We start from the raw sequence: 72,089 nt of genomic DNA, 5'->3' as shown, positions 1-72,089 counted from the left end.
ACTCCCATGTTTGATGTCCCAGATTCAATGGGACTTCACTGCTGCATCTTGAAAGCGTCTAGGATTCACTGCATCCATTAAGGCATTTTCTCCCTGCTATCATTGTTGGATATAAATCACTGTATGCTCAAGGAGTCACGTTATTTCTTGTTTTTAAAAAAGGGTAAGTGGCATAGTAGCATTTGTCACCTGGTTTTTATCTTCCTGTAAATATTCTTGAGTTTTGTTCCTGAATACTGTTACATTAGTTAGAAACAGTTTTATCCTTTCAGCACTCACTTTTAATATTTATTAAGCAGAAATAGAGAAGCATTTAGTCTAGAAGCATTTTGACCCACTCCTGAAACGAGTCCCTTCTGAAAACTCCACCCAGTACCTCATTTATTAAGAGTTTTTCCAGCCTAGGTGGCGAGAAGAGATGGTGATTTCAGCTCAATGTGACCTCCAGGTACTGTTCCCTCTAGAACAGGAGTGTTCAAACTTTTTTCAATGGTTTTCACCAAGGGCCATCTGCGGTAAAATACACAAACAGCCGGGCCACTCACTCGAGGTGAAGTACGTATTGCCTCACCTGGTTTATTTAAGTAAGCTAAATATATTTTTGGAATTTGCTGCGGGCCAACTAACAATGGATCATGGGCCACAGTTGGCCTGCGGGCCGCAGTTTGGACACCATTGCTCTAGAACCTTCTTTTTCTAGCCTCTAATAGTTGCCACATATGCGTTTGCTGATCGGTACTTTGCTAAACACTTAAGGTGTAACCTCTGCATATCTCCTAAGTTTCTCCCTGGACAGTTCTTTCGTTTATAGTACAATTGACCCTTTAACAATTCAGGGGTCGGGGGTGCAGTGGAAAATTCATGTGTAACTTAAGTTGCCCCCGACGCCATACGTGGATTCCCAACCATGGATGGAAAATACTGCTCTACCCTGTGAATTCTAGCTGCCTTGGTGTCCCCAGACTATGACTCCTCAATTCACACAGTGCTGGACTCCGCCTGAATTCCCACTCCCTGAGCCATGTCCTACAAACTTTCTCAAAGCAGTTGTAGCGGCTCCCCATGTGTACTGTCACTCAGTGGTCACTGTTCTTCATTACCTAATGTCTATGTCTAGTGCCTTGAAAATTATTGTTTCAAATATTTTGTCCAATTTATCGGTTGTTTCAGGAAGGACGGGAAATCTAGTTCCTTTACTCCATCCCTTTGAGAAGCAAAAGTGCCCAAGCTCCTTACCCTTTGTGGCGACTCCATTCTCAATACACAGCTTGCAAGACCTCTTTTCCATCAAGCCATGGAAAGAGAAAGAGCACGAGGGATCACGTGTAGGTAATGTTTATGAGTCAAGCTGAAAGTAGGTGCTCATGTCTGTGACATTGCCCTGGCTAGACATCGGTCACATGGCCACATCTGACTGACAGGCCAGTGGGAAATACTAGTCAAACTGTAATCCCAGGGAAAAATAGGAAGTGGTTTTTGATGAAAGGTTGGCCGGTTTCTGCCACATAGCACTTTGATGGGCACCAAGTATCGATTTTAGTCTCTCTCACGTAATAAAAGACACTTATTCCATGTCATAAAAGACTGCCATCTGTCTTCAGGCGATACTCTTTCCACTCCATCAAGTCTGATGTCACCTCTAATGATTTTGCAGCATATAAAGCAAAAAATACATTATTTTTTCTCCTATGTCCACCCAATGAAATATATTGGAGTCGGGATGGGATAATGGCAGTTAAAACTTCCGTTCAGACAAAGAGTAGGATTCTGCTGCAGTCTGTAGTCCCTAGCAATGATGAACATGCTGTCAAGCAGGCATCGTGAGGTCCCTCTCCCCCAACAAATGCTGGAGATTCATCGATTAGACGTTATCCTATTTTCTGAAGAGAACTTTTTCCGGAATTTTGTTTGTTCAGGCCCTGACTCCTCCCTGGGAGGTATTTCCCTATTAATTATCCTCCAGTACCTTTCATGGTGACAGCTGAAGTTAGTCTGGGGGAGCGGTCCTTTCTCATGAGTTGCAGAAATTTCATATTTCTTTTCTGCTCATAAAAGTTTGGGTCTTGTTTGTGTTTGAGACGTGAATGGTCAAGGCATTTTTAGTACTGATTCATGGCTTCTTTAGCAATTCATTTCCCTCAAAAATTAGTAGAACTATTTGTTTCCAGATAGTTTCATCCGACTATACATACACTAACATTATTTTTTGTATATAAATCTGAAGCCGGTTTCACTTTTATTTTTGCTTTCTCATTCACATATCTCTTATTTTCAACTTAATGATGGCTACCTGGAACTCATTTGGAGGAATCTGGAGATGCCACCCATTATTAGGCTATTGTTGTCTAAAGCCTTTTTCAATCTTACCTTTTACTGTCTGAGGTCCACAATTAGTCATTCTTTTTCATTCCTTTGAGGCGCTATGTCCTAGAATCTATATATTCCTTTTGCATTTCTGATTGAAAACTATTACCTAAGCTAATCTCTTTCTTGTATTAAGTTGTTAAAAGCAACTTAATACAAGTTGCTTTTAACAACTTGTATTGTTAAAAATACAAGTTGTTAAAAATACAAGATCCAAACTGGATCTTTCCAACTATAGGCTCATAACCTACCTTTCAAATTACTGAAGCATTTTTTTCTTTTTTATCAAATATTTTTCTATTGTATGACATGGATCACCAGCTTTCCAGCATGGTCTTACAACTACAATTAAACAACTGAACTGACTTCATAAGGTTTAGGTTGTTTGGGGAGTATCATTCTGCTTCTGGTATTAATATTTTCAAGTAAGCCAATAAAGTAACGCAATGGCTGAAACGCTATAATTTATTTCCCTATCACATAAAGTCCAAATGGGTGTTCTTCATGGTTAAGCAGCTGTCCTGCAAGTGGCTCCAACCCAGGCTTGCCATCTTCTGCATATGGCTCCTAAGACTGCAGTCACTCTCCCATCAGCTTAGGGAAGGAGAAAGCATGGGGATCATGCATGGGCTACACATGGAAGTAGTCACATCAGTTTTACCCACTTCTTGGCCAGAAGCCAGTCACATGGCCAAACCTGACTCTAAAGGAGGCTAGTGAATAGCTACAGTCCTGTCGTGTCCACGGGAGAATAAGTTCAAAACTTTGGTGAGAAGTGGACAAATTTCTGCACAGAAGCTAATACTGAGGAAGCTAAAGTAGAAAGACTGAAAAATGTCTTTCTAGAAAGAAAGACTGAATGCTTCTTGACATCTTTGAGCTTCTTGACCAAGTTTCACCATAAAACTAGACTTTTCAACGATGTTAGCTAACGTTCCTTTGATTGTTGAAGGCTGTTTTAGTTGGATTTTTTTGGCTACTTGCTATGCCAGACACTATAATTAATATGAATAGTTACCTAGTGAATTTTTCATTAATAGCAAATAGCAAATCAGACATCCCCTGCTGTCTTTCTATCGTCTAGTTGCATAAAGCACAGTCTGAATGTTTAATTCTGGAGTTCCCAATAAATCATCTGATGTCCTACACCTGGGAGATGCAGTTCAGTCCAAGTGATGAGACTTCAAAATACAAAGGATGGGAGTTGGGGGATGGCCTAATTCCAGGTCTGTAGAAGCCCTTGGAATGCACGTTTATTTGAGAGTTAATCTTATAGTGGGAATGTGGCCTGTGGTGATCTACTAAGGCCTCAGAGTCTATGACCACACCTTTGAACTTCTCCAGAGCAGAAGAAAATCCACAGGTCAGTCCCTTGTTCAAACTGCGCTTGGTTTTTGTTTGTCTTTTTCCCGCTTGGAGATCGTCTGAGCCCAAACCACACTCTTGGTGATACCTAATCTGAATTTATGTCTTAAATGCAATAAAGAAAACCTTACTTTCTTCATCTGACTTATTTCACTTAGCATAACGTTCTCTAGGTCCATCCATATCGTTGCAAATTGTAAGATTTCATTCTTCTTTATGGCCGCGTAATACTCCATTGTGTAAATGTACCACAGTTTCTTAATCCAGGCATCTACCGATGGGCATTTCCGTTGTGTCTGTGTCCTGGCTATTGTGAATAGCGCTGCAAAATACCATATTATGATCTCACTTATATGTGGAATCTAAAGAATAGAATAAATGAACAAACGAATCAGAAACAGTCTCAGAGACGTAGAGGAAAAACTGAGGGTTGCTAGATGGGGGTGGGGTGGGGATAAGGGAGAAGGTGAGGGGATTAAGCACAAAGTGGTAACCCCAAGATTGCCATGGGGATATGAAAGTCAATTTGGGGAATATAATCAATAATGTTCTAAAGATTTTGTAGGGTGTCAGATGGGCACTTGTCCTATTAGGGAGACAACTTCATGGATGGTGTAGGTGCCTGATCACTGCAGTGTACACCTGAAACTGAAGCTGAATAATAATGAATGTCAACTATAATTTAATATATATACACACATGTATATATATATTCACAGGATGTGGAGTACAGCATACGGAATAGTCAGTGGAACTGTAGCAGCTATATAGGATGTCAGAGGGGTAGTAGATTGGGGGAGGGAGGTTATCACTTTGTGAGGGGTGTAAATGTTTATTACATTGTTTTGTACACCTGAAACTAATAAAATTTAAGAAAATAAAAAGAAAACCTTACTTTCTAAATCAAGTAGAGCTGAGCCTAGTTCCCATCTTCTGGTGTCGGCCTCCCTTTGTTTCTTTTATAAGACCAGAAACTCATTTTCCAGTTTCTTCTTCTGCTTTTGGGAATCATTCATTCAATGTCTCCTGGGTATCAGACAATCTGCAATGTGCTAGAAAATAGCCAGATTGCGCTGTTTTCACAAATCAGGCAGGAGAAAAGCTCATAGAGCATTCAAGCAATTTCTAGAATGGTAGTGTGATATTATGGGGAAAAAAATAGATGCGTATAGACATGCCTCGTTTTACTGCACTTCGCTTTGTTGAGCTTCACAGATGTTACATGTTTTACAAATGGAAGGCAAGACCTTCCACCAGCAAAAAGATTACCATGTGCTTGTTTTTTTGCTTACAAGCTGTGTTAATTATGAAATTAGGCTATCCTTCTCTGAGCTTTCATTACTTCATTGTAAAAATGTAGCTAATAATATGATTTCAAGGTTAGACTAATAACTAAATGATACAATACTAGGGGAAAATGGTTGGCACAGAGTAGGAATACAAGTGCTCTCTCCTTTCCTCTTTCTTTTCTTTTTCTTATCTTTTTTCCTCTATTCTTTCACCGTCTCTTCTTCCTTCCCTTATTATCTGTTTTCTTCCCTTCTTTTCCAAATTCCTAATTTCTAAACTCCAATTTCCAGGTAAACATGTTAAGGACTAAATTTCCATCCACAGTTACAAGATTGCAAGATTACATTGAAATTCTGTCAAATACTCTTTAGCACAAATGCTCTAGATTATATGCCCTTTGAATAATCTAATCAAGAATGCAAATAAAAATATTCTTTATGAGATTTATACTTTATTCCCTTCCTAGATAAATTGCTGCATGGACAGTTTCTTCTTCTGACTCCAAAAGTAACATGTCACTGTCCAATTGGGATGATATCCACTGCCACTTCCCAGACATATCTTTTAAGTATTACTGACAAAGTAATTAGACATCCAAAATAATTGCACATGGCCGAAAACTAACAACAACAACAACAACAACAAAATGGCGGGGGAAAATATTTTAAATGAAAGACAGAAAAGCATGAGGATCTAGTAAAATTTTTAAAGGTTTTTATCTAATTGACCATACTTATTAAAAAATTACTATTTGGATCTATTTCATTCTAAGAAATAATAATAGGTAAAAGTGAAAATAAATGGGTTTGTTTAATTCCATTTGCTGTATATTTATCTTGAGATAGAACATTCTTTTAATGCTCTAGAAATTGAGGATGTAACCCTATATTACATGTAGCATCTTATAAATGTTATTTTTGTGGAGTTTCTTTGTTGAATATCACTCCAAATTAAATCTTTAATTTAAAAAACACCTTGAGTCTATTAACATGTGTGAAATGCTTTGATGTACTCAAGATAAGAAGTGCTAAGTGTTAAGTATAATTAGAGGTAGAAAATTCACATGTGCTAAAAATTATGTTCAAATACCACATTGATTTTTAATGATATTTGCATTTTGGATGAACTCCCAAAATATATGAAAGATCATCTATATAGCTCAAGAAGACTATTTTTATTATTCCCTATTTCATTTTGGGAATAAAAAAGACATGTTTTATTATCTTTTGAAAAATGAAATGATATTTCCTTAACATGGTATTTCCTATGATATATCACTTCATACATAAAAATAAGGAAAAAACTTGTTAAGACTCCAGTGATACCTCAAACGCTTTATTTTGTTTCAAAAGTGATAATTTGCTGAGCTTTATCTAAATACAATTTTAAGGGACAACAGACTATGATTGTTTGGAAAAAATACATTTACAATGTTTGAAACAAAGGAAATCCCTAGTGTGTAAACAGGTAGAATTAAGGAATGAAGGGGTGTAAATGTCTAACTATTACATTGTTTGGTATACCTGAAACTAAAAAACAAACAAACAAAAAAAGAAATGAAGGTGTATGTATATATGTATTGTTGTAACTGCATTTACATAGCTACCTAACGCATGTACATCCCAAAGAAATAAACATAGAACTAAATAAAATAAAATGCAAAAAAATGTTTGTAGTGAAAGTGTTACAGACTTTCAGAGCGGCTAGAGAGTCCCTTCTGGTTGGCAATGTGATGTTTTTGTAGAAGAGGTTGAATTCTTTTAGACTTTTATGTTTATGGTATGGACAGTAGAATACTCTTAGCCGTACAGTGTACGTCTTATGTGTAGTCTTGCAGTAGATTATTAGTGTTTAGTCTTATAACAGAGATCTTTTAATCTTATAGTGCGGTCAATAGGAGTAGAGAGAAATTAAACTTACTTTTGTATAGTGATCTCTTCAATTTCCTAAACAACTGCTCAGTCATTTATCTGATTTAGTTTTATAAGTAGGGAGGAAGGATAATATGCATCACATTTCACTGATAAAGAATCTGAGGCTCAGAGAGATCCAATGACTGCTTGAAATCTCACTGCAAGTGAATTGCAGAGCTGAGACTAAACCCAATAATTTGTCTTTTTAAGTGAAATTTGAAGAGCCATGAATGCAAAGTTAAGAGTTATCATTAACCAGCTTAGTGAGTCCCAGGGATCTGCTATCTATGTTTCCTTCTCTCAGCCAGAGCAACCAGTGCAGCGCTTCCCTTGCTGGGACCCATAATTACAGCCTTTTCAGGAATGCTTAGTGTTCCCAATCTTGTTTTAGCTAGTTGTGCTAACTTCTCTGTATAATAAATGCCAGGCAGCACTAGTTAATTAGTAAACAGCCGACAATGCATGTTGATACATGACTTACTCTTCCCAGGCCTCTATATACTGCCAGTGACTTGTGACCTCATTGTGAACCATGGTGGCAATAAACTACCACTGTGATTAGGGTTAGAATACAGTAATCTTCTTAGCTTTAGTTGAAACTGTGAAAATGCCTTTCATCTTGACTTATTATTTATTTGGCCCATTTCTCTGGAGAGCTAGGGGCTGTTTAATCCCCCAGGCTGAACCTCAGGAGTCTGTATCAGCAGGAAAGAATGCCAGACTTGCATACCAAGAGCTGGAAGTCTGGAACATTGGATCTGAGAGGCCACAACACCGATTGGGGTGGAGATGGAGAAGCTTCCGGAACTTGGATGTCCATGGTTATTCTCCAAGGGAGCTGCTTTAAAAATGTCTCAAGAAAAGTTCCTAGCAGTGCAAAAATTTTCCTAAGTGGAGAAGAATTAACAAACCATAAAACATTTTATTAAAAAAAAATACAAAACTGAAGTACTACAGGTGACTCAGGATTGATTCAGCTGATTAAACTATTCCACTCCCAAAGGATCTCATGTCAGTAAAGCCAAGGTGTGCTCATTGGAGATAAACATATTTTATCCTGGAACAGCTGAGAGTGTTGGAAGATGTGTTCACTAAAACTCCATGCCCAGATTGGATTACTTTGGAGGAACTTTAATGAGTCAACAGTAAAGGTTTTGTTGAAGAACTGTTTCATCAAATGGAGTAAGCATCAGCAAAAAGTCAGCAATGGTTGTCACCAGGAGTACTAAACAAGAGTGTTTCAGTGGAGGAGGAAGCCCTCTTTCCTCAACTGTTGTAAACACTTGTCCCAGGGAGCCTGGAGTTTTGGATATCTATAGCACTGATCTTCCTGAGTTTATGGTATCCAACAACCTAGAGGGCCTGGTGCCTTATTTATTTATTTATTTTGGAATTTATCATGAGATTATCAGCCACAAGAAGCCTAACAGACATGTCTGGGGTGCCTCTGGCGTTTCTTATGTCTCTATTTCCTGTAATATAGGCCAACTTGTGCACCAATGTCTTACCTGTGGAAGATGATCTCAGCTGTCCACATAATCTCTTTTCCAAGGTACTCAGGTTGCTACTAAAAAGTGTGCTACATTAATATCTTGAGCATAAGCCTTTGAAAGACTGCCTGATTATTTCTTTGGGATAAATTCTGAAAGAGGACTATCTGGTTAAAGGACATTTACTGTTTGTTGGATAATTATGCCTGTATTTAAGACTCGTAATGCTTACGGTCAGATTATATTTGAGAAGGTCTTATCAATTTAGAGAAGCTACTCAACGGGAGTTGAAGGGTGAGAGGTGAAGTGACCAGACTGACTTGGGAGTTAGTGGCAGTCAGATATGGAACACAGCCCTTAAAACTCCCATCCCAGCAGTCTTTGCTCCCCTCTCCCTTTGCTTCCTGTGGAAGCTGACAGCAATGCTCAAGTTCCTTGTAGGAAAAAAAACAGGCAGCTTATTGCATCCAGGGCTCAAAGTGGTTGGCAGTAACGTAAGACATGGTTTCACATGGTTCATATTTTCCCTTGTGATTAAAACATTTGCTGAGTGGCTGTTCAAGTCAGGACACTAAATACAGCCTGGTCTGAATGAGGACGGAATATGTCTTAAGCACACAGGTATGACATGGCAAGTACTGTGCCAGGTGCTTGTAGGGTATAAGATTGGTAGGATATAGATTGGGAGGAAATCTACAAACAGAATGCTGATAGGACGTAGACTGATGAAATGGCGTACACATAAACTGCTATTGTATAGGCGTGCTAGGGAGGGAGACGACCTCTTCCTGGCAGACTCAAGGAGGTCTATCATTTAGGATTTGATTTGGCTGCATATAACAGAACACACAGCTCAATGAAGGATTAAATAAGATAAAACTTATTCCTCTTGCACATAAAGTAGGTTCAGAGGCTGTGAGTAGAGTGCCTTACTGAAGTAATTTATTTTTGAAGAAGATTGATCTGGTAGTGGTGACAGATAGGTTCCAGCAGGGGAAACAGAGTTAGGGAGATTTCCTGAGGAAGCAGCTATTCGGTGAGATGTCAAGGGACTGAAATGGAAAAGACAGGATGAATGGGAGAGATAGTGGAGGGAAGAATCAGCAAACTGGTGTCAGAGTGGATAAGTAGGGCACAAGCAGAAAGGAGGCAAAGATGGTATCAAGGTTTGGGAGGGCCACATCTTGGAGGAAAGAAGTTTCTTTCAGTAAATTTCCTTTCAGGTACATATTGATTGTGGAGATGGCTTCCATCAGTGCCTTGTGAACTAAGCCTGGGCTGCAGGAGAAGTCACTCCAGGACAGTGTGGAGACTTTGTCTGATGTTCTAAAGTGTCAGCCTGATTATGCCACTCATGAAATGGTGTGTTGGTTCCCTTGAGAGGGCAAATATCTCAGCATTGATAAGATCAGTGGAATCAAGATGAGAAAGGTTGACCGAAAGATACTGAAACCTAAAACACTGATACTAAGAACCTGGTAGAGAGGCCTAGAAAGGTCGTTAAGTAACGATCGCTAAAGCCTGGAACAGGAACTGCTGGGTATTCTGCTCCAAGACCCAGTCAGTGTACATTCATTAAAAAAAAAATTGTGTTCTTCTTTTTACATCAATGATGTTCCCTGTAAAAATAAAAGAGGAAAAAATATAAAAGTAGAAAAAATATAATACAGCAAAGCAGCAGCAGCAACTTCCTCATCTAGAGATAATTTCTGATAACATTGGTATATAATTTTCTATAACTTTGTGTGTGTATATTTATATACATAGGTACGTATACATATATGAAGTGAAAATTTAATATAGTATTATATAATTTTACATATCATATATATAAAATTATGCCAAACTGGGTATGATAATATTTTGTAACTTTTTTTTTCAATTTTTAAATACCGCAAAAAAAACATTGTGAACATCATTCCAGGTCATTCAGTATTTTTCTTTAATATCATTTATAAAGATTGTATAATGTGCCATTACATATATATAGCCTTATGATATTTAACGTGTTTAGGAAGTTCCCATTTTTTTTTCTGTGATAAGCAACACTATCATATTCATTCCTGAAGTTAAATATGTACAAACTTTCCTCTCTAATGATTTCATTATCATAAATTCCTAGAAATGGAATTGTTAGGTCAAAAGACACATACATTTTTAAGGTTTTTGATAAATATAACCAAATTTACCTCTAACGGCTTTTTCTTAAATTATAGATCCCACCAGGATCCTATAATAGTATCCATTTCTTTGCATCTTTATTAATATTAGGTATTATTAGTATTAAAATGTGTTGTCTACTTGAAAAATGAAAAATGGTATCTTGCTAACATTTAATTTTCCTATTTCTATGACTACAAAAATATTTTTTCACACTATTGGCTTTTTGTTTTTCTGTGAGGTCAATTGTTTACTCATAGTCCTGTCCCTTTATCTATTTGGATGTTTTAAAATAATTTATAAGAGCTTTTTATATATATAAATATTCCCTTTCTGCCTGTCCCAAATATCACAATTTTTTCCCCATTTTGCATTTACTATTTGTCTTGCTTCTGGTGATTTATATATATATATATATATATATATATATATATATATACACACATACATATATATACACACATATATATGTATATATACATATATACACACACCACATATATTATACATATATACACATTTTAAAACATTTTAAGTGTGGTTTTTCTTTTATGGTTTCTGCCTTTCGTATAATGCTCAAAAGTCCTTTCACAACAATGATATTGAATAGTCACCTCTATCTAAAGTAATTGTGGTTTAGAAGATTAAAAATAATTGCAAAAACCGCAAGTACTTTTGCACCAACCTAATAGTAGTGCTTTTATGGAGTAGAGGAAATGCAGTCTAAGATAGAATCAGAGGACTCAGGCTGATGGGATGTGTGGGTGATAAAGAGGGAGGAGTCAAGTACGACGGAGTTTTCAGGCTTGGTAGACTTTTGGTGAGGGTGGAACCACTGACTAAAACCAGGAATACAGGAAAAGGAACAAGTGTGTTAGGGTAGATAATGAGTTTAGTTTTGCACACTTTGCATTTGAAATGTCTGCCAGAAAACCGGATAGAAATGCCCCAAAGGCAGTTAGAACAAGGGTATAGAATGTGGGGAGTAGGTTGGAGTTTTAAATACAGATACAGAAACATCCAGCAGACATTTGATAGTTTAACATTTTCTTTTCAGTGCACATCTTGGGCCAAACACTATTCTATAATAATAAGCACTTCCCTGCATTACGTCATTTAGGCTTCCTGACAACTTTAGAAGGTAGAATTATTATCTTCACTTTATACATGAAGAGACACGCTTACAGAAGTTAAATTCCTTTAGTAGGGTCTTACAGCTTGTTAGTGGTGAAACTCAAAAGTGAAATCAAATAAGTCTGCCTGATTCCAAACTGGACTGTGTGGCCCAGTTTGTTCTATTGCCACAGGAGTGGATGACCTCAAGCAGGGAAAGTCAGTCTCCCAGGAAGGAGACTAGCACATTTTAGCGGTTGGGTAGCAAAGAACAGAAGCGGCCAGTGAAGGGATCTGAGAGGAGGTAGCAGGGGAAGTAGAGGGCCATATGTATACATGCTGACTGATGCAAATATTTTGGTGGTAGACGTTTATGCCTTACACATTGTTTTTTTATTTTTTCCCCTTCTTCTGCCTTCCCCTGCCTGACACCAGTTCAAGCCATTGTTTCTCAAGCTAGTTGTGTAGGACACAGCTCCCTGGCCCATGCTGATATTATGAGCCTTGCGCTCCCCCTGGCTGAGGCAGTCAGTCACCAGTTGACAGTTGGCTGCTCACAGCAGCCCACGGCAGCTCTCGCTGGCCACGGGCTGCTCAGGGCAGTACACAGTAGCCCACAGCAGCACACAGTAGCCCCCCTGCAGCCCACGCCAGCCTCTGGCTGCTCATGGCAGCCCAGCTCCAGGGAGAGCTGTTGTTCACAGTCTTAGCTGTAGAGGGTGTAGTTCACTGGCCCATGTGGGAATCAAACAAGTGACCTCGGCATTAGGAGCACAGCGCTCCAACCACCTGAGCCACCGGGCCAACCCATCTTATACATTCTTGTAGCTAAATCCAAGACCCCACTCTTGACCTTGTCCCTCAAAAAAATTCTGTCACGGTGCTTAAATATTGCCCTTAAATATTTCTTGACTGGTACCCTGGTGGTCTGTCAGTAATTTTCTTGAGTTATCCTCTGAGCTAGACCATACCAGTCCCTGTGTCTCCACTTGTTACGGATTAGGGGCTCATTCACAGGAGGGCCTGAATATATTGTTATTTTCTTCTCTGAGAGCAACAGAGGTAACTTCCTTGGTTTATGCTCTCTGCATGTTAGGGTTAGATCACTCCCACAGATGAACACCATGCCATTTTTCCTTGTGTTGCCTTTTTGCCTGAGTTCTTGAGTCAATGTGGGATATTCTCTTTTATCTTTGAATCATAAAGCTTTCTTTTTTTTCCTTTATTGGATGTTTCCCTACATCCTTAGGACTTTGTAAAATAGAAACATACTCAACCCCTTTCTTAACAGGCTAAATATCTAGTAGAATAGCGGAAACAAAGCTGGATTTTACCACATGCTAAAAGAGAGTGGCATAGTAGGAAAAGCATGGAATTAGGAATTAAAAGAGTTATAATTTTTCTCCTGTCACTTTGGGCAAATTACCAAAATTCTTTCAGCCCCATTCCCCTCATTATAAATTGGGGGTACCAACTAACAGTGTGGCTATGAGGGTTAAATTAATTAACCAAGATATCGGGCTTAGCCCATTGTAGGCACCTAATCTAAAGAAGTTGAAACTCTGAGTTCATAAAGAATCATTTTGTTCCAATGTTCTCAGATGCTTGACTCTTGGCCATTCCATAGCTCGTTTGCACTCATCCATGTTGGTGGGTTAGGAGGAAAATGAGCCCAACTCAGCCATGTCTGTCTAATGCAAGTCTGATGTGTGAAGCTATGGCGTATGATTTTAATTGGTAATAAATCTGCTGAAAATGGTTTAGGGCATAATTTGATTTTCTTGGTCCAGAACTTACTTGCAATCAGGTTCTGATGATAATCAGTAAATATCCTATTCCTGTTTTTCTTTCTGGGGAAGAAAAATCCAACATCAAAATTCTCATGGACTGAAACGTGTTCATTTGAAGTACTTCCCATTCAGGATTTACCTGGGCCTCTCTCCAAATATTCTAAAAATTGTTGCCTACTTCCAGACAATTATTGTTGTCCTGAATCAGTACTGGCTGTGACTCCCATTGCAAGTTAGCACAGGTTTCAGACAAGCCTGGTAGATAAAAGGGAAACTCTTTGAAGACAACAGAGAAAAGAGCCTTAGCCTTAACTCGACAGAACTATTTATTAAAATGGTGGTTTAGAAGATTTTTCAAATGCCACTCTTAGTTGTAGATCTCACTTGAGAACTCTAACCCTCTGCTTCAGCAATGAATATTCTTTAGGACAGCCCTGGCCCGTTCCTGTGGTTTGATGTAATTATCAATAGCTCCCTCTTTCACTCTCAAGAGTCCCTGTTTGCATGATAAATTCTATGGTCATCCCTTACAGTCATTTAAGTATTTCTTCAGAGCAATAATGAAGAGCTACATAAGCTAATGACTTGTGCCCTATGGCTCTCTTATTGGTGAAAGCAAGTAAGATAACATCATAGGGACTGACCTAATCCAGCAGCCTTGGGAGGGAACCATGAGGGTTTCACGTTTATGTTTACAAAGCAATTTCCAATCATTTTAATTTAATTTCCAGTCATTTATAAGCACAAGAATATATACCCACATTGGACAGCAAGGGAATGGCGACTTAGAGAACTCTGACTCTGTGCCTCTGGAATACTGTTCCACACTTGAATTCTGAGCACTTCATGGTCTCACACCTTTTACAGACTCGAGTCTTCTGTCTCCCTGTTCTACAGGAGAAGCTGTGGTTTAACAATGTGAGGGCAGTAAGATTCTCAGAGCATCACCACAGATGCTCTGAGAGTTACTGTAGAAAACAGGTTTCCATGGTGTGACATGGCTGCCGTGGGGAGGAGCCTCATGGCACAACCCCAGCCATTGTCTCTGGAAGGACGGAGAGCTGGCTTGTCAGGATAAAGCCAGGCATCCTCTCGGATAAGCCCAAAGAGTCTGAAGCAGATGTATTCACAGGTTGGGACAGATGGGTTCTTATGAAGCCTTATAATCTGGGGGCAGAGAGAGAAATGGAGGAAAGATACTCTACCTGTTTGCAAATGCCTTTTCATCTAAACAGCTCTAGCCTGAAATGGAGTTTGTATTTTGTCCCCAGCTGCCTGGCTTCCTGTCTGCAGCCTAGTTCTGAGAGAAGGAAAGAAGTTCAAAGCAACACAAGGGAGCACAGAAGGGTTTGCCCTCCAAAAAATTGTGCTTGGGAAGCCCTTCTCTTGTGGGAAAATGTACAGCAGCTGAGAAGCGAATGGAGCCACAAAAACAGAGGGGAACTATGGCATGTTTGTTTTGAAATGGCACTTTCACAGCCCTTCTCCCAAATCTCCTGCTGGGGGGTTGGGGGTGAAGGAACAGATGGAGTTCAGGATAGAAAACACCACCACTTAGGTAATGGTGCCACAGTGAGTGTGGATAGAATGGGCTGAGGTGTCACTCCTTCCAGAAGATGTCTAGAAGAGCCAGAATTCTGCTATCTTAGTCCAAAGTACTCCCCAGAGATCTTGCAACCCAACTCCCACATTTTACTCAGAGGACTTTCAGGTTCAGAAACCTTGAGTGACCTTTACAAAGATTTCACTGAACTGCTAACCTGGGGTGTTCATCAAGCCACTGAAGTCTAAAAGATTTTAAAAGCACAAACCGAAAGTAATTTCTTCCTACTGTGAGGAATTGTCATGAGACCAAAAGGAATGACTCTGGAAACAAATTGCACATACATCCTGCCTAGCCAGGGAGCATGCTTGCCCTGGTTGCCTGCTGTCCCTGACAGAGGCAATGAGCTGAAGCTTCAGGACCCATTCCTTAAGTTTGTATTTTTTGCTTAAAGAGTCCTCCTCCCACCTTTTATAATCGTGAGGTCCCAGAAAACCTGGATCTTGGCAGGCCTGTCCCACACAATTAATCTAACATCTGATGCTCCAATGTTCTGTTGATCAGAAGAGGAGACCAGGTGAGGCCGAGAATGACTCAGCTTGGACCTGCTGGGAAAACAGGCTGGGGCCTGTGAAGAAGTTGGGTCAGGTGTAACATCGGCGGCTGGCTCACATTATGTCTCAAACGTCCCCCCACCCCCACCTTGTTTCTACCACCATTATCTCCTTGCCCAGACCAGACTTGTCTCTCAGATCTCCAGAACCAGGATTTTCTATCTGGCAAGGGTCTTATTTTCTCATCATCCCTCATTTTGCAGGCTCTTATAATGGCTTGAGCACCTCAGGTTCCTAAATTCCCCTCCCCGCAAAGCCAAGCCACAGTGTTGGTCAATACTTTAAGCATGTGGAAAGGTTGGCTCACTTGTTAGATATAATCTGCCTGGTGTGTCCCTGTGTGTGTAGCAATCAAAGGATGATGTCTACCTATTTAAGTACTCAATAAATACAAGGCAGTGAAACTCTAAACACCATCACTTAGTGCCTATTATGAGCAATGCTTCTGAGTAACCCTCCGAGGGAATAGAAAGCTGATAAGATATAATGCCTATCCACGGTGTTTATATCAGAGAACATGGTATAAAAAGCTTGTTCCCTTATTTGATATTCATAGCTGCCATTTATTCAGACCTACATAGGCTCCACACTTTATTATATGTATTATCTCTAGTCTTCTCAACAACTCTGTAAGGCAGATATTACTCTCATTTTGTTGATGTGGAAACTGAGGCTCAAAGTGGTTATGTGATTTGTCCAGGTCAGGCATTCTCAGGAAGCCCTCTGCTTGTTGGTGGCTTGTGGAGGCTGAATGTCGGAGGAAGTCAGAAAGACAGTGGGTGTACCACACCTTCCATTCTTGGTTTCACACGGGCCTGGATTTAAACTGACTTCCAACACTTGTGTAGCCTTGGGAAAGCTGCTCTCTCTCGGTTCCTCATCTATAGATTGAACAAAATACTCCACTTCATAAGACAATTGGAAAGATGAAATGAGATAACGTGGCCGTTGGTCGTTCCCCAGCACGTTCAGGCACAAAGTGACTCATTTTGGTATAGAACGCTCACGCCCTAGATCCTCATGCCACTTCCTCACCAAATTCAGGTTTTTACCAAATTGTTACCTGCTCAGTGAGGCCTTCCTGAGTCACCTTATCTAAAAGCCAACCCCATTCCAACTTGTCTTATCCCTTCCCTACTTTATCACCAACTAATACATTAAAGATTATACTTGTTTTTGTTTGTCGTGTCTCTCTCCACCCATAACAAGGTTACAATTTTTGAGATCAGGAATCTTTGTCTTATTTCTTTATCACCCCAAGCACAAACATATATTGGTTAAAAGAATGAATGAAAAAAATAAAACAAAACTCTTTGGCACCAAAAGATTTAGATTCGAATTTGGCTTTTTCCTCACTACCTGTTTGACCCTGAGTACATTACTTACAATGCGTAGGCCTTGATTTCCTCATTTGTAAAATGTGAAGAATAATGATTTCTGTTTTTGAGACTGCAGAGATGATTAAGTGACATAGGTATAAAAACTGGCACATAGCAAGTCATGGATAATAGCAAGGCTGCTATTATCATCACTTAAAATAATCTGACTAGTTGTTTAACCTCAATGCTGCAGCTCAGAGCTTTTAAGATTCAAGGAGGCTAAAAACCAAGGATGCCCTCAGCAGTTTCAGCCCAATTATCCTCCTTGTTAGACTATTAATAGTTGACTAGGTGTGAAATTGCTCAGTATTCACACTCCAACCATGCTGATAGGTCTGGATTACCACTACCAGGTCACTAAGGAAGAAAGGAGGCTGGGGCAGCTCAAATGGCTTGCCCAAAGTCACTGGCATCAAAAACCAGGGCATGCTGGAACTACACCTACATGTCCTCCCTCCTGAAATTGTATTATAAGCTGCCTCTCTTCCAAGTTCTATGTGTGGGACGGTGGCAGGTTCCCTGGCCTCGGGAACCCAGTCTTCAGCTAGGCTTGTCAACATCATATCTTGCAATTCACATACATTTTTTGACACTCAGTACTCTCGCGCTCAAGCATGGAAAATAAAAAACAACCCCTTACAGCTTTATGGCCAGTATTACAGGCGAGAAGAGCTCTTTGGAAGCTGTAAAGCCCAGTATGCATAACCTGTGCAACAGGCATTATTAACACGCGAGCCGCCTACTTTCCAGTCCCCAGGAGTCGCTCCAATCTGCACTCCTCTTTCAGGCCGCACCGTGCCGGGTAGGAAGGAGGATTAACCCCTGCTCGCCCGTCTGGGCGTTTCTCCAGGCGGCGGGGTGGAGTTCCGCCCCTCGGCTCCCGCCCGCCGCCTTCTCTCCCCGGCGCCTTCACTCGTGCTCCCCGAGTCTCTTTCCCTCCCAGGCCTCGGCTGCGCTTCCCGGCCAGGCAGGCACCGCACCACACGGCGGGCTGGCAGTCAGGATGCAGGTCCCGAACAAGGAGCACCTGTACAAACTGCTGGTAATCGGCGACCTGGGCGTGGGCAAGACCAGCATCATTAAGCGCTACGTGCACCAGAACTTCTCCTCGCACTACCGGGCCACCATCGGCGTGGACTTCGCGCTCAAGGTGCTCCACTGGGACCCAGAGACAGTGGTGCGCCTGCAGCTCTGGGACATTGCAGGTGAGCACCTCGGGAGGGGCCGCGGGAGCGCCTCGCAGCGGGTCTCCAGTCCTGGAGCAGAGGGTTGCGGCCAAATGGGAGAGCCTGGTTTCCCCGGCGCTGCGCCCAGTGAGACTTTTCCTGGTGCATTGGAAACTTGGTTTCAAAGAAAACAACAAAAAAGTTTCTCTCCCTCGCTGAAACTTCCAGCGCTTGGGGCTGTTGCTTTAACTCCCTTCCCTGGGATCTCTACACAGCATGGGCCTTCCCGGGGACTCAGAGGGAGACCTATCTGGAGTTGCATTCCGTTTTCGGCCTCCAGCGCATTTTCCGGGCGCGGACAATCCTGCTGGTGACGCGACCCTGAGTGTCATGCCCGCCCTTCCGTGCCTCCGCCGACCGAGGGGAACCCGGTAGACGGGTTCACAGCGGGAACCGGGAGAGTTCCTGGGTTAAAGGAGTTTAGCAATTCCTATCTTCAATCGCGTACTTTCTTCCAACTTTCTCCACCCCCTTTTCAGCCCTCAGTCAAGCGAGTTTGAGGTTCTCTGTTTTGAGGAAGCCAAAGACCTTTCCGTGTGCATATGGGAGCAAAGTACTATTTCTCTTTATCTTTCTCCCTCTGCCTCTCTGTCGTCTATCAAAAGGAGTTTTGTTTAAAGGATAATGACATTAAGCATAACATTTTTGATTTGGCTCTAAAGTTTTCATTGAGAGACCTGGAAAAGGAGAAGCTTCTCTACAATGTTTGACGTCAGAATTAGATTCTGAGAGTTTGTCCCAGGAATTAGGCCCAGTCAAATGTGAGTATGCGAAGTGTGTGCAAGAGTGAGTCCCTGGACTGAGGCTGGTTGCAACCTGGGCATGCTCAATCCCTCATAGATCCTGGCTCTGCCACTCACTAACCTGCTTAGTGGCTTCAGACAAGTCCCTTCAGCTCAGTGCATCCCTCCTAAGTGGAGAGGGGTTAGACAAAGACAGCTCAGAAATCTTCCTGCTGGGATTCTAGGATGAGTCACTTCACCTCTGACAGTTAAAAAGGGCTCCAAGAACCTTTTTAAGTGCTGGACCCAAACTAGCTGCTTCTCTTTCAGAGAATAGGTTCTTTTTAGCTGATGCGTTTGACTGGAAACACTTTATCATGGCTTGAAGCAAGAAGAAATGTGGAAAATTTTTGAAAGGGCAATTCTGGTGCTGGGGACTCCAGTGCCTCCTTATTCATCAGCTGCCAGATCATATGATAATATTCTTGGCATGTGGCCAGATTCATGCATATAGAGTCATCTTCAGCAGCTCTAGTAGCACAGGGGTTATCAGAGACCAGAAAATGTCATCAGCCATTAAGTGATTGGGCTTTTCATCTAGAAAATCCACTATGCGTCTGTGTACTTTGTTGCTGCATTTCAGGGTCTGCAAACTCTTTTGGATAAGTTAGAAGTCTCCCAGACTCAGGTCTAGAATTAGCTTACTGTTTGAAAGGAGCTGCAGCTGTAATTTAGACTTTTGTGTCAAATGCAAGTCAGGATGTGACCTCAGACATGTTATATAATGTCCATGGATCTCGGTGTCCTCACCTAACAGAGAAGAATGAAGGCCTGATTAAGAGCCTGAATTCCAGAGTCACACTGCCTCCGTCTGAGTCCCTGTTTTAGTCCACATGTCATGGGTGATTTTAGGCAAACTTCCTAACCTGGTCTCAGTTACCTTATCTGTAAATAGATGGAATGCTTTCTCCCAACCAATGAGAGATGAGCAACCAATAAATACTAGCTAAAGGCGATAGTCCCTACCATCTAGCAGAGCAGGAAGGATTATTGTTGTACACTAGCTACCACTTTTTTTTGAGCATGTATAAATGCTAGGCAAGAAGGACATGCTATAAATGTGCTGATTAAATCCTAATAAATGATGATTCCTATATTACATATATAATCTGTTCTAAAATACCCAGCACCATTTTTCAGCTTTATCCATATTATAACACTGTCATGAGCAATTTAACTCCCAAGCTTAGAAATGCCTCCTGAGCCATGATTCTGGACTAAGGATGCTGTAGAGACTGTAGCCAAGAAGCTTGTATAGATGAGAAATCTGAGGAGCCCTGGAAAGTCGGTTCTACAGGTATGGTGCTGTGCAGCATCTCAGTAGGGGAGCTTCTTCGTCCCAGACCTCTGATGTTCTGTGATAACCTGTCTTTGGCAGCCTCCATCCCAAAGGCCCTGTGGCTGAGCTAGAAGTTGGGCAGCAGGCAAAACTGGTTGGGGGCGGCTAAGCATTTGTGGAAAGGATATCTGGAGCATAGTACTGACATGTTTCAGGCTATATAGGTAGACCCGTGAAGAGTGAGTTCATATGAAAGCCAGCCTTAGCTGCCCACCCAGACTCCAGTCAGCTAAGCGTGCTTTATAGTACCTTCAAATCTCGGCCTGTCTCATCAAACATAAGAATGCCTCTCTTCCTCCTTTGTGCTCAACTCTGGTATATATCTGGAAAGAACAAGTAGTGAAGTCTAGTGGGCCTCGCTGTGAGAGGGTTGGGGATATAGATGAGATAGAGATCTGCCCTGTCCAGACAGGATATCAGATCCACGTGCTATAAATGAAATCTTTGCTGAGAGTCTTGATGTTCATTTGGTTCAGTGCCAAGTAGAGATCCATTTGTCCAACAAATTCCCATGATATATATCTCAGAGCCACTTAGACTGACCAGTCTGATTTTGAAAGACTCCAGAAAGTGCATTTCAGGGCTGTGAACTTGGCCTTGAAACCAATGTGATGAATCCCATAAGGGACAGTCATCACCTCGAGTCCCAGTGGTTCCACCCTAGAGGAGCAACTGGGCTGGCTCTGGGTTCAAAAGCTCTTGATTTTTTGAGTCACTTTGCCCAAGGCCACCCAGCTAAGTGGAAAAGCTGGAGTTGACCTAGTTCTACCTGGTTTGGAATCAAGCCATATTCTTTATGGCTACAGTATGAATGCCTGGTATACAGATGGCCTATAGGGGTTATGCCTCCTTCCCTTTTAAATGCATTTCTTCTTCAGTAGATGGGTTATCCTTACATTTTCCTTCCTACTTCTAACAGGTTTTTGGATATTATTCAATACGACTGTGCAGACAGTGAAAGGAAATGGAATGAACATGTATTTTTGAAAATTTGATTCTTGGTTATAGGTTTGATTCTTTTTATAGATTTATTAGAAAAGAAGTAAACAAAAAATTCATACTTGAGACTCTTCCTACTCCTCTCTAAATTCTGATACTAGCATTACTCCATTAGCACTTTCAAAGAGAATTAAACAATTTTCTCTAGAACTCTTGATGTTCTTTGGGACCTAACTGCAGGAATTAGTTATTACAGAGTAATTACTATTACTCTGACTGTCCTAACTGGGACAGTCAGAGTAATAGTAGTAACATTTCTTAAGTATGTATTCTTACAACTGTCCACACATTCAATTTTTAATTTCCCAGTAAAATAGCTGTTTAAGTCGTAGTGCTAGAATTTAAAACTTGGCCATTGAATCCAGCATCCAGGTTCCTAATAGCTTTGCTCGACTTCCTACAATTTAGAAATTTGGACGTATTCTAAATATATTCTAAATTATAGATATTATAAATATATAATACTTGACATTGGGCAAGCCATGAAACCTTGCTGGATTTCAGTTGTCCCATCTATAAAATGATGATTGTTTGATTTTCCTGTGATATCACATATTTGTACTGTTTATCTCTTGCCATCTCTACCAGTTTTAATATATTTTCACTGTGCCCAGGTAGTATGTGGTAGCTTATTCCAACTTCTTATTCCAAGCAACTTGGGCAAGTTACTTAACTTTTATGTCTTGGTTTCCTGTCTGTAAATGGGGGACAATAACAGAATCTGCATCTAAGAATTGTTAAAAGAATGAAATGAATTAGTTCTTGTAAAGCTGTTCCTGACAGGTATTAAATGCTGAATGACTCTTGTTTTAAACTGGTTTCATATACATTTTCCTGCTTGATTTTCCCAGCATCACTGAGGGTCTAGAGAGAGCAGGTGGTGTTAAACCTATTTTATATTAGGAAAGATCAGGAATCAGAGAGGTAGAGGACTTGCCCAAGGTCACAAGAGCTAGCAAGTGGCAGAGGAGAACAGGAGTAGCAGGTCTATTTAACTCCAACATAGATAGATAGATAGATAGATAGATAGATAGATAGATAGATAGATGGATGGATGGATAGATAGATAGATAGATAGATAGATGATAGATAGATAATATAGCTATAGATATAGATATATAGGTATAAATATAGATATGTGTAAGAGAGAGATGACCAAGTCTGTTGTCTGTCAGAAAACCCAATTCTAGATTTAACAAATATGGTAGAAAATAAAGGTGGCAGGTAATTTAGAGAGTGCTTCTTCACCATGTAAAAGTTTCACTGCTAGTCTCTACTAAATAATCAATGCTTCTAAATATTTAAAACAAGATCCAACTTATAAGAAAAATATTTCTCTGCAGGGCACATCTATAGTAACTTTCCCAGCCTAAGCCATGTGACACAGAAGCACTGGAGGACATTAACCATCCAACAGGCAGAGTGAAAGGGGGAGGCAGCTTGAGTGTGGAGTCAGGAGCCTCGGCACACGGACTCCCCACACTGGTGGCTGTGAGACGCCTCTGGGCCACAGTGGTGTGTTGTTTTAGAGGTGATGAAGTGCTTCCACACTGTGAAATTCAATCGAGGGAAGGGTTTGGCCTTGACCATCTCTTCAGTATCTATTTCAAAATACTGTAATTCTCCAAGGAGTTGTAGAAGAAGAATCTTAAATATCAATGAAATAGATCTAGAAAAGTAGGAAGAACTAAATCTGCCAACCACTACGTCAAGCAAAAGAAACGAAAAAGCACGTTAAATTGCAGCCATTTTCTGCTGGACAGTTGAGCAGTTTATTGCCTTGGTTCTTGCCTAGATAATTATAGATTCTCTAAATATTATGTGGACTAACATGCTATGTGCTTCCAGGTAAATAATATATATACTGAGCAAAACTGTGAACTTTCAAAGTACGGTGAGGGATGTGTTGGGAAAGCACCTCCGGGCTTTTTGCAGGATGACCATTAAAACCTCCATCTGTCACAGACACAGATGCATTAGGCACGTGGGACATGTCCTCTCATCTAGGTTTTAGAGGACTAGTTCTGATAGGAAGGCACCTAGCAGAGTGACCAAGAAACGCTGTCATTGGAGAGGAGGGCGTGGGGAGGAGAAGCACTTATGTGTGCAGTTGTTTCTTCAGCAAATATGTATATTAAATGCCTGGTATGTGTTAGGCCCGGTGCTGGGTGAGGGGAAAACAAGGAAGAATAAGGAAGTGAACAAGACTTGGTTCCTGACTTCAAGAAGTTCACAGTTTAGTGGGCCTGACGGTACGAAAGCAAATCACTGTAACAGTGAGTAAAATTACATAGGTAACTTCAGAAATCTCTGGTGGTACAGAGGGGGTTCTCTCTACACCATAGTTATCCAGTCTCTGAGATTAAACGTGAGTTGGCTGGACAAAGCCTCTAGCTAGTGTGCTATTCCCTGTGCTCCTACCTCGCATGGATTACTCCCTGTGAGTGAGTTCAGGGCTACACAACTTGAGACAGAAGTTCCTCCTCTGGCCCTCTTTAACTGTCTCCTTCTCTTGAGGATCTCATGCATTCCTATGGCTTTAAACCCTATGCTGATAACTCCAAAACTGTGCATATAAACTTGACTTCTCACGAGCTTCAGACTTACCGTTCTGTCTTCTTGCTGGGCGTCTCCTTTACGATATCTCACTTATCTTGCAACATCACTATGTCATACCAAAGTTGCATAAAAAAAAAAAAAACAGGATTGCTGGGGTTTTTTTTTTTTTTATTAATAAAGTAATATATGCTCAGTGTAGCAAAATTGGAAAGTACGAAAGGAAATAACAGCAACAAAGGAATACAAACAGAATATATCCACAACCAATCCTCTTGATGATAAAAGTAGTAAAGGGTGCTATTTGTAGGTTTAAACTAGACATCTTCCCCACACACTGGACTTTCTTGTTTGTGTTAACTATGCTATCTTTTCTCCAATCAGTTAGACTTGAAACCTCTGCCATCTTTTCTCCTTCTTCTTTGATCCTCACACACCATCCATCGCCTAGTCAGATAGTCACTATGCCTCTCCTGCCCTCGATTCCCTAGACCAGGGACAGCACTGTTATTACTCAACTGTTCTGCTGTCATAGCCATCTGACTAGTTCTGGTTCCTTTTTCTCTAGTTGTTATGTGTACTAAGGTCAAGTTTATCTTCCCAGGATATAATTTGGTGGCTCCCAATTGCCTATAGATTATATATGTCATGATGAGAAGAATTAACATGGTGGGGATGAGGTGATGGGAGGGTGGACAACTCGAAAGACAAATTCTAAGTCATAAAGCTATTGAGAGAGGAGCTTGTGGGGTCTTAGCCAGTCGAAAGGGACTGGAGTCCTTGAGGCCTGGCCCTGCCAAAAGGAAACCCAGGATCTGTCTCATTGTGGCCTTGTCGTCAGCAACACAGTTGCTCTCATTGAGGGTCAAAGTGGTACTTAAATAATTGTTTTGTTTTACTGCATTATATTAAAATAGTATTAAAACTTGAGGATTCAAGTTTTGCCTGGGAAAATTTATTTGATGGCTTGATAAGCAGAGGGACTTAAGGGAGAATGAAGTGGATCCATCTTTGCTCTAATGGAATCTGATAGTCTAATACCGTGTTTCCCTGAACATAAGACCTAGCCAGACAATCAGCTCTAATGCGTCTTTTGGAGAAAAAATTAATGTAAGACCTGGTCTTATTTTACTATAATATAATATTTTACTATAATATGAGACCGGGTCTATAATATAATGTAATATAATATAATACCCGGTCTTATATTAATTTTTGCTCCAAAAGACGCATTAGAGCTGATTGTCCAGCTAGGTCTTATTTTGGGGGAAACACAGTAGGACATAAAAGATATTAAAAGATAATCATGAAGATAATTATTTAATAACTGTTTTGATAAGCGCTCTGAATGGGAAGTGTCAGGTGTGAAAAGAAAGTTTAGAAAGGGGGCCTACCCTCGTTATGGCTTGGAGGTGAGGGGACACAGTGAGGATTGTGGGTAATCTGTCATTAGCTAAGATTACAGAGTGTGTGGAGGGAGGTGGTGAGGCAGAAGCAGCAAATTAGGAAAGAACATATATGCTAAACTAAAAGTTATGAGTGATAATTCCTTATGTTTATCAATTTGTCACAGCAATCTTTGCAGTTTAAACACCACAGTAATTCTGGCAATCAGGTCTTGCTATTTCCAGTTTTATAGGTGAGGAAACTGGGCCAAGTGTAAGTAGAACATGGTATGTGTTACACAGTAGTTGCTCAATAAAAGTGGTTTGGTGTTAAGCAGTCACTGGGTTGACATTAGAGTCATTGCTCACCTAAAAAAAAATAAAGAAAATTACAAGTAGTTATGCTGTGGTATAAACCTACCTTTCTTTTCTTCTGATGATTAACTTTGGGGAATCCTGTAAAGCCTTCAAACCATTGAGAACCCTTTTTATTTCTTTCACTCTCTTTGATTCAGAGATGGACATTCTTAGGGGGATATGGTGGCCCTACCTCTTCTGGGGTAGAAATAAGGTTTATTTCACCAAGGGAAGATTCTCAGGTTCTAGGTTGGTGTACTAGAGTAGTCTTCCTCAACTTGACAAGGTCATGTCTGTGGCTAGAGCTTGGGGTTCCAAATTATTGAATTCTACTAATTTTTTTCAGCTGTTTGGGAATTTGGTTAAGAAGTTATATGATCTTAAATTACTCTTTGGAAATAATTTAGGTTTTAACTTCCATCATTGCCCACTAATACCTTTAGTTTCCCACTCTCAGGTATTAATCAAATCCTATCTTTTCTACCTTGGAAATTAGCTCTTATTCCTCCTAGCCATGTCTTCTTCACAACTCATCTGATCTATTGTAGCAGCTTCCTAATACCCATGCCTTCCTCGAGCTTTACCACCCGTTAGTTTGTAATCCACAATGGTGAGACATCTCTGCAGGTGTCATTCTCCAGTTAGATATTCTCCAGTTTGCCACTCTGCTTACCCCAGGTTAGAAGTCCTCTACTACTGCATTGGAATGTCTTTTCCCTCCAAACTGTAACATAAGTTCTAGCATAGTAGTTGGTGCTTAGTTGGTGCTTATTTGTTCAATAAAAAGTTTTTCAGTCAACTATTTCATCATTGCTTTTATTCCAAGCCATAACATTAATGTAAAACTTTGTTCAACAAAGCAAAATTAATATATTTAATTTTGTTCATGCTTGAAAGACTTCATAATTTTGTGAACATTAACATATACAAATGCATACATTTTGGAATCAATAAATATGGTAATCACTTTTCTTAAGGTGGCATTCTATTTTAGTATTTCACCATAAAAACTGGAGAGTGACCTTAAAGACCAATTCTTAAAAACTACTTCATTTAACAAAGTTTCATAATTTGGAGTGAAATGTCATTCATTTGGAGGTCAAATGATCAAACTGTATCTTTATAATTTTTGCATACAGTAGATGAGCTTATTACTTCCTGAAAGGTCATTGTCACAAAGTTAAAACCTTGAGGGCCTATCAATCCAAATCATTAATTTTACAGATAAAGAAGCTGTGCTTTGAATGAGGGGGTCACATTAGTTTCGGAGGCCCATAGACCTAGTTAATGGTAGAACTGTAACCAGAATCAAGCTTCTTTAGTTTGTTAATAATGAGATTTAACTAACTAAAAGCTATTTTTAAACACCAGATGTTTCGGTGTTGTCTTAAGCACCTGCACACAAAGATAATTGAATTTAGTAGGCACCCAGCCCTATGGGAGTTCATGTAATGAAAAAGAGAAGATGATGGTGTGGCATCGTGGACACCCAGAGTCATCCAGAGTCTGGCTTCAAATAACATTCCTAATAGAATGTCCCCCACTCTCCATTATGAGGCTTCAAATTTGGCCATCTGAACTCCTTGTTATTCCGTGTTCATACCCCAGGTTTCTTGCCTCTGCCTTTGCTGCTGCTCTTCTTGCTGCTTCACATGCCCTGCCCTTTATTTCCACATATCCAAATCCTACGTCATGTTTAGGAAGGGCAATTCCTCTGCAGAGACTTCCCTGATTCGCTGATTCCAGTGGAAACGTCTTCATCCCTTGAATCCCATGCAACTTTTCTTTATCCCCTTCTAGCACTATCCCTTTAGCAATTATTTGGTACTTCCCCAAATATCCTTCAGGATTTTTAGCAGACCTTGCCACAAGTTGTTTGTTACATAATTTAATGAAATAACTGTGGAGTCAGCAAAGAAGAGAAGGAGAAAACACCATGCAGGAGGAGAACCGAGCAAGGGCAGGTTTGAAAGCAATGGGAAGAGAGTTTAAGAAGAGAATAGTCAATTGTTTCAAATGTCTGAGGGAAATCAGAACTATTATTACTTTTTGCTGTGAGTCTCTACTTTTTGTATAGTCTGGTAGTGTTATCCTGAAACATTATTTAACCTTTCTTCCTCATCAGCCTTGCGTAAATCTGCTCTCTCCAGATGAATCATTGAAAACTTAGCTTCTTGCGTGATGTAGAAGCTGAGTTTCAGCTTCTGACTCTACCTTACAATAGCTCCTCAGCTTAATGAATTAGACAAAGAAATTATCTATAATGTGAGGGATTTAAACAAATTTCAGTCTAACTTATAGGATGAAGTTTGGAACAAATTAATTTAAATTACTTGTTGGGAGGACTGTTCTCTCCTACAATAAAATGTTATTAATAGCCACCATTTGTTGAGTGGCAGGCATGGTGTGTTGTGCATTTTTATGCATCATTTATTGTGCACAGTGAGCTTGTCTGGTAGGCACTGTTACTAACCTCATCATAGAGACACGAGAACTGTGCATAGACAGACTAGAAAACACACGCACAAGGGAAAAAACACATATAAAGTCACATGGGCAGTAAGGGATAGTGCTGGGATATAAACAGATTTGTATAGTTTCAAATCCTATTTTCTAATCAGTTTATTCTATTTCCTAATGGGTGATATGACAATGCAGTGGTTTTCACGTGTCATAGATAGTTTAAGTTGCAGTTAGAAAATGCACATTATTTATTTTAAAGGAATAATTTATTATTTTTTGAACCTTTACACTTTTAGATAGAACTAAGAATTGAATGAGCCGTATTCTTTGTACGCATCACTGCTGCAAACATGTAGTTTGTTTGGCTTAATAACAACCAACTTAATACACTATTTTTAGTCAGGAAAACAACAGTGACTGAAGGACACAAGTCTCTAGTTTGAGTATTAAAAATATGATGCTGGGCAGTATTGGAATACAAATTAAGTCTTATATGGGGTAGCATGATATGTGTGTTTTTTTAAATTTAAAGAAAGCAATATTCTAGATGCTACCACCCTTCATTTCCTGTTTCACATTGATTTTCACATGACTCTTGCTTTTTATTACACAAACTGCAAAAACCCCCATTTGAAAAATATATGATCACATCAAAAGGAATGGAACTCGATCTAATGTTAAAATTGTGAACTGCCTTGAGCTAGTAGTTCCTGAGGTTTCTGATTGATCTTGAGCACCACTGTGTTTGCCTTGAAATTTTAAATTGTACACCTGTGAGTTCACAGAGGCACCCCAGAATAATTTGGCATGCGTCAAGAATAGCTTTTTATTTAATACATCTAAGCATACATTTCAGTGGAGGTATTTTTAGGTTCTTGGTTAGGTATTTGTTTAGGTTGTAATTAGTTTATTTAAAAACACAAGATGCTGATTATCTATCTTGTCTATCACTTGGTTTCATTCTCTTCATCCATCCAATATTGAACATTATTTTAGTATATGATTTTGTTTCTCTATCCAAGGGAGTTATTTCATTTAATGTGAGCATCGGACTCCAGTCAAAATCAATGTGACAAAAATATTCTGGGATACTGCAATTCTCTCTCTCTCTCACACACACACACACACAAACACGCACAGCTTTAAATCTAAACATAAATTCAGAATGCAATGAGAATATTTTTGAAATTTAACTTAAAATATAGATTCCTGTATCCATCTTTCCTTTCTCTGATGCTATTGTTTATGAACACCTTAGAAACAATTGTTAGCTTTTAATGTCATCTTTTTTCCTTACACACTTGAGTTTGATTCAATACTCTGCATCCAGCTTTACCTTCTTACTGAATAGAGGTGAGATTTGCTTATAAGAGATGATGGCCAGTTGTAAGATGAAATGAGAGCCGTTACTTATGGTGGAACTAAAGAAACTGCACAAAGAACTTGCGTGGTTCTGAACTGGGTACAGATTTTTTAAGAATGAGCAGAAGTTTAGTAGGCATAAAAAGTGAAAGAGTTGGCTCAGAGATCTTGCTTTATTCAGTTCACTCCTCTCCTTGCTGGCATTCCCTCTCATAAGTAATAAATCAATATTAACTGTTATTTCATTATGTAAAGAGTATTTGTATTACTGGTTCCATTCTATTTCGCAAGTCCATGGTGAGCATAGACTAAGAGTCTCTTCGAGTGTGTGTGTTATGGAGACATAAAGGGACAGTAATTGAGTAATTCCACGTGGGCTCAAGGAGTTGCAGTATAATTGGGGATGCAGGCTGCAGAGGTTTGCAGCACGTACAAATCAGTACAAGGCAAGGCAAGCAAGTGATGCAGTCAGTGCTGTGTGAGTATAGAGGAGGAATGAATTAAATGTGGGGCCAAGTAGTCAGAAAAGACTCCAAAAAGGTAGGGTTTGGTACGTTGAAGAATAGCTAGAATTTAGTTAGGTAGAGAATACGGGAGAAGGTATGTTCTAGTGGGCGTGGGGGTGCCATGGAGTGAGTGTGAATGAAAGCAAGAAGCAGAATTTAGCAGAGCCTAGCAAGGCGTAGTTTTGGGCAGGACCCTGACCTCGGTCTGAAGACTAGCTTTTAACTTATAGCTCAAGGTGTGCAACCTTGAAAATCCCATAGGAGCCAAGAGGATAAAATAAGTGAACTCTTTCTCTACCTGGCAAACACTTGTCCATCTTTCAGAAGCTTCTGAAAAATCTGTTCCCAATACTGGGCCCCTGAAGCTACTGCTCCCTGTTTCCCTAGGAAATGGGAACAATGCTTCCCCATAATCCTGCCTCCCATTTTGTTTCTCTACACAACTCCATGTACAGCTAGATGGATGTATTGGAACAAGGCCACATGTGTTAAAGAGTGCTTTAATGCAAAAAAAAAAAAAAAAAGCAACATAGAATTCTGGGTAATCATTTATTAGAGACTTACAATAAGAAAAATGGATCAATAGGAATAATTTTAAAATATATATAAATTGCATTGAATTCTATATATTTTGTTAGACTTATTTTTTATAAAATTGATATAAATACACAAATTTGAGGCAGTGAGTGTTTTTGTGATATATAACAATGTGAAAGGAATAGCACCTGAGCAAATTTTCTTTTTTTTTTTTTTCCTCCCCTTTAAAATTGAATGTTTGGTACTGGTCAGTTCAAATGAACTAATTTCTAAACCTATTATTCATATGCTGTAGACTTTGTATTTCTGAACATTCTGAGTTTTCAAGATAGTCCAATATCTGTTTGATTACAGATCTTCCAATTTGTAATTCTTGGGAAATAGTTTAAATCGCTTTAAATCTCATGTGGGTGACATAACGTGTTAGCAGCACAAACTTCAGTTTTTGGCATCTGCTGTAGACAGTGGTGAATCCCTGCAAGTGTTTAATTAGGGAAATGATAGGGTGAAAACAGGACTTTGAAAGGTGTAACTGGCAGAGGTGTACAGAATTTAAAGTACAAGTTAAATCTCAGCCCTTATCACCCCTGGAAATTCAGCCTTATATATACAGCTTCCGATTGAACATATCTGCCTAGCAGACCTCTGAAACTTAGCATGTCAAAATTCTCATCTACAAAACCGTCACCTCCACAAGTCTTCTCCATCTAAGGTAAAGTCAATTCCATACTTTCAATAAATCAGGGCAAAAGTTTGGGAGTCATGCTTCAATCACATCATGATTTACATCCCATCTATCACCTCATCTCCAAATATATCTACAGGACAACCAATATTTCCCACCATCACTACTACCACTTTGGTCCAAATCATTATCTCTTGCCTGGATTCTCATCTCCCCAATTCCGACCTTGACTCCTATAAGTCATTCCTTCGTGCAGCAGCCAGAATTAACCATTTACGTCTGTCAGTTCATGTTCCTCGTTTGTTCACAATCCTTCAGTGCTTTCCTCTCATCCAGGATAAAAGGCAGCATCTGTATAATGGCCCCAAACTGTGTACAGATGGACCCTGTGTGATCTGCCTGCCTCATCTCACGCCCCGCTTCCCCTCCCTCAGACCTCTCCAGCCGACAGTCTCCTTGCTGTTCTCCAAGCACTTCCCAGACACTTTAGTGCCTCAGCATCTTTGTACTTGCTGTTCCCTCTGGCTAAAACTCCCATCTAAATACCCATATGGCTTGCTCCTTAACCTCTACTTGGTTTTTACTCAAATGACAGCTTCTCAGTGGGTCATCACTATCCATGCTTCTTAACTTTGCCCTCTCCACTCACATACCCTTTTCTCTTTTCCTGCTTTATTTTTCCCCATAGCACTTTTTCACCAGATACTGTAATATTATATGTATCTTGCTTACTTTTTTATTTACTGTTTATCTTTTTTCACTAGAATGTAATGTTCATGTGGGCAAGGATTTTCAATTTTATTTTCCCAGTTGCTAGAACAGTGCTCGGAAAACAATAGGCATTCAACATTTTTTGTTAAATGAATGGATGAGAGGAGATGAGACAATCCTAACTAAGGTGACATCAATGATGGTAGAAAGAAAGCGATGAATACAAGAGACATGACAGAGGATGGCTCTTAGAGACTCGTTAAGCCTGCCAGTATCCACTGGGAATGGGTAAAGAATTATGCGTTATTCCTTCACTTAGCAAGGAGACTTTATTGAACGCTTACTGTACACAGTACAGTATCAGTCATGGGGGCTACGGAAACTTGCTTCTGGCGAGGGTGAGGTGAGTACCTTTGAATGGGAAGATTATACAAGGTTAATTCCGGGATAGACACCTAGATGACTTGGAAGAATGGTGATTGATTGACACTTTTCTGACAATGGTTTGGTGGAGCAAAGAAGTGAAGAAAGAATATGAAAAAGTTTCAGAACCATTGCCGAGGCTCAGATTGCCGAGCTCTGAAAAACTGGAGAAAACCTCGCTCACCAAGATGTCAGCCTGACTCAGATCCTAGTGGGTTTTCCAGAGCCTTCAAAGCCAGTTTAAGCCATTGTAAGTTTAGTGGCCATTTGATCATCCTATAAATTGCATGGTTTTAATTTTTTCTCCACATCCTTGTGCAAGGTCTATACTTAACTTTTGGTTTTATGTTCTGCTTTTCATACTATTACTCTCTGGAAATAAACATCATATCTTGGTAACACTTTTGGTTCTACTGCTTGTGCCATGACCCCATATATATATGTATGGAATAGAGTAAATTGATTCCAAGGGATTATTTCTTAAAAAGATGAGAATGATTGTGAAAAAAATGATATGGAAGTCTGAAACTTGTTGCAACAGATGGGCACATAAACCTGTTAGAATAATGTTACTTTTCTCCATCATTGAACATGTATTGATTATTTACTGGAAATGAAAGTACAATATAGAATAAATGCATTCATATGAAGCACTAGTTCATGAATACATTGCAATGTCGTATGTTAGAGGAAGAAGGAATCTTAATTTCAGTTTATTTCTACCGTAATATCTTGAGCTCTTACTATATCCAAAAGGTGAAGAAATAGGCCTCGGATTTGCAACATTACAACATAACTACAGTCACCATGCTGTACATCAGATGCCTGGAACTTCTTCATCTTAGGACTGAAAGTTTATACCCTTTGACTAACATCCCCCCATTCCCCCATCCTCAGCACCTGGCAACCAGCATTGTACTCTTTCTTTCTATGTGTTCGGCTTTCTTAGATTCCACATATAAGAAATCATTACAGTATTTGTCTTTCTCTTCCTGACTTATTTTTCTAGCATAATGCTCTCATAGCATTGGCCCATGTTTTCATAAAAGGCAAGATTTCCTCCTTTTTTAATGCCCAGTAATATCCCTCTGTGTGTGCCTGTGTGTGTGTGTGTATGTGTGTGTGTGTGTACACCACATTTTCTTTATTCATTCATCTGCTGATGGACACTTAGGTTTTTTTCCATGTCTTGGCCATTGTCAATAATATTGCAATGACCGTGGGTGAGCAGATATCTCTTCCAGGTAGTGATTTCATTTCCTTTAGATAAATACCCATCAGATGATTTCCTATGCTGGAGAATGGCAGTTGTCTGAATACCTGTGTTTCTATTTATACAGAGAGTGTCAAAAAAAGGTATACACATCTTAAGAAAGGAAAACTGTATTAAAATTGTAATACTCAATATGTACCCATAACAGAAGATGAATACATGTCACTTTTGACTACTGCAATTACAAGAGGTGCTCAGAGTGGTTACCATCAGCGTCCAGACACTTCTGATTATGGCGATCTACTGCTTGAGCAATGTCGACCAAAGTGTCTACCTGTAAGCATTTTTTTGGCACCCTTGGTATTTAAGGGAGAGTGGGAGGAGTTATGGGAACTGAGATGCTGAGAGCCCCAGTTAGGGAGCTGTCCGAGGTCTAGGTGAGAAGCAGTGAGGCGCTGAACTGGAGTGCTGGCAATGCTGATGGAGAGGAGGGGGCCGGGGAAGAGCCACTTCTGAAATAGAAGTGTTGGTGGGACATTGGAGACCCTTTGGGTATGGTGGTGAGAAAGGAGTTGGAAGAAGAGTTGAAGGTACCAGTCTGGGGGCCTGTGTGGCTCTCTTCCAGGCAGTGATTTCATTTCCTTTGGATAAACACCCATCAGATGAGGATGACGGTGCTGTGAAGCGGACTGAGATACACAAGGGGAGTAAGAGGTGAGGATGTAGATGCCTGCGTCTGGGATGGGGCGTGTTGGTCATTACAGGGGGTTGCCAGAGGCAAGCATGAATTTAGTTTAGGCTATGCAATCCAGTGTCCTTATTTTAGGCCATGCAATCCAGTGTCCTTATTTTACCAGTGAGGGAACTGAGGTTCAGTGTGGTAAAGTGACTACTATGAGGTCACAGAGCGTGTTGGTTAATCGAAAACCTGACATATTTCCACTTGTTTTGATGCCCGTCGAGAAGATTCACTGCTTGGTTTTGCACACTGAGAGCATCTATATAGTACTAGTTACCAAATGAAAATATCATTAAATACACAGTATGGCTTGTGTGTATTTTTAGCCGAGTCCGTGACACAAATCGATCGTTTCAGGCAGTTGAGACAGAGACAAGTGTTGATTTAGTGGCGATATCACAGGGCTAGCTAGAAGGCATGACAGTAGGAAGGGACCATTGAGATCAGTCAGAACAACCTCATTTTACAGATAAGAAAACTGAGTCTCAGGGAAAGAAATATACGTGTCTAAGGCTGCACTGGTGACCGGTGATTAAAATTAAGACCCGTATCTTCTGACCCTTTACGTTAGTGGTTTCTGCAGTGAGGTTATCCAGATGGTTACGACAGCCCTTGCATTTGTTGAGATTCAGCTGATTGCTTTGTTATTTACTCTCCTTCCAAGCTGAAAGCTGAATCATCAGCCACATCCACATTGCTGTGGAGTAGGTGTTTAGAGCCTGCGAGAAGCAGGGACATACGTGGAGGATTCAATCATTTTCAGTGCGTGTGTCCACTGACGCTTCTTGGTTTAGAAGTTCCTCGAGATCAAAAACTATGTATTTGCAGCACAAAACACAGAGCCTAGACCATATTTGCCCTATACTACATGTCTGTTGAATGAATGATTTAACCTCAAGGGTGATTTTTGAATTATGGTTGTTTTTTTTTTTTTTTTAAAGTAAATCACCTATGATAAATTCATCGGGTCTCTACTTTGCCCACATGTAAGCACTCGCTAAAAGTCACATGGTTCCCATCTTTTAATAAAAAACAGCAGGGAGTGCTGTCAGCTGACAGGATAGGAATGATAAAATGTGAATACTAGAAGTGCCCTGGTCTGAATGTGGCCTCTTGCTAGAACGCCAAAAATACAAACTGTCCAAGTCTGCCGGCCCAGTGACCTCAATAAACAAAGGTCTTTTCTTTCTAGAAACATACTTTTTTCCATCTTGTTTATCATCAGACACACATACCCTCACAAACTCAAATACATACGCGCGCGCGCACGCGCGTGCGTGCACACACACACACACACACACACACACATTTTCTTTTTTGAATTCTTATTAAGGTGCTAAACCTATATATTGCTGTTTTGCATAGTCTTGAAAATGACCCTTTGACATATAGTCAAAATGTCAAATCTTTCTTCTTGAGGACAGCTGTACTCTGCTATGAAAACCTCTGGACAAGTAGATTATTGAATAACCCATGACTTTGCCCTTCATCTGATTAGTTCCCTAAAAGAGATCACAAGACATCCTTCCAAAGCCTAGAGGCCTTCAGAGGCCTGAATAATCACAGAGGGCTTTCCTCCCCCCGTCCCCCATCTTCCTGAAATGTCATGGCCACCGTGAGTGCTATCAAAGGAGGTCACTGTTTGCATCAGAAACAAACAAACAAACAAACAGACCCAAAATACAAAAGGAAGAAAGAAAATACATTTCAAACTCATTCGAGAAAAGGAAAGTTTAGCTGTGGCTTTTGTCATACGAAGAGTATTATACCCCTTTCTTTTATTGACCGGACAACTGTGAGAATGGAAAATAAAAATGCCTCTGTGGTATAACCCACGTAAGGAATATTTCAGGATCATCATGTGCTGGTCCTGACAAAATGTTCTTGCCAGTGATACGTCCTTGCGCACACGGGGTCACTCACATGCCAGGACAGGAACCCTTGACCTTCGTGCATTTCCATTAAGTGCTTATGGTCATGGATCATTTTTCTCTCACAGTCTGCAGTGCTGATGCTCATATGCACATAACAGCCTACAAAAGAGTTTGGTAACTTCAGTTAAAACTTATCACAAAACCTCGAGCTCAAAGTTAAATGTAAATTGTTCTTAGAGGTATATTGATCTATATGTTCTTAGGTCCATGCCAGTTTTAGCAGTTTATTCTTTTGACGATAAGCTGGCTTATTGAATACACACTTACCTTTGTTTCAATTTGTTTAACTTTGTAAGACTCTGAAGATAAATGCCCAGGTTAGAATAAAAGTCCTTTATCTGGTCATACACTTCTGGAGATTTTTGATTCAGAAACTATAAACCCAGTCTCAGCCCCTGTCTTTAGCAATTACTAATACACCAGAGTGACAAGCAATAGGGTTTTGTTCATTTTTGTTAATCAGCTGAATTACCTATAATTTTTTATTATAAAGTCTGGTCTGGAATTATGATTTCACTACCTATATCATATTGTCTTTCATAATTTTTAACATGCTGGAGAAAGGGAAGGAAAACTCAAGTACCACGTAGTTTTAAGGTATTCTGCTGGTTGCTTTACACATGTTAATTCATTTCGTTCTCAGGACAACCCTTTGTGGTAAATATTGTTATTGCCATTTTGCAGATGAGGAAAGCTCAACTTAGGGTGTTTAAGAAATTTGCCAATATTCAGTTAGAAAATTTAGAATCAGAGCAAAACTAATTCTAGTAAATTGATCTAAATAAAGCAACCCACTTTCTTGTTTATTTCCTTCCTCTCCCTTTTTCTCTTCTCCCCCTCCCACTCTTTCTGTAGCAGAAGGCTTTCCTCATCCAGTAGATTGTAGGAGACAGGTCATCTAGTTCACTGTTGTATTCCTAGCATGTCACCCAGAGACTGGCGTTGACACATAAGTATCTATTATCTGTTCAATTGAGTTGAATGGGACACTTCTGGTACATAAACCTGGAGAAGAGCTAGTACAAGACTATGGTTTAGTAGTTGAGAATGTTCAATGTTGGTAAATTGCTTTCAACTCTGGATTCAAAAAACTCTGATTTGAATTCTGACTTCCCAAGCTTATTAATCTGTATAATTTGAGCAAGTTACTTAATCTAACTAAGTCTAAATTTTCTTACTTTAAGATGGGGATAATGATTGTACCTTCATGATCATTTATGTAAATCACATTTCTGATGGTTAGTAAGCATACAACAAATGCTAGCTATGTCTATTTGACTGTTACCCTTAATTGGAGTTGACTGTGGCTACCTTTTTAACATACTACATCATGTAGTTATTTATTGTGCTTATCATTTATAATCTATTGTTCCACTAAAATGTAAGCTCCATGACATGACAGTAGGGATTTTCATATTTTAATCTCATGTATTGAGAACACTGTTGTCCCACAGAACATTCTGTGATAATGGAAATGTTCAATATTGGAGTTATGTAATATTGTAGCGCTAGCCACATGTGGTTATTGAACACTTGAAATGTCCCTAGCAAGTGTGACTGAGGAAGTGAATTTTAAATTTTAATTAGCTTTAAGGAATTTAAACGTAAGTAGCCACGTGTGGCTTGTAGGATACTGTATTAGCACAGTCCTAGAACATTTTATGATACACAGAAGCTTCAATAAATACTTGTTAAATGAACAAATCCCCTCTGGACTCAAAGATCAAGAACAAAACTGCATGGGTGCATATTTAGCTCATTCTTTAAATGTGAGCAATGAAGCGCTTGACTGAATGATCTGCTCATAATGGAGACCTCATAAGATTACAATATATGATTTGGTTTGCTATTGTAATAAGTTTTTGCTTTCTGTTTGTTTTTGGTGATAGGTCAAGAAAGATTTGGAAACATGACAAGGGTCTACTATCGAGAAGCCATGGGTGCATTTATTGTCTTCGATGTCACCAGGCCAGCTACGTTTGAAGCAGTAACAAAGTGGAAAAATGATTTGGACTCAAAGTTAAGTCTCCCTAATGGCAAACCAGTTTCAGTGGTTTTGTTGGCCAACAAGTGTGACCAGGGGAAGGATATGCTCATGAACAATGGCCTCAAGATGGACCAGTTCTGCAAGGAGCATGGTTTCGTAGGATGGTTTGAAACATCAGCAAAGGTAATGTGACTTTACAGGATAAACTTATTGTAGACAAGATCACAAAGAAAATGGCATGTAATCATTTTCATCATCATAATGATAATAATATGTATTTGTCTAGTGATTTATAATTCCCAAACTACTGTAAGCTCTTTCTCATCTCAAATGGATGAGTATATGTGCAGGACAGGGATTATTATCCACAATTTATGATGATTGTAGCTAAGGGAGCAAAGTAACTGATATGTGGTCATGTTGATAATAGTTAATAACTGTGTTCATTTATTGAGTGCTTATTATGTGTCAGACACATGTTATCTCCATGCATTTCCTCATTCAGTCCTCACAACTACCCTATTAGGTAAGTATGATTTTAGAGTAACTGAAAGAAATGGGCCTCATGCTCAGTGTTTCTGTCTTATTCATGTATTAATTAATTTACTCCATCAGCATTTAATGTGTTCTCCTGTACCAGGAATTATGCTTTGCCCTAAAAATGAAAAGATGGCAAGAACACAGACTATCCCATTGGGGACACTAGAATAGTGGGTTTGAGAGAGGAGATGGCAAGTAGAAATGTGAGGAACATAGTGTGGTTTGGCATTACTCATTCACCTGGATGGCAAGGAGTAGCAGGAAGTGAGGGCAGCGTCAGGTCGGGTGGATGAAGAATCTGATGTCGTATGGTGAGGGTGTTATACTTCCCATTATGTCCCACGCTGCTGTCTGATTTGTTAGGTGCATGGCTTTTACTCTACTCCCTTTTGTTTTTGTTTATATTGTTGTAGCTCAGTATCAGAGAGAGAAAAATAATTCACGGTAAATTTTGAAAATTAAAAAAACACAAAAATAAAATAAAAATAAATGTTGTGCTATATTTTCTGGTATTTTCTCTATGCATATAAATATATATATATATGTGTGTGTGTGTGTGTGTGTGTGTGTGTGTGTGTGTTTTACATTCTTAGGATTGCATTCTGCATAGTTTTATATCATGATTTTTACACCTTTATGTATTTATGGAACACATATTAAATACTTGTGGAACACAGGAATTGTGTTAGTTGTTTGAGGTTCAGCTGTGAATAAGATAGGCATTATCTGTGTACTTATCAAATTTACATTTAGTCCTTATTGTGAACATTTGTGCACATCATTAGGGAACGATTTGAAAATATAATTTGAATGGACATCATTCTAATAGGCTGTGGAGGAGCCTCTGACTGGTTTTAGGTCGGAAAGTGGAATGGTCAGATTTGCCCTGAGACTAGGGAAAGATAGCTTGGAAGCATGTAAACCTGGAGACAGTGACATGGTAATTATTGCATTCCTATGGGAAAATGACAAGTCTTTGAACTAAGGTAATGGCTTTAGGGATATGAAAGAAAAACCTGATTTGAGACTATTACTAAAGTGTAAACACCAGCAGGATTAAGCAACTGCTTGGATTGAGAGATGACAGGGAAAAGAGGGTGGTGGTGCCATTTTTTCTGTCATAGTTGGGACTTTGTTTTGTTTTGTTTTCTTTCTGCCATTTCATGGAGAGTCTTAATGCCTATGTTCTCTCTGTGCTGTTTCTAAGCTGGTCTTATGTTTAGAAGTTATTACATCTCAGTTTCTAGTCTTCTTGATTCGGGCCTCATTTCTTAGGGATTCTTCCTTTGATTCAGGACACAGTATCATTTTCTACTTTCTGGCTGTCACTGAACTTTTTTGGTTTGTTTGTTTGAAGAACTTATTGTAAAGAGAGGCAGGTAGAGCAAAATTCACAGGTATGGTTACGTTACACACAATTTAAGAAACGTTATATTTTTTATAGTCTGATTCTTGAATGTTAGTCTGGCTTTTTAAAAAATTCCTAAGGAAAATAAAAATTCCTAAGTGTGAGTGAATTCACCTATTCTCCTATTGCTTAGCCCCACACTCAAATTTCATTTCACTCCATAGCTCCTGCATCTCAAATTCCTTTCTTTTGAGTCACTCTCCAGCCTGGAAGCCTCCAGGGACCGGGGTAAAAAACTAGGATTTTTGAGAACTATCTTTCTCAATTGATTACTTTATGTTTGAAGGGCAAACTAGATTGAATAACTCATATTTGTATGGAAAAAGGAATCTTCCATCATTTATTCATTCAACAAATATTATTGAACACCTATTATGTACCAGTCACTGGGAATAGAAGTATTTACAAAACAGAAAGAATCCTGACTTCATGTATAACAATAACAACAAAACATAAATAAAATGTATGGAGTGTTGTATACTGAATAAGTGCTAGCAAGAAAACAAAAAGAAAGGAAGAAGTTTATGAATTTGTGGGGAAAAAGCTCACTGACTTTTCCTTGCTCAACCTTTGCAGTGTCAAACTATGCTTATGGGCGTGATGTTCATTAACTTAAGGCCTGGCTGACCCACCATGCTTACATACTGAATTTCTAATCCTGTAAATCCCTGCAAATGTAAACTTTGATGAGAAGCTTTGTACAGAGAAAGGGTGGAAGGAATTTCACAAGCCTAAAATGCACTCAACTATTAATATAAGCAAGAGGGTACAAGGCCTCATTGTAAGAGGCAGAACCCACATTCAAAGTCTCTCTTCCCTCCAATTATATTGCTATTGAAATTCCCCTTCTGAATGTCTTAATAATGCAAATGGCTTCCCGGTGCTAGGTTAGTATTCAAAGTCAACGCCTAGAAGCTCAGGAATAATACTGCAGCATTGACAAGCTGGAGAGTCAACTATTCAGTCTTTTTTAAAGCATCTGATAAAGCTCTGTTTACTTTCTGAGGATAGTATTACCACATTTACAAAACAGAGGCCCGAATCAAACTGTCACCCTGAAGCTAAGATGGCAGCATTTGGAGACAGGTACCCATTCATTCTTTGATTACATTTGGGATCAGGGAAGTTTTCCCATAGAGATCTTTCTCTTAGAAAGTGAATCCACTAACAATTAGAGCCCTCTTGAGTGACGTCATAATCAACCCAGTGATAAACATCTGATTTCCTGCCCCCCTCCCCACCTTCTAAATTTCTGATGAGCCAAAGGCAGAAATCCTGTGGGATCACCATCCGCTGGCCATCTCTGAAGCTGAAGCTAGCCGGGTATTAGAGGAGTTAGTCATCGAGTCCCGCCTCCATCTTGTGGCTGACCCTACAGCCCAGGCAAATTTACCCTTTTGCTCTTCAGCCTTTTGGAGTAATGTGCCATGTAGGTTTTCGTGCTTCTTGGTGTTGCTGGAATAGTCGTGGTAGCCTCTGGCAGTGGATTAAGAGAAAAAAAAATTAAATGTATGCTAGCATCTCCGATTTTTCACATCATCTCTTTGAATATTAAAACCAAAGGAAAGAAAAGAAATACTGCCTCTTTTAAGTCAGGTTTGCTTTGGTTTTCTACCACTGCATTCTTTCCCTTTCTCAGCCGCCTTGACTTCCGCTCTCCCTGTGGAGGCACAAGGCCAGGAACTATGTCACTGAGGTGATCATATGTCCCATTCTCCTGGAACATTCCTAGCTTATGGCTACTGCCTTAGCATAATTATTGACAACACCCCCATTCGTGGTTTGTAACTTAAATTCACAGGGTCACCCTGTGGTTCAGGACTTCCAATACATCACGCTGCCCACATCACACCTGAGCTCTGTGAATGACTATTGTATTCCTTCCTTGGCCCAAGCCCGGTCTTTAGGATACGCTTTGGTAGATTTCTCTCTTTAAAATGAGGACACTGGCCTGATCTGGTTATTGCGTCCCCAAAGTTGGGAGTCCTGTCTTCTGGGCCCATGTCAGTGACTGACAGGGACTTGCTACCTGCAGACTCATTTGCCTGGTGCATGGTGGTGACCATGGTTTGCATCTCTACCAGTTCCTCCTTTTAGAGTCACTCTCTGACCGTAGCCACCCACCCACCTTCTACGGTTGTTGTGAGCAAGAAGTGACATAATGTATGTGGGGTTCCTAGATGTGTTATGTCTCATCACACACACACACACACACACACACACACACACACACACACACAACAGCAGCAGCAGCAGCAGCATTACCACCATCCCTATTATCTGTTCCCACAGCCCATCCACTGGTCTGGGTGTCACCATCTGGATCTGGCTCTGAAGCACACGAAAGCTACGTCAGCACAAGGGTCTGTTTCTATCTCAGCCCTTTCCAAGAGGTTCCATCATGCTTTTATGGTACAGTGATTTGTGTGCGCTGTGTTCAGAAACAGGACACCAGGAAAAGGCCAGCATAGAGGGAGCAAGTGTTATCTATCCACTAGTCACGACAGGAACCAAAGTCACAGAAATAACTGCAGCACCCCACTCCTGGCAGATATCCTTGGCTGTTTCTGTCCTACTTAAAGTGACTTTTTAGGCCCTCCCTCTTCTCACAATCTTCTACGATCAATGGGTGCCCTAGGAAAGCTTTCTTACATTAAACTGCACTCAATGTTAGCTCTTCTGTGAAGCTAAAAAGAAAAATGTTGATGTGTGTCCTGCAGAGAGAAGGAATATATCCGACAGTGTTCTCTGTAGGAATTTGCTAGATTTTTAGGGAGAGGAGTAGGCGTTTCACAGTGTAGTGGATATGTGTCGTGTATTTTGGCTTTCTAGCAAAGATTAGACACATTTGCTATCTTTGGGGAACTTTCAGTCATGGGAGGCGCACCTCCCCAGGAAGCACCCATAAAACTTTCTTCTTTTGCTTTCTTTGCAGCTAGGGCACAGGCGCATAGCTTAGAGTTCACCAATCATTCTGATTCAGAAGTGAGCTGCTAGAAGAAGAAGGTGTAATGCTGCATCCATGTTTTCTGGGGAGGGTGGTGGCTGAACAGACCCCCACCCTTGATAGACAGCAGAGGTTGCAGGCTCCTGTGCTTGACCCAGAAACAGATCACTGCTGCTCCCAGGAACAGTTGCATTCGAGGGAGTTCCTTAGAGAGACTCAGATTACAGGACCTAGTCGCGCTCAGTGGTGGCTTCAGAGTGTCCTCATCAGGCCTATTCTAGGAGAGGTTTGAGTTTCTGGATGCTTCGTTTCGAGCCTGTTTCTCTAGACAACTGAATCACTCTGTAAGCTACTCAACATTCTTGAATAAACTCTTTCGTCATCAGCTTCTGTATCGTACAACTGAGAAGTCGGATTAATATACATGGTCAAATACATTTGAGAAAAGCGACTTAAACAACCACTTCCCTTGCTGCAGAACTTTTCAGGACTTGGATGTTTTAATGGGCATTCGGAATCTCCAGTAATAACAATGGCTATGTTTCTTGCTGTGTGCTGCATGTTAACTTTGTGCAGATACTTTTATGCATGTGAACTCATTCGATCCTTAACATGCTCCTATAAAGGAGGCATTAACATTATGACTGTTTTAAAGAAAAACATAAACAATGGCTATGTTTCTTGCTGTTTGCAACCTGTTAACTTTGTGCAGATATTTTTACATGTATGAACTCATTTGATCCTTAACATGATCCGATAAAGTAGGCATTAATATTATGACTATTTTAAAGAAAAAAGAAGTTCGGACTTAGGTGACTTCCCTAAAGCTGTATACTTACTACCTTATTTCTTTGATTCAAGCATACACGTTTTGCCCCTTCATATGATGACATTTCTAAATCAAGATATGTCCTTTGTCAGGGTGGATTTCTAAAGTGATGGTATATCATAAAGAGAATGGCTTTCTCATGATCTCCTCCACGAGGGGACTACACCACACAGCAGTTCCTAAATGTTTTTGGTCACAGAACACTTAACAAAATAGTGGAACACGTTTAGGGAATGCTGGCCTAGAATTCTTGTGTAGAGGGAATGTTTTCTGTGTTTTCTTGAGTTTACCGAGCTTTTATTATTATTTTTAATTGCTCTGCAAGCTGAAATATATAGCAGTTAAGAAATGGCTAGTTTTCTGGAAGCTACTTGAAGAGCACTATCACACACCATTTCTTTTTATAGGCTTCTAGAAAATATGCACTTAGGAACATAATGTATTTGTACAAACTGGAATTGCACAGATAATTACACTTGGGTATGGGTAGTTATTCTAATTCATTTTGTAATGGATGGACTATAGAACAGCATTTTTTAAAATCCGTTTATTTTTAAGTTGAGTAGTGAGCCATCTCTGATTATTCCCATTTTTTTAAATGTCAGATGATGAAAAAATTCTAGGCAGTCACGGTGCATTCATCGATTCAACACCATTTGTATTGAATGTCCAGGTCTATGCCGTGAACGATATGTATTAAGCCCTCTCTGAGTTCAGATCATGCCATCAGGTGCCAGTTCTTATCCTTAAAATGTTTGATTCTTAAAATTCCCTGGGGGAAGTAGGCATTCCAGGTTTTAGGCACCCATCACCAAAGAATTTAGATGAGGTACTTTGTGCCTCCACTGGCTTAATTGGCCACAGGACATTTAACCGTGTATTTCTAGCTGATCTGATTAGAGCTGGTTATAGGCTTCGGGACATAAAAGAAAGGCCCCAGTGTGAAATCTAAAATCAGCAAAGTTAGGAGGTATCAGTTAACGGAAATGTTTAATAGTCACAATCATTTCATAGAGTGACCACTAGCCTGTAGTACAACTATTTGAATCATCGTTCTGACAAATTCTTAATGTCTTATATGAAAAATGGAATTGTTTCTTGAAGTTGAGTGTAGCTTAAATACAAGAGTCTCAAACTCAAGTTACTCATCTGTTTAAGAATCAGTAAAAATTAATAATAACATTAAATTTTTATCTTTAGTTAATTATTTCTCCAGAGGCTTTCTAAGTCTATGCTTTTAATTACCAGATAATCTGTAATCCAACTGTGACTAAGACTTTGTAGGGAAATAGAAATGGGCCCTCAGTGGATCTAACCATAGATCCCTCTGTGTGTGCAGGAGGGAACGTGTTACCTATGTCATTCTCTCCTAGCTCCCCATTATAATTATTTCTGTAAAAATGTTTTAAGGAAAAGACCCATGTGCATGTCTCTCCAAATTTCAAGGAGGAAGGATGCACCTGAGACTCTGTCCTATCTTGAGCTTAATCTGAAGCAGAGATGATCTGTGTGGGAAAGTGTAGGTGATGGGAGATAGCAAAAGCAGGGAGAGTCGTGGTGCCTTTGAGAATGAAAACATTGCCTGGGTGCAGTTGGGTGCAGACTACGACTCAATGTGGCACCTTGTCTTCACTAGTAGACCATGTCTTCTGTTCCCAGATCCATGGAATGATTAAATACAATCAGATTCTGCTTCTGGAGTCAGCATTCCTCCTGGATCTCTATCTCCAGCCATGACTTTTTTCCCAAACTTCAGACTTCCATATCCCTCTGGATCTCTATCTGGACATCACCCACACAGCTCTTCAAACCTAACATGTCTGAAACTGAAGTCATCAGCCTTTCTGCAAATCAGATCATCTGACTGGGAGATGTCACATCCACCCAGACGTCCACGTCATACACCCCTACACACAGTCACTCATCCTTCAGAAACCCCTTGTTCCTGATCATAGGAAACCCGAAACTGAGGCTCTTTTCTGCCTTGCCTGGCCTATTTCTGGCTACTCCATCCTTCCATGTATCCTCCAGTGACATTAAACATCAAGTTCCCTGTTCACATCTCTGTATTCCCCCTGCCAGGAACATGTTTCCTTCAGTTATTTACCTGTATCACACTCTTTCTATGACTTTGCTCAAGTATCATCTGTTACTGAGCCTCAGGTAGTCTCTCCTGTCTCTTACCACATTGTGTTACACGTCTTTCTTTATGGGCCTGGCCCCTGCTCTGCGCTGGGAAATCCTGGTCACATAGCAGCGCAGTGGCTGACACAGGAGGGTAATTACTTATTTAGTGTTTATTGGATGGAACAGAATTTTTTGTTGCCCTGCTTCTCAGGAACTCTTTGCAAAGATTCTCTTATTGTATTATTCTTTTCCGTGCCCTTTGTGGGGGATTTCCATCCTTAGGGAACTGGGTAGAAGCAGAAACATTAATTTAATGCTGTATATCCTAGGAGGATTCCCCATTATGTAACTCCTTTCATCCAGAAAGCTCTCGAGACACTTTGCACAGCAGGGAAAGTGTAGTGCCACACAGTGTACAGGGGGAATTATAGAAGAAGGATTAAAGTGAGGGAAACAGTCCCCCTTAGTGCCTTGGGCCCTAGAGTGGGAACTGCAAAATTCTTTGCATGGTAATACCACATAAAATCCTGCAAGAATCTACCATTAGCCTGTGGATCTTCTCTAACTTCTTCCTCCTTCACACGCCAGAACCAGGATTCAGCAGTTTTCTCCTCACTGAAATGCTCAGAATCTTGTTTTACATGTATCTCATTTGCTTCAGCTACTGTCATTTGAGACACACACACACACACACACACACACACACACACACACACACACAATGTCTATCATATTTGTCTTTTTTACTAATAATGAAACAGAGGTCCAGACAGTCTTTTTGCTGACTTTCATTGGGGAAACCGGGCCTAGACTTCGGATCTAGTCCAGAGCTCTATCCAGTGACAGTGATTCCTGAACAGAGTTGGACATCAGGAACACCTGAGGAGCTTATTAAGATTGCAGATGCCTTGTCTCTGCTCTCAGAGATGTCTGGAGGTCCTGAGAATGTGCTTTTGGAAATCAGTTTTTGGTGATTTTGATATGCTCCCGGGTTAAGATACATTGTGTTACCCTTTGTTCATTCATTCATTCATTCATTCACTCATTCATTCATTCCTGAAATATTCCTTGAATAGCTACTATGTATTCAGGTTCTCACTTCGCTAAGCACTGGAGCACTGATGATAAAGGGCACAGTTTCTTCCCATTAAGAAGTGCCCCATCTCCTGGAAGAAAACCCAAGTGACTGGATAATTATAATACAGTATGAAGTTCCATAAAAACGGGTGGCCTCTATGATTGCTGCGCGAGCACTTGGAGGAGAAGCTCTTACCTCTACCTGAACGTGAGACAGCTTCCTTGATGTTTGATCATCTCTTTATTCCTAGTAATCTGAAATTCCGCAGTGCTGTGTTCTGTGTGAACCTTTGTTCATTTAATGTTCCGGGCCCTCTGGGAGCTCTTGCAACTTATGTTCTGAAAAATATTATTTCTTTGATAGCTTTCTCCCCGTTATTTACTTGGTTCTTTTTCTATGGAAGTCCTGGTTTGGTGTAACCTCCTGCATTGAGTCTGTGAACCTACTATGCTTTTCCCCCCTCATATTATCAGCACCTTGTCATTTTTATTTCAATTTCTATATTTCTTTGCCTTACTTTCCACTCTTTTATTATAATTATTCATTTCAGCAATCATAGTTTTGATTTTGAAGAGCTTTTTCCTATTCTGATTGTTCTTTTTTATAACATTCTGTTCTTCATTAAGAATGTAATCACTTCTTGTATTTGTGAAGTACTAATTAGTTTTGTAAAGTAGTTTTTTTTTCTTTTTCTTCCATTAGATATTTTCATTAGAGTTATTTCTACAGTCCTTTTTTTTTTTTAAATTCTATTTCATGTCAATTGTTCCTCTTACACATCTGATGATCCTTGGCAGAACATTCATTTTTAGGAATAAGATCATCAGAAACAGACACTAAGTTCTGTGTGCATCTGTAGGCTTGTTGGTTAGTGACAGTGTTGATTGTTGACGAGTGGATTTCACTTTACGTTGGTAGTCACTGGGGACTCTCAGAGGTCCTGTTGGAGGTCTTGTCTCCATGGAACTCTTCTCTCCTGCCAGTGGTAAAGATGGCAGAGTTCTGTGAGGTGGCAGGGAAGTAGTAGTCCAGATGCCATATCGTCAGGCTTTTAGTTGACTCATTTTTCAGTTCCACATCACTTACATAGGAAAATTACTTGGTTTGTCTTGAGTCTCAAGTCTCTTTTCTATGGTTTATTCAGAGGATGAACCAGTATTTGACTAGGGGTATAGATGCCTAGCTGCTGGTATTCTACATGGAAGAATGGGGAAAGGGTACAGTTGACATCCCCCGTTCTAACCTTCAGTCAGTCCCCTGGTTTCAGTCACTCTCAACATATGGGTCTTGGATTCTGTGGGAATTACTGAGCTCTCTAATTGTCCATATCTCCCTTCACATACCCTTTAGGTCATGCTGTATACACCCTAGTAAGTCTACTACTATTCTCCATTACTTTCGGATTTCTGAAAAATGCGTTGAAATCTCTTGAATGCTGAATCACATTTTCTTATTAATTCTTGAGATTCTATTTTAAATATTTTGTTTCTTTGGAATCACATTTTTAGAGTTTTGGTAAGAAAAGGAAATAAACGTATTCCCTCTAACTGGACGGTGCCCATGTCCTTTGATATTTTACTGATTGTCTATGTTTGACTCAAGGTTAGTCATTATATAATTTAATTCATTACAGTTTCTTTTAAAAGTAGGGTTACTTTTTCATCGTTTTATAATGTGGAAACTAAAGTCCAGCAGGATATAATTAACTTACCCAAAGTCACAACTAAGGATTGTCAGAACTAGGATTTAAACTCAGGTGTGATTGACTCTGGATCAACCTGGTGCTTTCTATCTCAGCTTCTACTATTTAAAAGAAAAGAAAGGCAAAGGAAAATATAGGCAAAGGCTCTGTCTCTGTCAGAAGCTTCTGGAAAGGGTTGCTTCCTAGTTTCAGAAGGGGTTTTGTTACTAAGATATGTTTGACTTCTCCCTCCCTGTATTACTTCATATTTTTCACTATTGATTTTGTTTGTCCCTGTTTTGTCGTCCTTTACCTTCTCTGATGTGTCTTGTTTGCCATCTTTGAAGTACCCTTAGATTTGCGGGTGACAGCCCTCCTCTCCCAAGGTCTTCTGTTTCATCTCAGTCTGCTTCCCTGACTAGTGAGGTATTGATTCCTTGGGAAAGCCTGCAGGGATTGGGGGAAAATCAATATCTCATTAGACATAAGTGAGAAGTTGCCGCCGCAGCAGCTCCTCAGCAGCCTGTTTGCTGACCTAACATGTTGGGGCATGGTGCAAAAACTAGGTTAGCCTGATGTGTCCGGGGATGTTCTGAAGAGATTAGATTGTTTTAGGAATATTGTAGAAAAACCAATGACAGAAAAATTAAGAGCTGTAAATCCATTTCTTTGAACTAAATGAAGTGGAGTCATCTTTGGAGAATAATTTTGCCTGTCAAAAGTTGCTTCACAGGAAGGAAGTTCTCTGTTGAGAACTTGTATAACTCTTGGTCACTTTGCATCTTCTAGTGTAGGCACAATCTTTGAGCACCATAAGGCAAGTCGTTTAGTGTTCATGTTCCACAGGGTTCCTAAAATGAAAGAGAGGGTGTCAGCAATCGAGTGCCTAGCGTTATCCATATAATATGTTTCTGCAACACTGTGTGTGAATCCCAATTTTTGATGCTGTCTCAAGGGGCTCATCAGGGCAGTTCTCCCTGGATGAGTCTCTTTGAAAAGGAAGAGTTCCTTGGAAAGAGAATAATAACCCATTTGTTCATCTGGTTATAAGTTTAAGTTTTTGTGTTCCAGATTTTTGTAAAGAAGGGCAGACATGAGGAGAAAAGTCAAATTGTCAAAGTCTAAAGAGGTCTGGTATTACCATAGTAATAGAAACCTATCCTTTATCTCCAAATTAGCATGTCATTGTCTTCTACCATTGCATGGAAACACAGGAAAATTATATTTGGATAGTACTTCAAAATCATCTTATGGTCTAACTACTTATTTTATACTTCAAATAATCATTGAGCTGCTGTCCTCTATGTGATACGTACTCTTTTAGGCACCAGGGCTATCCAGTGGACAAAATAGATAGAATCCCTGCTTCTTGGAGCTTGTGTTGCAGTGGATGAGACAGGTGAAAAACAAAGTAAATATGTGCAATATATAGTTTGTCAGTGGAGTAGAAGTGCTGAGGAGAAAATTAAATCAGGGAAGGAGTCTAGAGCTTATGTGCCATATATGGGTGGGATGTAGGGAGCAGGTCAAAGAGAGGAAAGCAATTTTAGAGAGGTCACCAAGGAAGGTTTCACTGTGAAGGTTTATATTATTTAGTTATTTTTAATTAAAGATTGCAGGAGGGGCAATATTGAGCCCTATAGATTCCTGGGAGGGGAATGGCCCCGGAAGAGGATGTAGCACATGCAGAGGCACTGTGGCAGGAAGTGACAGCAATGTTTTAATAGAAAGATGTTTTAATAGAAAGATGAGGTCAGAGAGGTGATGGGGTCATGTTGAGCCCTTAGAGCTTTGTAACAACGGTAGGTTTTGCCCTGTGTGATCAGAGATGTCACACATTTGATCACACAATTTGAATCACACAATTTGATTGGGTTTGATCAGAGATGTCACACAATTTGATTTAAACAATCATGCTCGTGATTTTGTTGAGCCTGGATTGTACTGGGAAAGGTTGGCAGCAGATCAGCTAGGACTCTATTGCAGTATTGAAGAAAGAGAAATTGTGAGAAGTAGTCAAACTCTACACGTTTTTTGAACATAAAGCAGAGAGATTTCCTGACAATTTGGATGAAGATAATGAGAGAAAGATGGGATTTGGGGATGGCTCCACAGTTTTTGGCTTGAGCAACTGGAACATTAGAGTTGATGTTTTCTGAGATAGGGGTCCTGAGATGTGAAGTAGTCAGGGGGGATATGTATCCAAGACTGAGTTTTGTCTACAGTAGTCCCCCGCTATCTACAGGGGATGCATTTCAAGACCCCCATTGGGTACTTGAAGCTGCAGATTGTACCGAACCCTATATACCGTGGGTGCCAAAAAAATGTATACACATTTTAAGTGATATTATCTATGTATTACTTTTCAAAGTTGAATTGAATTATGGTAGCATCGTTTAGTATGACATTCACTCAAAAGATGGCGTTAATCAAATGAATGCTGGTGTCACCATGCGACAGGCAGGACAAAGAAAATGACAGAAGCATGGTCGTCGTTCAAGGAGCGCCAGACTATTTTGAAATAGTATTTGAAATTCGAGAACGTTGTGGAAGTACAATGACAGTGGATGCGTGAGCATGCAACAGAATCTCCAACATGCCTAGCAATTGCACACATTCGTGATAAGTTTGAGAAGCACGGTATGTGTGTGATGAGCACAAGGGAAGATCTGCGAGGCCTCGCACAGCAACAAGTCCTGTTGCTTCTGCTGTGGTGCTGGAACAGTTTACACGCTCGCCACAGAAGTCTACCAAACAACGTTTGTCTGGACGCTGATGGAAACCGCTTTGTGCACCTCTTGTAATTGCAACGTCAAACGTGACTTGTATTCATCTTTTGTTATCAGCATATATTGAGTATTACAATTTTAATACAGTTTTTTCCTTTCTTAAAATGTGTATACATTTTTTTTGGCACCCTTTGTATACCGTTTTTTGTATACCTATGTACCTATGATAGTTTAATTTATAAATTGAGCACAGTAAGAGATCGACAAGAATAACTAATAAAATAGAACAATTATAACAATATATTAAAATAAAAGTTATGTGAATGTGGTCTCTCTCAAATGTCTTATTGTACTGTACTTACCCTTCTTGTGATGATATGAAATAATACAGAGCATACGTGATGGGTTGAAGTGAGGTGAATGATGTAAGCATTGCAATGTAGTGTTAGACTACTTTATGGGTTACTTGAACATAAGCACTATGATACCATGGCAATCACCTGATAACCAAGACAGTTACTAAGTGACTAACAGGCAGGTGACATATATACCGTGGGTGCGCTAGACCAAGAGATGAAACATGTCCTGGGCAGAACGGCACGAAAATTAAAACTTACAAATTGTTTATTTCTGGAATTTTTCCATTTAATGTTTTTGGACAATGGTTTACTGCAGGTCAGTGAACTGTGAAAAGCAAAACCATGGAGAAATGGGGGACTACTGTTATGTTAAAATCTAGAAGACAACTAAGAGCAGATGAGATGTCAAGTAGGTGGTTGTCATTTTGGAGTTCAGAAGAAAAGTTCAGGCTAAAGATGAGAGGATCAAGGACTGAACCCTGTGCAGTCCCACATTTAGATGAGAAAATGAGGCCACAGAGAGGGGAGATAGTAGAGGCATAGGTAGTTTGACTTTATCCAAACGTCTGATAAAAATGAGGTTAGTTCCCATCAGAGGTTTGAGCTCTGTGCCACCACCTTAGAAATAGTCTTCTTCTTTGATGTAATTAAATAGTAGCCCTTTGGCACCATTTGAGCCAATTAAATTTACTCATTTTACTTGGAGCCAACCCATAGCCACCCTGCCCACAGAATGGTATGAGGGGCATTATACTAAGATAAGATGTGAAAGGTAGTCTTCTGATTGCTCAATCTGCAATCTTTATTACAGGAGAAAATGGAATTAGTTTGTTGTGTTAACTCTGTGTTGTCTGTGACATCTGCTAACCTTGCAACATATTTTTCAAGCATTAGTCTGCCCCTCTGTGATAATACTTTTGCTCTGAATAAACCCCAATACTCTCTTTTTCTGCCTGTGGTATTTTCTGGGGGCATGTCCTCATACTTAGTTTGAACTTCCTGATCCTATTTGGATGAACTCAGACCACCCTTGAATCAGTTCTGAGTTCACTTCCTTTCTCCTTCTCCTTCTGTCTTTTGTATATGTTATGTTTAAACCTGATCTTACCTGAGATGTTCTTGTAGTCAAACTGTATTCTCTTAGATCTCTTTCCTCTTCTGTGTTGGCTTACTTATCTGTTTTCCATCTGTGAGAAAAACCTACATAATTTTCCATTCATTCTTATACTATATTCTACAGTTCATTAAATATTTATACATATGCTGTTTCCTTCCTGTTGTATGAGCTTGAGAGATAATATAAAGATATTAGGACTTCCTAAACTATTCATGGTTCAAAATTAATCACTCTTATTTTCTTTGCTCCCCACTTTGAATGTGAATATTAACATAGTACATATGACTTATGAATAACTTAGAAAATAATCCGAATTATAAAATAGATTAAAATTATCTGTAATCAAACCACCAATTGATTTCACTGTTAACATTTTAGTCTGTTTCCTTCTAGTCAGGAATATGTGTAAGTTAAAAAGAACTCCATCCTATTCTTAAAGTGTCAATCCATAGAATTGGCTTATTAGCTATAGACCTATAGCTATATATGCATAATACCAACAGAAAGAAAAAGAGAAAAAGTGAAAAGGTACCAAGGGTAGGCAAGAAAAACTAAGTTGTATTCTAAATAATATTTTATAATACAAGAAAGCATGTAATACATCTTAACTGGCTCTCAGGAACAAAGTTTATATTTTTAAAGTTTATATTTGAAGCAGAAATGTCCTTTATCTGGCAAAGTTAGTATCCTTTTGAATCCATTAAATCAGATGGAATTCTGTAAAAACACCAGAAAATCAGAACTGAGGTTAAATGTTAAGCTCCAAGAAGCCTCTTTTATTCCTTTGTTTTCCCCCAGAAAAATTTATCAGACAACTACTTTATGCCTTTCTGAAGAGGTACTTTGTTTCAGATCATTTGTATTTCAACTTTACTTTTTTTGCATGTCCAATATAAAAACCTCAATTGTCCACTTACTCTGCATATGTTAAAGTTATCAGAGGCTACTAGATATGTATCTATTTGATAGTGCACAACTTTATGAAAAACTATTTTTCTGTTTTTAAAATCATACATTGCTTATGTCTGTCTAAAATGTAAATACTTATGTCTACATCTGTAGAGATGATTGCAAATGTCCTTAAAGCAATATAAGAAATACAGCTAAATACAGCTAATTCCTGATTTTGCATGGATTCCTCCGTGGCCAGTTTTGTGCCCCTCCCCTCAGCCATTCCCTTTCAGCTCCCCCTGCAGGTTGTCCAAATGGAAGTTACCATCTCCTGCGTACTCTATCCCTCAAGTCATAGTGATTGGCCAGTGGTGTCCACGTGACCTAAGTGGGGCCCCTCCTGGTAGTATTCTCTCCTGGATTCCTAGTGGCTTTCGTCTCAAGTGTGAACATGTGACTGAAGAAGCCAAACTCATCAGAGTCCTTACTTAGGATTTCTCCAGCTGAATTTGGGGGTAGGAAACCTTTTCACTTGCGTGGAAAAGCTGTAAGGATGTTAGCCCAGAGGCTGCTGGCAGCTATCTCCTTCTTATATTCAAAAAGCTGCTGGGCAGACAGAGAAAATGAAGATGACCTGATGGTGTTTCAGAGTCTAATTTCATTTCCTAAGGTTCTTGTAACGGCCTGAATCTTTCAGCCATTCCATCACTCCTAGGAGCTACCCTCCAAATGACCTAGGATATTCAATAAGTTTCTGATATTTGCAACAAAAAGCTTAGAGCTAACCATGTTGATAGAGTACAGTTGCTCCGGTAAATGATTGCCTAAATAAACGTCTTATAGTTAAACTCAATTTGAGAAATTTCTCCCATTAAGGAAACATTATTCTTAGGACTCCCACTCCAAGTTTAACTATATTAGTCAAGGGCTGGACATAGTCTCAAAAGTCACCTCCAATCCTATTTGGAAAAAGAGTATAAATTCTCTCCTTTCACAGCGGATGAAACTGATGCAGAGAGAAAACTAGACCTGTTTATAGTGACTAAGCTAGTTTGTAGCAACATCTGGGCTAAGACCCATGTCTATTAATTCTCTAAAGCTGCCCTGAATTTAAAAAAGAAAAGAAAACTTCAGTATGATAAATTTTAACATACAGCAGCTCACACTATTTTTTTTTTATGCTTTATAATTGGATATTAGTTCATGTTTCTTTCCCTTTTACAGGCCAGTCATTCATAAATTACTTGAGCACATGCATGCCAACAGGCTCTGTTGTGAAGCTGGTGACACTCCAAGTATATAAAAGTGCCACTTCTGCTCTCAAGAAGTTTACTATCTAGTGAGAAGGTAAATTTCCAAAAGTTATTGCAGTTTTGCATGATAACAGCTACTATAGGAGACTGCTATGGAAGCACCTGAGAGTTATCCAACCCAAATTAGCTCAGGTTCGAGGTGGGACATTGGTCCGGGAAGACTTACCAGAGTGGATAATGGCAGGACTCTGTCATAACCAGTCAGGCCCATTGTTTCCAACTTTGTTTTGAGCATTATCTCACTCTACTCTGTTAAAGTTATATTGAAAGAAACACATGAACTTTATTTTGGGCGAGGCTCAGAAAAATAGAGAAGGCAAAATTGGGGGTAACACTACCTAGGTAAGGGTAAAAAACCCACAAGTATAATACAAAATCAGTTAATAAATGTATCTACCCCCCACCCTACCTGTGCCATCCACAGCCACCCCTATATGTACCCCAACTACTCCTGATCAGTAGTGGCCAAATTGTGCAAAGAGGGACCCTGACCCTGTAAGACAGAGAGCGAGATAAGAGTTCTGTGATCAGAGAAGTTTACAAAACTCATTCTGTGCTTGGAGAGGAGAGAGGGAAAGGGGGATTGCTTGCTTCTCTCCAACTCTCCCATCCCAACCTGAATCAGCCTTTTCTCAATTCTCATTACTGTTGTGGATCTTTACCCTCTGCTCCAAGTTCTGCCATGTTGCTTTGGTTCCCGTAATGTCCTCCCACCCACGATGCTAAAACTCTTCTCCATTTAATGTAAGAAGTTCAGTCACATGCTACATTCTATTACTTTCTAGGGCTCTAAGGACTCCTGTTATAAAAAAACATTTTTGAATTATTTTTAACTTAACATTTCATAAAATTATTTAATCATAAGATGCTCTTTTCCCCTATACAACCTTATGAAACTTCAGAACCCCCTTTGAGATATCTTACTCTAACAAAGAATTATGTATGTCCCTCTAAACATTCTTATATGTAACTTAATAATACTAATGCAATATTGTAAAATTTCCCAAGTGTCAATATTTTATTTTCAGGCCTTATTGTATGCCTACACTATTGCTGAGTTCTTTCACATATCTCATGTTATACCCATCCTCAACAACTTTCTGAAGTTGGCATTTTTTTTTTTTTTAATCACAGATTATAGGCAAAGTAACTGGGGCTTGGAGAGAGGTTATGGTGAATTCCCTGAGGTTAAATAGCTAGTGATTGGTAGAGCTAGGATAGTTCTGAGTCCTTCTGCTAGACCTTTCCTCTTTTTTTTTTTTTTTTACATTTTTTTAAATTAGTTTCAGGTGCACAAAACAATGTAATAATTAGACGTTTATCATTTATATCCCTCACACAGTGATAACCCCCCTCTCCCATCCACTATCCCTCTGACATCGCACACAGCCATTATATTTCCACTGTCTCTATTCCTAATGCTGTACTCCGCTTCTTGTAAATATATATATATATATATGTACATATATGTGTGTGTGTGTGTGTGTGTGTGTGTGTGTGTGTGTATATAATTGTAGTTTACATTATTGTTCAGCTTCAGCTTCAGGTGTACAGTGCAGTGATCAGAACTTTCCTCTTAAACAAATATACAAATAATAAAAATTCTAGATGGCCAGAAGATTCTGTAACTGGGAAATGTACCTGAATTTCATTTAAAAATCCAAAGGAGAATAAAATGAAGTCCTTGTGAATCAGTTAGATGTCAGCAGCTGAATACTTCCAAATGAGATATGTTTGCTCTGGACGGGCAGGGGATCTGCAGATAGGGGTGGAATAAGAATAACCCAAGCAAAGCGCATGAAGGGAATGGCCTGTGGTTTAGTTTAGTTGGAACCCAGCCAGGTAAGGGGAGCCAGTGGACATGAGACAGAGTGAAGTTCTGGCCATATTGGTTGGCCCTGAGTTTGGTGGTCTGGACTGATTCTGAGTAGGCTGTAGGAGCCAACAAAGTTTTTTTGAAGTGGGAGTTGGGAATGAGGTAAGACTATAACTAAACGTTAATTAGAGTAGTCAGGAGACAGTCTGGAAGGAATATGTAAGACAATTGCCCTGGAAAGAAAATGGAAGCATGTGATCAGAGAAGATCACACAGGGCCTGACCTAGGGTGAAGCAGAGGCGGAGAGGCCTGGACTAATAACAAGATCATCACCTAAGTGTTGACTCCATAGCATATTAAAGAAAAGAGTATAAAGACTTTGATGAATAGTGCCTAGTCCACGGAAAGTGCTCTATGGTCATTTGCTGAATAATAAATTATTTCATTTAGGAACTTCATGGTAAGGACTTCAAATGATGAAGTCCCTTTGCTCTTACAAGTTTGTAGAATGAAGAAAGGGATAGTATTAGTCCACATCAGGAAGAAGAAAATTATATAGCACATGCTAAGTGCTGCCTCAGAGAGGTTGCTTAGGCTAAGAATGACTTGTTATCTAACTGTGGAATTTAGGAGTTAGACATCAGGGATTTGGTAGGGAGAGAGAGACTGAAGGTCTAGGGTTGAGGCCAGAGTTCTGGCAGTTAGGTAGGATCATGAGATTCCAAATACAAAACGATGATTAAAGTATGGATTTCTTTAGTTTTATCAACACCTCTACTTTTACACATAGTTCTTGTATGTTTTCACTCAAACAACATTATTCTAACAATGGTGGCAGAAAGAGTTTCATTTATGTTATCTGGAAAAGCAAGGGTTTCCAACTCTTAACTAAAGAGTTAGTTAAGTGATGGACAAGAGGGTTGTATATAAAAAACAACAACAGATAAATTAGAGTCCTGCAAAGAAATTGTTGAGCTAGAATTGACCATTCAGTTTCATAAAAGTTCTCAAGAGGAGATGATAGTAAAATAATTGTATATAGTATATTGTCATAAAAGTATATCATGTTACCCAAATTCTATTTATCCCCAAATATAATGTTTCTAATCCTCGTAATTCTATCATGTAGGTGCTATTATCTTTATATTATTAGGTGAATCCCAAGAAAGGTGAGTATTTTGCCTAAATTCATCTGGTTGTTAAATAGCAGGAGTTACCTGGAATAGTTTTTTTTTTTTGGAACATCAGAAGAGAAGAGAAAAAAAAAAATTATTTTGAGAAGAGAAAAATTAGTACTGCAGTGTAGGTCTGCTCCACTGCAAAGTCTTTAGTAGTTCAGTTCAATTTTTGTAAAATGGTTCAGTCAGCCTTCCTTCCATTTCACCTAAAAGAATCATAACTGGAAAACAAGAAAAGGCAGTTTGACTTTTTAAGTAAATTCTGTTGTGAATATGTTTTCTTTATCATTCCCTGTAGTCATCTCCCATCTAAAATTATTTTCAGGCTGAAACCTCAACTTGTTGCTCTTTTAAGAGCCTTGTTCGTTTGTTTACTCATTTATTCATTCATTTGTTCATTCGTCCATTTACCCAGTATTTTCCTAGTACCTATTGTCTGCCGGCTCTAAGCTAGACGCTAAAACATAGCAGTGAAGCTCCCTGGAGTTCCCAGTGCAGTGGAAGATACAGGAGGAAAACAAAACAAGCCATTACATACTGACCACTGATAGGTGCCAGAATTGAAGGATGCCTGTCCCAGCCTGGGGAAGTCAGTCAGCTACTTGAAAGAGGGGATCACTGAGGCATGACCTGAAGGGTGAAGATGAAGAGAAGCAGACACTAGAAGGGAGCTTGTATTTATCTGAGGACCTATACGTAATGTCTAGGTGCTTCATCTAATTCTAAAATTCTAACAAGAATCCTATGAAATGTGGTTAGCATTAGCTTCCATTTACAGATTACTCATGGGAGGCTCAGGATTTGGACTTGCCATTGGTCTCACAGTAAGTGGCAAAACCAAGTTCGAAAACTTGAGTCCAAAGCTGATCCTCTTTCCATTATATCCTGCTACTTCGGAAGACAAAAATGTTCCAGTCTCAATTCTCAGACTTGGCACGTGGAAGTGTCAGAATGAAAGCATTGAATCATGATAGAAATGAATTATAAAACAGACAATTTCTGCTCATAGTTAGCACACAGTAAATATGACTTTAAATTGAATTGAGTAAGTCCAACAAACAATGTGACTAAGTAGCTTATCCTACATGTCTGTAAAATCAGTTAGTGGTATGGTCACCTCCCAGGGTGTATAAAGGGTTACATGAGATTATATAAGAAGTATACATGGCATAGTATCTGAGTAAGTGTTCAATAAATATTAGCAATCATTACTATTAATATTTTGTGTCTGGTGGCCCATTTATATTCTTAAATTGATGAAAGAGAAAGTATCTTAACTGAAGGCTGCTATGTCTTCATTAATGGGGTTCATTAAGTTTGGGCTAAATGATAGTTTTTACGCTTGTGTTTATTCTTCTCTTACCAAGACCTATTATTGGGGGCTCTGGTACCGTTTAAGTATAAGACTCAATGAAGGAAATTAAAAAGCTCTATATTAAAAACCAAATGTTGAGAGAGGTAAAATCTATGAACGTTTTGATTCTTTCTGGTCATTAGTGGTCAGTCGTACGTTCCATACTGGCTTTGGCGATGTATTACAGGAATGGTAACTCTGCGTAAAGACCTTGGGAACTGTGTCTGCCTACTCTGAGTGTTGTCAGGCCTGGTGTGGGGAAAGGGACAGGGATGGTGAACTCGAATTGCTCCAGGAGCCAGCAACTTAACAAAAATGCGTACGGTAGGTGGAAAACGAGAGTGTATATGTGCCATTTAGACAGTTAAAATTAAGCGTAAATCAATAAACAACGGTGGGCCACACATAACACATTGTGAACCGCTTGTTCATCATTTTCGAGACTGAGAAACAAAGCACTGGCCCTCCAGTTAGGGCACTCGACTCTTCATTCCTTCAGCAGACCCTTCCAGAGGAGTGTGTCACAGTTGGTACGTGTGGGGGCTCTGGGCTAGAGTCCGGCTTTGTCATTTACCAGTGCTGGAACTTTCAGGAATCACATAAGTAGTGACTGAGCGTGGGCTGGAGAACCAGGGGCCGGAAGTTTGACTCACTGGCTGTGTGACCCTGGGACAGTGGTTTAACCTATCTATACCTCAGTTTCCTCACCTGAGTTTTCGTGAGGTTTCACTTAGTTAATACAGGTCAAGTACTTAAATGGCCCCGAAAATATAATAAATTATCAATGGGTATCAGCTTATTTTGGTAATAGTATTTACAGATCTTTTACGTGCCAGGCATTGTGCTGGAAGCCAGGAACCCAAATATAATATGATAAAATCCATGTCATTAAGGACACCGACAACAGGCAGCTGTGAGTCACTGGTAAGTTCCAGGTACGTAGAAAGGGCCAGGGAACACTGAAGATACATGTCATAGTGCTGAGAGAAGGCTGCTCAGGAGAGATAATAGTTCTAAAAATAAAGAGGTGTGTGCGCAGCAAGAGCAAAGAGGTAAGCTGTGTGATGCCAGGCAAGTCACTTTCCTTCTCTGTTGCCTTAATTTCCTAACGTGTCAAAGAGAGCAGGTTGAATTAGTGCTATCTAATGTCCCTCCCTCTTTAATATTGGGTGGTTCTCTGTCAGCCTGGTCACAGGACATTTGCTGGCTGAAGTGGGGTTGCAGAGACTGCTGGAAAGATGGGCGGGAGACAAGGGAGGAGAGCCAGAAGGTCTGAGGACCTGGGACCATAGAAAAGGAAGTGGGAGGGGAGGAAGTGGGTTTGAAATGGACTTGGACATCTAGTGCATAAAGGGCAGGAGCTAAGGTAGGATGATAGTGGGGATGGGAGAGGTATTGTCTGAAGGACACAATCTTTGGGGCTGATTGGATCTGTGAATGTTCCTCTTCTTTCCCTATGTCTCCATGCTGACAATGCGAACTCTGTCCTGTGTTGAAATCTGTGACAATATGGCTCAGTCTGTCCTTCCCAGTGCCTGTTAGATAGACTGAAGTCTGGGGACTTTCAGGCAATGGGGCATCCTTAGGACCTAGTTTGTCTGGATCACACTCTCCACTCACATATTCCTTTCATGGAGAGTGTGGCAAACGCAGAACCATGGGCTTTGAGTTTAGGCAAACCATGGGCACCAACAAATTGCTGGTCATAGACTCTGAGAAGTCAGCAAGGAGAAGAGAAAGAATATAAAAAAGCTTTGAGGATTGGAGCGGGAAGCCAGATTCTGCCCCTTACTGAGACCTTGCCTATGTCATTTAACCTCTCTGCACCTCCCTTTCCTCATCTGTAAAATGAGGGCGGTACCTTCCACCTCAGTGTTATTGTAAAGACTACGTGAAATGCCGCTTTCTGAGAACAATGTCTGAGATATAGGGCTCAGTTTGGTGGAGCCTCCATAGAAGCTCATGATTGTAGTCGAAGGAGGCAGGTGTCCAAAGGAAATGGGGAGCGATATTCGGGATGAGGGATGAAAGAAGTACTGAGCAGACAAAAATACAGGCGCCCACTCTGCACACCCCATATTAGATAAGAACTAAAGTAAATGAAAGCTAGCAAAATGTTTGGCACCTATATGCTTAATAAACCAGTGCTGAATCTTAGAGAAAGGACTTAAAAACCCCTGTTCTGTGTAAGACTTCTTACAATAGTGTTATTATCCAGCCGGCCATCTGCTCTAATTAAAATTTCACAGGGCTGAGGAATTTAGCGCCGTAACCTTGGAGCCTCTGGTACACTTGGTGTTTTGTTTGAGGTTGATATATTTGGAAAGATTAGGGGAGGATGAATTCTTTGCCAGCTTCTAACTAGGCAGATGTGAAGGCTTTCTGCTAGAATATTTTTGCTCTCTGGCACTGGGGGTCAGAGATTAAATAATTTGCTACCAGGCAGATGTTCTGAAAAGCTAATTAAAATACTGACAAGTACCCAAGACCTCAGATAGTTAGATTTATATGCCTTCTTCCATAGGAAGATCAGAATCAGTGCAGCTTAAAATCCCTGTATTAAATGATATTTCCAGAAAGTTCACTATTGAAATAAAAAGGAGTGGCTTTAACGATGTTCTTAATTATGTGACTGTGTCTCACCCTGGGTGCACATTTTAAAGAAGTGGAGAATCTTTTGAAAAATACCCATGCTGGGCCCACCCCAGACCAATTACGTCAATGTTTGGGAGGAGGGACCTGGTAACATTTTTTTTTTTTTTTAACTCTCTAAGTGACTTAAATATGTAGCCATGATTGAGAACTACTAATTTATAAATATAATGTATTTTAATATCTGTTTTAATTCTGGAAGGCACTGTAAGATACCATATGGGAGCAGGATAGGAATTGGAGTTAGGCCAGTTTTGGTTGGAATGACAAACAGACCAAGATCTTGTTCTGCTCTGTGTAAGTTACCTCACTTTGTTAAAGGTTAAAATTTGCTCACCTTTAAAATGTGGCTATTAGCTCTTTAACAGATGTTTGTGGGGGTTGAATGTAACTGTCAGTTCATAAGTTAAGAACCTGCTGTATGCCCAGCGTAAACATGCAATAACGATTCTGGTAGTGACCATTATTTGTTTTTACTAAAATGCTTTATTAGGAATGTTTAGCTTGTGTCTCAGTCATACTTATTGATATAAATGAAAAGATTCTGAGTAGAGGCACAAAGAGGGGCACATATCAACCTAAAGCAGGCAGCACAATAGACCATCGTGTCATGTTGCAAATATGTAAATAAATCACAGTCGGATTCAGTCTAAGAGTACATGTTTTGGAAGTCATGGAATGTATAAATTGCCCTGATAGCAAAAGACACTCCTGGACATGTTGTTACCACTCTCTAGAATAAATGCAAATAAAAATGCCCAGGTAGCCTTTTGTATTTACGCCAGCGGCTCTGTTTCTTCACAGTCACCTAGAAAATGTGGGGTTGGCTGTGTCTACTTGGATGCCAATATAATTGCCCAAAGGGTCTGAGCCTGTAGTCTGTCAGACAGTGTTTGACGATCCATACTGACATTGGACAGAAGAGGAGTGGGAAGTTCGCTCTGTATTGCTCTTCCTTCTCATAGTCTACCCTTGGCTGTGACGTTAGTGGTGTATAGAAAGGACCAGCAACACAGAGCAACTTTGCCTGAGGCCCTGACTGCATGTTCCTACCCTGTTTATGCAGGAAACATGTACCTAGCTCATGCTGTTCCTTTATTTTATTTGGAGAATATTTCCTCAAGAGAGCTGAGATAGGGTCTAGTTCAAAGCCTGTACTCTCAATACACTTTGGTTTTTGTAGTTGGCATATGGTAAATATTAGTGTTTGCTGTTCTCACTGGGCTCACACTCGGCCCTACCACTTACTATTGTGTGTCTTTGGGCCAGCCACTTACCTTTATCAATCTCAGTGTCCTCAGCTGCAAAATGAAAGAATAGAATACACATATTATTGTGTTTTCCTGATGACTAAATGAGAGGAATATATAGATAACGTTTATTGAATGTGTACTCTATGCCCTTGTCTAAGTATTTGTCTAGTATTTCACATGATCTAAATATTAACATGTATTAACTTACAATCCTCTATAAAGTAGATATCTTATTTCCCTTTTTACAGATGAGGAAACTGAGGCAGGGAATGGTTAAAGTAATTCTTCCAAGGTCACACAACCAGAAAGTGGGGGAGCTGAGACCAGAATTTGGCTTTAAGCCTGTGCTCTAAACACTATACACCATGCCTTTTTGTAGTTTGTAGGTGGTAAATAATATAGTGTTTGCTCTTCTTCCCGACTTCCTCTTGAAATTCTAATCTGAAATAGGTATGCCATGGTAATCCGCACCGTGGTACACATGATAGGTATTTACTAAATATTTACTGATAGATTAATTGATAAAACAGAGTACTGGGGGTCTGTATAGTTTTGTCTACTTATGGAGTTGTATTGTGTTTATTGACACTTCACATGCAAAACAATCTCCATGACTCTACCTGGCCAACTTAGCATTCAAGCCTCTAGAATGATCCGGCTCGAGATGCCCCTTCCAACCTTATTATGCTCTTGCTGTTTACATAAACCTTACCAGTATGTAAGCTCAGTCAAGGATAGTACTTATTTTATTGTCTTTATCTTTGTATGCCTAGCACTTAGTGGGACTCTGAACAATATTAATTGAATGAATGAATGTGGCTCAGTCACCGTGAGCTGCCACTTTGTTCCTACATGCAATCTAAAAGCAGGCACTGCCCCTCCTTGGCTCTGATGGGATTAGACATGGTCCTATATCCTAGTCCTGATAACAGCTAACCTTTACTCTGTGTTTTCAACTTCACAAACAATTTCACCAGCCTCATCTTATCTTTTACGAAAATGATCTGGCTAGGCTGCCATTAATTGGGCTTAGATTTTTGTTGTGTTTCTCATAATGATGATGAATTTTCATTGATTATTGTCCACACTAGCATTTTCCTTATCTCATTAGTAGATTTTGCCAATTTGCATATTAATGAAAGAAAACCCTGTTTAGCTGGCATGTTTATATGTGAGTGGAGATTTAAAAAAATACTACTGCCAAATCTAACTTACATTGTTCCGTTACTCTGATGCTTAAAACTAGATTTTCCTGTCATATAAACATGTTTTTCTTTGAATGTATAAAGGGGAAAGGAACTAAGATTTATTTAGTATCTATTGGGCCTAACGCTGTGGTAAAAATTTTTATATGTTATTGCACTTGATCTTCAAAACAACCTTGAAAAGGAAGATAGCTTAGTAAGAGTGAGGTTTTGATATGAAAAAGCCTGGGTGTGACTTCTGGCCCTCCAAACCACCTACTGCATGATCTTGGGGAAATCTCTTAATCTCTCTAAACGTCAGTTTTCTTCTTTGCAAACAGATATGATGAAAGCCTATGTTTGGCATTTGGGGTGGGATTTGGTTGCTTCCTTCCCCAACACACAAGCAGTATCCAAATGGGAACCAAAGTTTAGTGATTGTTGGGCAAGCACCTCATAACCACCCAAATGTAGGGCTTATTTAGTGAGCTGTGCTGGCCCAGTAGGCCAAGGCGTGGGAGACTAACTGAGGCCACCCATCCCCATTTTCCTTGAATATGAGACATTAGAGGACCTGGACCTGGCTTCCAATTATTCACATAAACAAGTGGCAGGACTCAAGAGCAGAGCGTTGAGCTGAGTGTGTCCCTGCCTCGGTCAGATTACTGCCTGGAAGCAGGTAGTTCAAGTGTGAAACCTGGGCATGACACCAGGAGGAGGAGGAGTGACAGAGCCTGCCAACCAGGGGCAGTGACTTGCAGGCATAGTAACCTGCACAGCAGAGAAGAGGGCAGGGGCAAGCTATTCTCTATGGACTAGTTTTCACGGCATCCGGGAGGTACTTGAGCTGAAGATAGGTAGGCCTCTCCTACTTTACCCCAACAATAACAACAAAATCAATAAGAACAAAAACAAATCCTGGGATTAAACAAGATTATGTATATAAAGTGCCCAGCACTGTTCACACGGTAAAAGCACCAATGATGACTATACCTGGTGAAGAGAAGCAATTTTTTATTAGATAAGTATGATCGTCGAGATGATTGTGTAGATAACCAAAGGGAGGCTCGGAGACGTGAATTCTGCTCTGCTATAAAAACCAATAACAATAACATCACAAACAAGCACAAAAGCAACCAGAACTTCATCTTGTTTTAGCTTTGTTAACCCCAGAAGCATTTTTATTAAGGCTCTGTAAATGGAAGAAAATGACCACGCTGTTGTCTAGAACTTGAAAAGTTCCAACCCTATGCTTTCAGAGCAGGTGAACTCAGGGCTGGACTTGAAGGATATGAATGTTTACATCTAATGTAATTAGGCATTAGTCATAGATACTATTTAGAAACCATCACTATCTCTTACGTTTTCCATGTAATATGCCTTCATGCAATGATCTTAAAACATATCAACAATTTTGACATATGTACAAAAATTAGGGATGAGTAGTTACACTTCAGATTGGACAACAAGATTTTGTAGTAAAACAATTTGATAAGGAAGTCCTTATCTCTTTACATTGACTAGGAGGAGGCACATCAGAGAAATTCTACAAATCGTAATAAGAACAGTCATATTTGACTTTACTGGAGATCAAATTTTTTCCGTTTAGTACATTGATAGTAAATATTTTGTATTTTTCAGTTTTCTGACTATCAGATGAAAGGTAATTTAATCTAAGTAACAGAACAATGTAATTTAGATTCAAGTGTTTGCTCCATATTTTCCCAAAATTTATCTTATTCTTGAAACTAGACTCATATTTCTGACTTCATATTTTCCTTTAAAGAATATATCTATCTGGATTGTTTAGGTAACGTCACAGTAATGAACAACCCCAAATCTCAGTGGCTTAAAACAACCAAGTTATAATTCTTACTCACGCTACATGTACCATGATGGGATACTTGGCTGTTCTTGACCCTCATTTATAGAGCTAGGCCAAGAGAATTTCCTTCTCTGTGCTGTCATGACTGCCCAAGCAGGGACAAAAGAACATGGTGGATTGAGCATGGGTTCTTATTACTTCTATACAAAAGGGACGCACATCCGTTCTCACATTTCATTGTCCAATGAAAGTAATATGTTCATGCCTGACTTCAAAGAGGTCAGAAGAGCACACTCCTACCATCTGGCCTGAAGGCAGAGACCCAGAAATACTTGGAAATGCCTAATGACCACTCTAAGAGCTATCTTATTATTCTTATTTCATATCTAGGTCAGAAAAGTAGTATGTGCAGAGGGCAATTACAAACCTCAGTTAGATTGAAGACTTACGTATCGTCTACAAGATTATGTTATAGTGTAATAGGATGGGAAAAGAAGAAAATTGCCCTCTAACTTAAACGCAGCCTACTATGTGAGCCCATAAAACATTGTTCCTCTTATGTGGCACAACAAAATAAATATTTTTACCTTCATGAAGAACCGAACAGTAAAGTTCTTTGAATGAATAAATGGGAGTGAGGGGAGTAGAAAGAGGATTCATGGATAGCATATAGGAAGGGATATTTAAAGGAATTGCAAAAATACTGCCCTTCTGTCACGAAGAGGTCCCTGCTCCAGCATTATTGTAGAATACTGAATTAAAAAGCTATTTTGTTTTTGTTTTTACTTCTTAGGAAAATATAAACATCGATGAAGCCTCCAGATGCCTGGTGAAACATATACTTGCAAACGAGTGTGACCTGATGGAGTCCATTGAGCCGGACATCGTAAAACCCCATCTCACATCGCCCAAGGGTGTCAGTTGCTCCAGTTGTGCCAAATCTTAGTAATAATTTCATCCTCTCATGAATTGTGCCTCAGTTTTTTACCATGTTGTGTAAGTGTCATGATAGGGACACACGTGATAGGGCAAGCCAAAGATGTATGCTTGTATCTTTCCTGTAAGAGAGAGAAATAGCAAATATTCTTTTTTATGTTTTTTTCTCAGCATCAGCACAGTGTTTACAAGCTTTTAAAATATTTAGTCTGTTACAAATTTCCATCTTGTAGCTGACCACAGTTCTGCAGGGCCAGGGTGGTCCTTGTCATTTGCTTCTTTGAATCAGCCAAGGTCTCAGTCCTACAGAGAAAGGGGAGAAGAGCAAACTGGCTGTCAAGTTAAGCATTGGCTTTCGCTTTGCCCCTGGTATCTTTGTCTAGATTTCAATACATTCTCTGCTGCTTTGACAGACCTCTTAAGTAGAAACAGTATTTTCTCCAGAGATGACCACAATTCTCAACAAACCTAAGAGTTATCTCTGATTTAGCTCTTCAGAGTCATATACCCAGGCTTCCTGTGCTGATGCTGCTTTTATTGTCACTTTCCAACCCCTGAATGTTGGTTTAACTGAAAACTGTATGAAAAGATCTGCCCCCTGTATGTGCCTTTTTGTTAGGCTTCTCTGACTCAAGCTATGGGACTCGTCTGTACATGTAATATATATATTATATATATATTTTCACAAGTGGAAAATAAAACATTAACAGATGCTGCTTCCTTATTTCTGAAAGTGCCTTAAGTTTCTTAGTATTGTGAGCTCTTTTGTTTTTTTTTTAAACTATGTATCCGTGATTCTCAAGACCCATTTCTAAAATTCTGTTTCAAACAGGAGACGGGAAATATGCATTTATGTAAAGGAACTGCTGGGCACTTTTAAAACTGAGATGAGTCTTTTCTGTCTATATCTGCTGGTCATATCGGCATTTAGGCCAAGAAAGCAATGAGTGTATGCAAATATTTTTGGTTAAGCAGAGAAATATGTTCTCATATATTCTGATCAAAAAAGGTGCCAGAACAACCAACATATAAAACAACAACAACTAAAATATGCATGGCGATATCTTGTTTTACACGATGGCTGTAGTGCTGAAGTGCTGCAGGTAGCTGCTACTTTTTAATGGCATTATTTTCCATTGATAGTCATAATACACTCACAGGAGCTTTGTCTTTTGTAACAGATGTTTTGGTGTGTCCTCCCCATCTTATTTTGGAATTCACTGTTTCCATAAGCACCACCACACAGATTCCTATTGTAAGTGTTCATGACATTTTCCTAGAGGGCTTTCTCTGGCTTCTGGAGCACTTGACCTGTGAGACAAGCAGGTCAGAAGTGCCAGGGAGAAAATGTCTCCAGAAGCAGCCCTCAACCAAGGATAACAGGAATTGGTGGATAAATACCTTGGGTTCTTTGTCTCTCTCAGGAAGGACAGTTCTAAGGCATGTGCTGTATAGTGTCTCAGAACTTCCCAGTGGGATAAAGCCCCTGGTTCCCACAGGGGAAACCTTCCATGTGACTCATCCTTTATTGGCTTCCTCTCCTTCTTTCCTCACTTCATCACTCCTCTATTGGTGCTTCCTGGGTTCACTTTCCCAAAAAAACTACTTTCACTCCAATCCTTGTTTCAGGGACTTACGAGGGAACTCAAGCCCAGCCTAAGTTAGCTGGGACAAAGGTGGCCTAGGAAGCAATTCCTCAATACCAGCTTCTTGAAATGAATCATTCATCACCCAGGTGGTAGCAGGGACCCCCTTGCTGATGCATAATGAGGTGGGGCTGATCCCTGGCAAGATGTAACATCATAATTACTAAGACTCCTATCAGGTGTATTGGGATAGAACATAGATGGAAGAAAATTCTATTGCTGTTATGTTTGAAAGACACGGGATTGTAGAGTTAGTTACCCTCCATAGGACTTCTGTAGGGGAAAAAAAAATGTACACACTTAGGGCAGCCAACAGTCAACTCCGGATTTGATGTGAAAGCTTGAAGACCTGCAAGCAACAATGAAAATGGTCCTCCTTTCCTTTAGATGCAGGATAGACCGTGCTGAAAACGAGGCCTCAGATTTGATTTTAGGAGAAGCAGAGTTGTAAAGTAGACCGAATTCACAGAGCTAGAAATCTCTTCCACTAAAATCAGGACCCTGATAGGGAAGGAGTCGCATACTGCAATATAGGAGGAGATATTTGGGTAGATGCTCTTAAGAGTCTTGAATCCAGAGAGTCTTTTGAAACTCTGGCCCAGAAAAAGATGCCCTTACCCTTTCCAGTGGGAAAATAGCCAATTGCCTCATGATAGCCCTATCTTAGTAGGATGTTTATAAGTTGATGCTGTCCCTTCTTAGTTCTGCTCCCATCTCCCTTCATTGCTGCTGGACAAATAACTAGGATCAAGTCTCAGTATGAAAGCAGAAAGGTATGACCTTTGTTGCAGGTGAAATAGATCACCAAGCAAATTAACTATAGAACCTGACTAGTAAGGGGACTGAGTACTCGTGGGACTGAGAAGATTCTGAGGAATTGGCCTTGAGATGCTAGATCAGAGAGGACAGAATGTAAGACCAAGTAATACATAATCTATTTCTATGAGAATGCTCTTTCATGAGTTAATTTATAGCATTCTGGCAAGTACACCTGGAGCTAATCCCCATGTCCTACTGGAATAGCTGTTAGAAGCCAGGAAACAATGTTGGCTTAAAATAAAGGATGCAGTGATGCCAGAACTGCCTTGGCAAAGTATTAAAGAAGAGCTCCAAGGTCTTGGAGAGGTGGGCATGTTAGAATGTATTACTTTGTGATGCCAGAGAAACTACCAGCTAATCGTGTACCCCAGGAGAGCCCGGAATACTCTCTCTTCACTGAAGCAATAAGGAGTGTCCCCAAACGAAGGACAATAGCACCAAGAGAAGCTCAGTGGTGTCTGTTCTCTGGAGACCAGGTTTGAGATTGTAAATATATTGCTATGTTTCACCGGGAATGGTACCTTACCTGGTTAAGGTTTAAGATGGGGTACTACCATTAAATGCTATGAGTATATTTAGCATTGTGTCTGGATAACTATCTTCCAAAGGTGGAAGTAGGAGTGAAGCCTCTCTCTATCACTTGGAATAATCCAAAGGAGAAAGTGAGCTTCCCCTTTTTAGAACTTCAGAATCTACAGAGTTAGAGGTTTTGGTACTTCTACCAGGGGACACAGTAAGTGTTCCACTAAATCTACAGCTTCAGCTGCTGCCTGATTATTTTTGGCTCTTCATACCCACAGGCCAGGAGTTGGAGAAGGCAGTTTACTCTGTAGGCAAGGGTAATTCATCCTGATTACCAAGAGGACATAGAACTGCTGCTCAATAATGGAGCAGGGAGCAAGGAGTATGTCTGCAAATCATGGGACTCAGTGGGGTGTCTCTGGATGCTTCCGTGCCTGGTGAGAGGCAATTGCCGCAACATCTATGAGGATAAGTAACTGGGTTACAAGGACAAGTAACTTGAGACATACTCTCAAGGATAAAAGTCTGCATTATTGCACCGTGCAATGAACCTAGATGAGAAGCAGGTTGGTCAAGGGAATGGAAATGGGAAGAGAGAGAAATGAACATCAATTATGGTCTCAATATTAAGTACCACAGTGGAGACTGTAGCTTGTCTCACCAAACCTCCACTTTCTCCTTCTCCCTCTCTCTCTCTCTTTCTCTCTCTCTCTCTCTCTCTGTCTCTCTCTGTCTCTCTCTCTGTCTCTCTCTCTCTCTCTGTCTCTCTCTCTCTCTCTCTGAATTATGACCAGTCACTTCCTTAAAAATATCAGTGAAAGCAGCACAGAATGAACTACTCCAAGTTGTGGACTAGACAATAGCAGAGGAAATGTCTGTATCCTCTTAGCATATGGCTTCCTATTGCAATCCCTGCAGCTCTGCCTAAAAGCTTTCTCTGGATACATGGAGCCTATTCGTCTTGTCTGCTGGAAAGATCAGAGTGCTACAGAGTTTACAGCTTCAGGAGCAATCTCATCTAAGACTGACAAAAATTGGTAGATAAATACTCCAGTTTCTTCACCCTTCAGGCAGGATAAATCGGAGGCTTGCTCTAGTCACTCTTTCAGAGGTCCCCAATGGGACTGAGGCAAAGTTTCACACAGTGGTAACCTGCTCATTAGCACAATCTTTTCCGTTTCCTTTCCTTCTTACTTCTCTACTACTCTACCAGTGTTTCCAAGGATTATCTCCCAATTAAGAGATTTTCGTTTTTGACTGAGCTTCAACTGCTAGTAGTACTTAAAAACATCAGAGCATCTGGACCGTAACTTTCATTATGATAAAATCTCTAATCCGTTGTTTTTCTTTCTAAACATCCACTGAAATGTGGTGTCAAAGATATGTATGGTAAGATCAGAACTAAGTGTCTTCTACTTTCATCGTTATTTATACAGTCTTCAAAATGAGTATTTATTGATTCATTCATCCTTTTACTCTTTCATCAAATACGTGTTGAATAATTCTCAACACTTGGCTAGGCACTGTTGTGGAGATACAAATGACTAAGTCCGTCTCAGGTCTTAAAGTGTTATCATCAGGTAGGGGACTCAAACATGTAATCAATTCACCACATTTCAAGAGAGAACTCAAATGCCCAAACCAAGAGATAGCTTCTGA

The 72,089-nt window shown here is 39.8% G+C and overlaps 1 protein-coding gene across 1 annotated transcript; it reads left to right on the top strand.

The window, feature by feature from the left end:
* Positions 1-17,894: 17,894 nt before the first annotated feature.
* On the top strand, positions 17,895-71,102 carry RAB38 (RAB38, member RAS oncogene family). The gene is made up of 3 exons (XM_033121650.1): positions 17,895-18,226; positions 38,128-38,408; positions 67,301-71,102. The coding sequence occupies exons 1-3, from the start codon at positions 18,025-18,027 to the stop codon at positions 67,451-67,453; spliced, it is 636 nt and encodes a 211-aa protein (XP_032977541.1). The 5' UTR covers positions 17,895-18,024; the 3' UTR covers positions 67,454-71,102.
* The last annotated feature ends 987 nt before the right edge of the window (positions 71,103-72,089 follow it).

Source organism: Rhinolophus ferrumequinum, chromosome 11, assembly GCF_004115265.2.
Source record: "Rhinolophus ferrumequinum isolate MPI-CBG mRhiFer1 chromosome 11, mRhiFer1_v1.p, whole genome shotgun sequence".
Classification (NCBI taxonomy): domain Eukaryota; kingdom Metazoa; phylum Chordata; class Mammalia; order Chiroptera; family Rhinolophidae; genus Rhinolophus; species Rhinolophus ferrumequinum.
This window is presented reverse-complemented; position numbering and strand designations above follow the sequence as displayed.

Bases quoted from the DNA above. Each gene is read 5' to 3' on its own strand.
- RAB38 (XM_033121650.1), top strand. From the start codon at position 18,025: ATGCAGGTCCCGAACAAGGAGCACCTGTACAAACTGCTGGTAATCGGC. The intron at 18,227-38,127 runs GTGAGCACCTCG...TTTTGGTGATAG, and splicing joins GCAGCTCTGGGACATTGCAG to GTCAAGAAAGATTTGGAAAC. The intron at 38,409-67,300 runs GTAATGTGACTT...TTTACTTCTTAG, and splicing joins GGTTTGAAACATCAGCAAAG to GAAAATATAAACATCGATGA.